The following is a 72089-nucleotide window of genomic DNA, read 5'->3' on the forward strand; positions in this document are numbered from 1 at the left end:
ACTTTTTTGTACTCAGATATGAAGTATAGTAAACTTGTTGAGCTTGCGAGACTAATATGAATGGTTCATATGTTCTAAACCTTGATTTATAATTCACCGCCACAATGCCTGAGGCTTTGTCGACTCTTTTTGCTGTGGGATCAAACCAATGACACTTGAATAAAGTTACCCTATTATTTATTCCTAAGTAAGTCAACTCCATTATTTCTTCTATAACATCGTACTAGTCATGTTCATTTTCACCGTAGCTGCTACCCTTGATGCACATGCCACTATTCATCGTTGACTTGTTTACACCGTAGTCTTTTGTATGAAATCAATAATCATTTATGATGTTATTGTTTTTTGTAGGCATCGTACGTGATGAAACGTCCAATTATGATAATTACTCACAAAACCCTTCCTGTATAGGTGATGTCTAACGCCATAAGGTTCTACAAATCGATTGTTCTTACACATCGTGCAAAGGCACCTAATCCTACCTGTGGGATCCACTGTACTGACACTAGCCGTTGCAAATTCAATAAAACTGTCAACACCATCCATATATTCAAGCGATACCTCATTATCAACTATCCTACGGTACATCCACTCACGGTTTGTAGTCATTTTATCGTATGATGTTACATATATTATTCTAACCAGCTAAAAGAGAATCATCAGAATGCTATGATAAAGAAAATATCAAATTTATCATGCATTCGTGGTAGATGTAATGATTTGATATATCACACACACACACACACACACACACACACACATATATATATATATACAATTTCATACAATCACAAGAACTATTATGTATGCATTAATAGCTTAATATTTTCATGTGCAAAACCATTCATTTGAAACATGTTTGAAGCATTGATAACTAATCATTCATTTTCAAGTGCAAACTCATTTATAACACGATACATTCATTTGATGCATATTTTCATGCTACAATTTCATATGAAAGTCATAATCAAATTGAAAGTAACTTCATGCAAGCATGGATACAATCACATCAAACATTGGCTTCAACTTTTTGAATATTTTTTGAGTCTTCTTCAGCAAAATCTCAAAAAATTGAAGAAATCAAATAAATTCTCAAAAAGTGTAAAAGAAATTAAAAAATTAAATAAAAATATACTAATTTAATTTTACATGCAAAAAAAATATAAAATCTATTTTCAATCCCACTAATCGTATCTAAGAAGTATCATACATCAAATATGTGAAAAGTATCAACTAAATCATCAAACACCAAATATATATGTAACAACTAACAAGTATCAACTATCAACTAAACCAACAAACATCATATATCTATGTATCAACTAAACCAACAAACATGTAAGAAGTATCAACTAAACCATCAAAGATCAAATACGTAAGAAGCATTAACTAAACCATCAAAGATCAAATACGTAAGAAACAAAGAGATAGATGCACCAGTCTGGTCGCAGATCACCACTTGTTGCTCACGAGAACTCCTTCACGCCAGCAAATAGAAAGGAGAGAAGGTCGGTAGGGCAACTGGGTAAGTGCCTAAGTGGGTAGGTTTTATTAAAGCAAAATGAGTAATACTCGATTTTGGCATTTTGCTTGAAAGAATCGTTGAAATCCAAAAAAAAAAACTTGAAAAGTGATCCAAAAAAATAGTGATATATAGCGAGATTTAGAAAATCTCGCAAGATTTAGTAACAAATAAAAATCTCGCGAGATTTTCTAAATATCGTGAGATTTAGCCGTTTTAAACTTTAAAAGTTTTATCACTCATGCTTTCGTGCATGATTACACAATTATTATTTCACACTAGCATTCAATATGGTCATGTCAAACACATTAATTTATGCAACATTCATTCACACAAATGTATGCTCAAACATGTACCTACAACAAACACACTCCATATTCCACTATCAAAAATCATAATGAACATGATCTTCGAAATACGACAAGAAAATTACTTCTATTCTCATACATTCAAATCATATTCAGCATGATCTCTGAATCGCAATCACAATCACAATAGTCCTAGATATCCACAACTAAGTGGTGTGTGTGAGTAGAAAAGTGTGGCATACAATAAAAATAAATTTATTGGGTGATGCATTTGCACCACGTACTTATCATAGACATTTACCCTATTTGCATTTTGCACATTGACTTATAGTTGTTTTGGTACTTAAAGTAAGTATCACATTTTCAGTATATCTTGCACTCAAATCAGTTAAACATATAGGAAACCATAGCACCTCAAGATATCTACAACTACGTGAGGTGTGCGCGCATAACTTGTATTTGCAATTCAGTAAAGTATTTAACACAACAACATCATGCTTACGCAATTAGTGACTAAACATGCTCTATACAAGTTCAGTTAATGAAACATACTTTAATAATGTGAAGCACAACAAATTAAAACCCAAAAGATTGAGGAGTTTTGAAATTTGCAAAGACCGCTCAAGCAACGATGCACCAAACACTTGGTGCGCTTTCGAAAATGCCAAAAGCTCTAAAAATATGAAATCCCCAAAAAATCCAGAAAGAGAGGGTGAACCACCAATAAATATTAACTGATGAGCAAAAAACACTGCATACACCAACTTTTTTATATCACCAAATTTGTTTACTGCAAAACATATATTAAATATTTTAAATAGTACTTTTGATTAAAATATCAAAAATGCGCCTTGGTTAAAATTAAGATTTTTCACTTGGTAAATTTATCTAGTAAATTCCAAAATTCAATGATATCACACTAATATTTTACAAAACTCTTAAAAATATGTTTTTGATAAGAAGTAATATAATTGATTGTTAAATATCTGAAATAGTTTTAAAAATACCAATTTTACCCTTGTTAGCCAGAAATGAGTAATTGGGCATTTAAACATCAATAAATGAGACTTAAATGATAGAAACACATTTTTAACTCAAAAATAAAGATGAATTATTTATTTTTTAATAAAATTCAAACTTTATAGGTTTTATATTCTACCCCCTTTAAAAGAAATTTTGTCCTCAAAATTTATATAATCATTCAAACAGGTGAGAGTATTCATCAAGTCATTGATCCTTCACATGCAAACCATCTGGCGAAGAAAAGATCACATAGTAAATATGAGTTTTTGGTATATTTTTAGGTTCACATAAACAACATTTCAAATATCACATATCATATAGGTTTTTCATACTTAATATCGACCTATTTAATATATGTGCATCAACAAGATTTACAAACGGACATCATAACTCCGAAGGTTGTCTTACTCACATTTCATGGTCACTGTTACATAGCTGCTCTGATATCATTTGTAACATCCTCCAAATTTTAACCCTAATTATTGTTTAAATATCAAAATTTCGAGACCAATTTTTTTTTATAAGTATAAATAAATCAGATCTTATAATGCAAAAACAATTTTAAAAAATGGTTAAGACTTTGGGCAGGGTTACACTAAAGATAACAACCAAATCAAAATGTACGGGATATACATATTACAAACCACGTACAAAATAAGAATGAAATGTGAAGAGTTATAATTTTATTTCAAATCTGAGTATAAAAATAATAGTTTAGTCTCTACATAATCAAATACTTAAAACGAAAAGATCATGTCTACCAAGATTGCAAGGTAAGAGTGGACTAGCTAAAGTCTAGTAAAGCAACCCAAACTCAAAATTAAAGAAAACGTATCAAATATTTAAAGGTAAAGACAAGATATATTATTCATCAATCGTCAAGTGAGAGACAACGAAACAATGTCCTATGAGTCATTTATTTCAAGCATTCGAACATTAAGCAATTAAAAGCATTTCATCAACTCACATAATAAAGCGAAATCTATATGCATTCAACTCATACAATTTATCATATAAATATATATATATATATATATATATATATATATATATATATATATATATATATATATATATATATATATATATGCATCTAAGACATTTAGATCTGCATCATTTTCATATGCACTCATAATTCTTATAAACACTAAGTCAAATCACATTTGACCATTCCAGCATGAAACAAACACACATACCTTCTAAGTAATTTTCTTAGATATTCATAATACACATAAATCATGATACATAGGTATGATATATTCACTCACACAATCATAATAAAATCATTTGCAATGAAACTATGTAGAGATTATATATCATTCACCTAATAAGTTAAAACTAGTCATTTGTAGGTGTGATGTGTCATTCACTTATACGCTAACATAAACATCATAATCATAATTTCATATCAATATCTAAAATCAATAAGGATCTGATTCTCACATCTAAGTTCAATATATAATCATGTTACAACAGAAAAGACAAATCTATATATTCATAATTGGCTATCTCAATTAACTCAGAAAATCATCACAATTCATCATAACATTTCATTTAATCATATAAATATTCATAAGATTCACGCTGGATCGCCTGGTCTAGAAAATGTATAACCTCACAAGGAGTTACCGTCATAGAGGGATGATTGACCTGGTCTTGGACAATGCACTTCCTCACAGAAATACACCGTCTTCACGGGCTACCCGCTCTTAGACAATGCACTTCCTCATAGAGACTTACCACTTTAGCTGAATTACCTAATCTAGCCATGCACACTGTCATAGAGAATCCTTTTGAAATAGTTCCTCAACGGGTACCATATCCAATGAAAACAATTATGATATATGCATCAATATAATTGACCACTCTTAAAGTCAATAGCCACCAACACGGGCACAAGCATGTATACAATCAATATGCATCACATCATACATCACTTCAAATGACACTTAAATCATAAAATCACACATTAACCAATAAGGTTCCATGAACCATAGTTCACTATTGAACTTAAACATTTATCGCATGCATTCGTAATTTCATATCACGTGACATTTAAATCATATCATAAAGAAGCATTTTATCCTATGCAAATCATCGCCACAAGGAACATTGCATTTCGTAAATTAAACCTCGAAGCATGTGTAAACAAAATATGAGTTCTATGCATGCATATTTCATAATATGAAGCAACTAAACTTTAACATGCGTAACTCCTATGCAGTTTGAGTTATGCACACAGGATTCAACTCATATATGCATTGTTTCATCACGTGAATCAATATGCAAAGCAAACATTTCATGTATAATGTGTCTCACACATAATATACATATATTAATAGCATTCACACAAATCATGGTTCGTTCATAAGAGCATGCGACATATTAGTCTATGCATAACGATATTTGCATAATTCTATCATGAACATGATTTTATCGCTCATGCTTTCGTGCATGATTACACAATTATTATTTCATACTAGCATTCAATATAGTCATGTCAAACATATTAATTTATGCAATATTCATTCACACAAATGTATGCTCAAACATGTACCTACAATAAATACATTTCATATTTTGCTTTCTAAAATTATGACGAACACGATCTTCGAATTACGATAAGAAAATTACTTATATTCTCATACATTCAAATCATGCTCAGCATGATCTTCAAACTACAATCACAACAGTCCTAGATATCCACAACTAAGTGGTGCGTGAGCCAAAAAGTGTGGCATACAATAAAAATAAATTTATTGGGTGATGCATTTGCACCACGTACTTATCATGGGCATTAACCTTATTTGCATTTTGCATTGCATTGCATTCAATGCACATTGACTTATAGTTGTTTTGATACTTAAAGTAAGTATAACATTTTCAGTATATCCTGCACTCAAATCAGTTAAACATATAGGCAACCATAGCACTCCAAGATATCCACAACTACATGCGGTGTGCATGCATAACTTGTATTTACAATTCAGTGAAGTATTTAACACAACAACATCATGCTTACACAATTAATGCCTAAATATACTCTCTACAAGTTCAGTTAATGAAACATACTTTAATAATGGGAAGGACAACAAATTAAAATCCAAAAGACCGAGGAGTTTTGAAATCCGTAAAGACCGCTCAAGCAACGATGCACCAAACACTTGGTGCACTTTCAAAAATGCCAAAAGCTCTACAAATATGAAATCACCAAAAATCCAGAAAGATAAGGTGGACCACCAATAAATATTAACTGCTGAGCAAAAAATATTACATACACTAACATTTTTATATCACCAAATTTGTTTACTGCAAAACATAGATTAAATATTTTAAATAATACTTTTGATTAAAATATCAAAAATGCTCATTGGTTAAAAATTAAGATTTTTCACTTGTTAAATTCATCTAGTAAATTTCAAAATTCAATGATATCACACCAATATTTTACAAAACTCTTAAAACATGTTTTTGATAAGAAGTAATATAATTGATCGTTAAATATCTGAAATAGTTTTAAAAATACCAATTTTACCCTTGTTAGCAAGAAATGAGTAATTGGGCATTGAAACACCAAGAAATGAGATTTAAATGATAGAAACACATTTTTAACTAAAAAATAAAGATGAATTATTTATTTATTAATAATATCCAAAATTTACAGGTTTTACATTCTAACCCCCTTAAAAGAAATTTCATCCTCAAAATTTATATAATAATTCAAATAGGTGAGAGTATTCATCAAATCATTGACCCTTTATACCCAAACCATCTTAAAAAAAAGATCACACAATAAATATGAGTTCTAGGTTCACATCAACAACATTTCAAATATCACATATCATACAAGTTTTTCATATTTAATATCAACACATTTCATTTATATGCATCAACAAGATTTACAAACAGACATCATACCTATGAGTGTTGTCTTACTCACATCTCGTGGTCATTGTTACCTGGCTGCTCTAATACCATTTGTAACACCGCCAAAATATTAACCTTAAGTATTGTTCAAATATTAAGATTTTGAGACCAAATTTTTTTTTATAAGTATAAGTAAATCAAATATTATAATGCAGAAACAATTTTAAAAAATGGTTAAAACTTTGGGCAAGGTTACACTAAAGATAACAATCAAATCAAAATATACAAGATATATACATTTCAAACCATGTATAATATAAGAATGAAATATGAAGAGTTTTAATTTCATTTTAAATCAGAGTATAAAAATAATAGTTTAGTTTCTACATGATCAAGTACTTAAAACAAAAAGATCATGTTTATCAAGATCGCAAGGTAAGAGTGGACCCTCGAGGATGCAGCTTGGTCAATCCTTCACTCTAATTACTCATCATGCTTTACCTGCACTACCTATCCCTCATAAAACGAGATCAAACTCGCTAAAGTCTAATAAAGCAACCCAAACTCAAACTTAAAGAAAATATATTAAACATTTAAAGGTAAAAATATGATATATTATTCATCAATCGTGAAGTGAAAAAGAATTCTTGGATCCCTTCATTTCACAGATACAGAACCATGTATTAACTACCACTGATTTTGGTAACCTCCCACTACAGCGTCCCACTACAGGCTTCTCTTAGAAGTCTATAAATATCTATGGTAGTGGGATGAGTGTCACACAACAATACAACATATGATATTGTTTTTCACTCTTTGAAGTACAAGGGTCCTGCCCTCCTCTCAACTTCAAGGTCTGGGCTCATCGAGGGCATCGATAGGCTGAGGATAACGCCGAACACCCACATCAATGATTCATTTGCTCACTTTCATCCATGGCGGCTACCGATATGTGTTTTTGGTTTTTACATTCCGGTTTACGCCAACATAATAGTGATAGTAGTTGTTGTATTTACAATATATGTGAGTAGTTGACTGATGCCCTTTTTTCTTTCCTTCCTTTGCTTAGAAATTATTGTCACTAATGTACTAGTTTACTTTCTCAACTGCATTCTCATGTGACGTAAGATTGCATTAGTAGTTACTTATCACCAAAACCTTTTGGCTTGTGCTTATGCATGCAGATCTATGAGGCATGACATGCAATATGAGTTGTGAAACTAGTTTAATTTACTTCAGCAGAGCACTAGGTGATTGAACAACTCATGATACTTCATTTTTATATTTTCAAGTTTATAAATCTCAGATCAAGGGCAGTCTAGACATGTCAAATGGCATTTGTGGCAACCACCCACTACATGTTTTCATGTACATAAATGAACTTATATGTACACATGCTTTCAAATGGATATTCGTCATGATGGATTCTGATGAAAAATATATTATGGCTATAGTGCTTTCTTTATTTGTGTGTAAGAAGAAGACACAAGCATGGAGTCATGGGGCAACAAATGTTCCATCTGCCATTGTTTTCAAACCATACCTTGTTCACATGCCTGACTGTTGTTTGTTTAAAAGATAGTTTGCATCTAAATTTTAGTCTAATTTGATAACATAACCATTATATAAGATATCCCATTATGCACATGTTAGTGCCGAGAATGTTGGGTTTCTTTCATCAAAAGGAAAATGGTTCATTTGCCAAGAACTATCCTATGTTGTTACTCCAGTCTTTACCGTCTTTATTATTGCCATTTGAACATGCCTTGATGTGCCTGGCCATTTCTAGTTGTCCCTCTTAAACATGTATATTTTGGCTCTAAAAGAAGTTGACACTTTTGATATATATATATATATTTCATCAAAAGGAAAATGGTTCATTTTCCAAGAAGTATCCTATGTTATTATTTCACTCTCTATAATCTATACTGTTGCGCAGTTTCTAGCTATCCCTCTTAAACATGTATAGAAAGTATTTTGGCTCAAAAGGAAGCTGACACTTTTGATATATATAGTTGCTACCCACACCCTTCCCTACCAATGAGAGCCAATGCACATGCAATGAACAACGTGTATGTCTCAAAGTCATGAAAATGACTTTTAGCAATGGCTAGCGCCCACCACTAATTGTTGTTTTTGTGCATGCGTGGGGTGCATCCTCACCATTCATCATCAGCGATGGGGAGTTGCCTACCGTTGACAGCTATTGGAATATATATAGAGAGAGTCACTGGAATATGAGAACTAATGCGTGAACTGTGATTTTTAATAAGCTCCCCAATATCGCCTATGTACGTAACCATTACCCCATTGTTCTGAGAACTACAGTAATGACCTTGAGACTATGTATGAAACCTGATTGCATTCAAATTACAAGTTTGATAGGACTGTGATTCACGCTCAGGTCCTCTTATGACACTTCATAATTCTAGAGAAGCATCCTCGTGAGCCTGGTCATGTCGTATTGTAGCTTCCTAAATATTATTGCATAAGCCAAGGATTATCTGCTTGTGTGTTCTTAGATATAGGCATAGCCATCAGAAAACATCACAACCTTTAGCCAATCAAAAAATTGTTTCTTATGCTTACTCGGAAATATACATGGTGCATGTGGTTGCTACGGTGTTGCACTGCTTTTGTCTAAGTGCAAGCAATGACGTATCTTTCTAAGTCTTAAATTTTATCATGCATTTTCATTATCCTTTGTTTTTCCTTGACATCAAACAATGTATAAAAGATATTGTCACATATGTTCTTATCAACATGTATCACATCTAAGTTGTGTCTTAGCTTCAATGATGACTAATATGACACTCAAAAATTTTTTGTCTAATTTTGATACCATTGGTTGTCATCATATTTTTTTTCTTTTCCCACCAACCCATACTTTATTGAAATCAAGAGTAACGTTACTTAATTGTACCTCCAGTTTAGCTTCAGATAATTCATTTGGTGGTCCTTTAAGCTCAACATTACCATGAAACTCCTTTTGACGACACCATGGGTGATCATATAATAAAAATTGATGGTGTGTCATGTAACGCATCCTCTTTTTTAACTTCAAGCTATCTGACCATGTATCAATGTTGTAAATTAAACACACAAGCTTTTCCTTCATAGACAACCATGATAAGTTGGTATATAATGAAAAATCATTAATAGTCCATATTATCACAACTTGAATTTAAAATATCTTTTTAGTTCATGCGTCGTACGTGCTAATGCTTTTGTTCCATAACTCATGCAAATCTTTGATTAACGATTACAAATAACATACATGTCATTTCCAAGTGCATTTGGTCTAGGGATGGGTAGGAAAAGAGGTATGAAATGGTCTTTCATATACATCCATGGAGGCAGATTATACGACAATAATATAAGAATCCATATGCTGTTTGATTGACTCATATTTTCTAATGGATTAAAACCATCATTGGCCAAGCCAAGATGAACATTGTGCGGTTTCACCGTAAATGATATATGTTCTTTGTTGAACTCCCTCCACCCTACAGAATCTGATGAATGAATTAGTATATTCTCATTGCTTGCACGTCAGGTCTTGTGCCACCATATATTTGATGTTGTTTTTGTTGTCATGAACAAGCATTGCAACCTCAGCTTTACGAGAAAATATTGTAACACCTTTAGAAGAACTTTTCTTTATTTGCCTTTGTGTGGTTTTCATCTTGAAGCATTGCACTTTGAGCACATTTTATTTTTCTCATACTCTTTCCAAAAAAGCACACACACATTTATCTTCACGCAATTAAAGCTAGTGTGATTCACAGATTTATTCTCCTCGTAGTAAGAGTTTAATAATCTTTTTCACTGGGGCAATGTCTCCTTCAACAAATCAATCAACATGTTGAAAGATCAGTTACTCCAATTGTTTATTATTTTCATACGTAACAACTTGAGAATAAAATCTAGTTTTGTTAACTTTGTACAACCTGTATATAAATTGCTCCGGGTGTCACCCATTAAGTCTTAAAGGAGCCTATATTCGCCATCATCATTTGGAGTTGGATCCAATGTTGTCCCCACAATAACGTCGACCAATTTTTCTTTGACTCGATCATGAACCTCTATTGTATCCTCGCTCTCATCATGATATACATGTACTGCATCTACGTGGGTTTGAGCCATACTCATACGGGACAATATATATTCTGGACTGAAACTACGTCCAATCAAGTATTGTTTGATCAGTTGTACAACTTTAAATTTTTTATTATTGCAGTCCCAACATGGGCATCACATCCTACTAGCGGAATGAATATGGGCATGTGACGCTTCAAGGAATCGATAAATTCTAGATGTATAAGGTCCAAAACTTCTATCATGAATGTGTATCTATGATTGATCTGTATTCATAAATGGAGACCCCACTATATTTAACAAGATAATCTTTGATCAATAGGATATATATATATATATATACTGAAAAACCTAAAACCATCTCATGTAAATACAAAAAAACTAAAACCCTAATTAAACACTCATGTTATTTGCAAGAATCCAAATCAATACCCAAAATCCTAAAAGAAATCATGCATTTATGCTAATTAAAAATCACTTAATATTCTAATAAAAATCAAACATGAACTATAACGTATACATGCAAATATGGAAATAAACTCAAATTTAACTTCTACAATGACACATGAATTGCAACAAATCAAATATAGTAAAGAAGAAACATTCATAATGGTAGATAAAACAACTATAATGCTACAAGAAGTAATCACTCACATACAACTAGGGGTGGCTCAAGAGAAGCTGAGACCCTAGGAGAAACCTCCAAATGAGGCCCTAATTTTTTTTCATTGTACATAAAAATTATATTACTTATTAAAGACATTGCACCCTTTTTTTCTTAAATTCTTAATATCCTCCACATTTACTATTTGGGTTCATATACATATATATAGAGAGAGTAATGCGTAGGTACATCACCACTTCCAAACATGACCAAAATAAACTTGCGTTGAGCATCCATCATGCACGCGATGGATGCTCAATGACACTGTTTCCTCAAAAAGACTTTTAGCGGCGACAAAAGTCACCACTAAAGGTCTCAACGGGGACCTTTAGTGACAACAAAAGATGTCGCTAAAGGTGTTATTTGATGCAAACTTGAACTAAACGTCCATCACACGCATAATGGACGATGAGCATGAGTTTGTTCTGGTCATGTTTGAAAGTGATCATGAACCTACACATTTTCGTGTATGTATGTATATATATATATATATATTACTCATGATGCAAGATAACTCTCTCTACCATTCACAGATTAATGAGAATGCCACAACAATCAATCAAATATACATTAATGGTCATCCATCAGTTCATTCACCAAGATGCTTAACCATATTAAACCTCCAAGGACTTGAACGTTAACTAAGATAGCCATTGGTCCTTGTAATTCACATAATTTTTTTCCTCCAAAATCAAAAGACATCATTTAAAGGTTCAATGTGTGTCTTTTGCGTTGTCGAAAATAAGCAAATAGTGAGCTAAAATACTACAAGAAAAACGTTAATTAGCGACAAAAATTTGTGATGGAAATAATCCATCATAAATTTGCGACGGATTAGCTAGAGAAAACTACACATCCCTAAAATCAGAATTAGTTGCGGAATTAGCGATGGAAAAATTCTGTCACAAAATCCATCACTAATTAACGACGGATTAGCGACGACAAAATTCTATCTCAAAATCCACTGCTAATTAGCAACAAATTAGCAACATAAATATTCTGTCTCAGACTCCGTTACAACTTCGTGACGAATGAGCGACAGAATTTTTCTGTCGCTAATTTGCGGCGGCGTTTGAGATGAAATGTTTCTCTCGCTAATTTTCAATGTTATACGGCTCATCTAGGGCACAAAATTCTCCCTCACTCTGATTACCCTTCTCCTCCCTCTTCCCTCACTCCTCCTCTGTCGTCAACTTGCACTGTCGCTGGAGACCTAGCGAGGCCACCGTCCTCCTCGGGTACGCCGGGGATCAGCCACCATCTCCCCTCTGCTCTCCTTTCCCTTCTCTTCCCTTCTTTTTCCCCCTTCCTTTCTTTCTCCTGCGTTTCCCCTTTCATCCGAACGCCGACCATCATCGATGCCCCTCCGACGAAGATGTCAATTCTTTTCTTCTTCTATCACGGCACCCGGCGGCGGCCTAACCGACTACGCATGGCCATCACACTTGGGATTCACACCCAACTACAAGTTACAAGGTTCACAAAATAGTAGCTAGTGCGATTATCACCCAACTTCTCCAAATACGTCGCACGAGCTGGTCTCCATGCCCAGCTACACCAAACAACACACGACTAGCTGGTTTTCATGCCTAGCTGCTCCAACACGGTGCAATGGAGGGCACTTCTACTCACCCAGCTCCAAGATGTTGGCTGTGGGGCATCCTAAACATTCTCTATTCTTGGACGTGTTCAAGTGGTGCTCCCATACCAGAAATCACGATTTGCCATAAGGGCCACAAATTCATAAGTTCCTGATTTTTTGTTGTTTTCTTTTTCAAGCCTCAAGCTTTTTTCAAACTTCCAATTTTTGCAAAAAAAAATTCAGAGGTAGACAAAACTGTCTTCACGTTTTTTCTTGAGCTTTTGTATGGGAGATGAGACACAACGTTCTCATTGGTCACAACGGAGGCCAAACAGAGGCGAGGCAGGGTGGGACCCGTTTCCCCCGATCCACTGCCATCCCTACTTGTTTTGCTAGAACCCCCTTTGCGTGTCCTCGTGAAATTGTCCACAAGTTTGACTCAAGTTCTTGCTGATTGAGTTTAGGTGAAATTGATCTAGAGTCTAGACTGACTTGGCCCATCTCTTTAAATACCACCGAGTTTGAAATTAATAATACAAGCACATTATAGAAATGCTTGAATTATATTTGTGCATTGTAGATGCGTACCTGAGCATATGCGCGATGCTTAATGCTAAGCATCACATGCGACTAAAAAGGCCAAGCAAAAAGAACACAATAAGAAAATGAAAAATGCAAATGCAAAAGAATGCAAATCGGGTAAATACCCGTGTGAGTAAGTGATGCAAGCATATTATATGTTATTTACTTTCTTGGATACAACACTTTCCTACTCACACACTCACTTAGTTGTGGATATCTAGGACTATTTTGTTAGAGTTTGGAGATCATGCTGAGCATTATTTGAATGTATGATAATAGAAGTGCTCTTAAATAATTGTATACTTGATTAGTTTAAATGTGTATTGTGTGAATTTTTAACTAATTATTCTATAGATGATGTTTCGTCGGATGCTAGGTCTTCTCAGTCTGACACACGGTGACTCATTAAAATAGTGTATATCGATAGTGGACCGTAAGTATTTCATTGTCACTTATCCAATACTTATCTTATAAATAGTGTATATCAATAGTCGATTGTTAATGTGTACCAATTCATATGCAGCACACGGTTCGAGCCACAAGAAGTGATTCAAAAAATTAGGAAATCACTAGTTCAGCATCTTTCAAGATCGGGCGCTCAATGAAAAGAGTACCTGAAGCAGGTGTTGGACAAATTATGGTCCTCATTCATGGTATATAATCATTTATCATAGCTAATGTGTTTCATATTTAATTTTTTGTTATAGTCACGTGTACTAACTTTCTAAAATTATTTATAGACTTCGAATCGCTTCGCGACTGCAAAGGAAGAGCAAAACGCGAGGCTAGTGTGACAAAAAGTGGCTGCCAGTCGATTTATCGACATGCTTCACAATATGAAGACTGCAATAATAAAAGCAGCTGGTGGGATAGATGATCCACTGCAGTGGAAGGGCTATGACCCTTCTACAATCAAGTCAGATTATTGGGATGCAATGTATGATAAGTGGGCGAGCCATGAATTTTAAAATCGCTTAGCAAAGGCTGCACAAAACTGAGCAAAGATGCCCAATGTTCATCTACACACAGGTGGTTCTAGGACTTTTGGGAGCCACCAGAAGAAAATGGTAACTCATTAATATATATATATATATATATATATATATATATATATATATATATATATATATATATATATATTGTCAAATTTATAAGTATTTCTGCATAATTTTAATTGATTTTTTTAACATTTAACCTTGCAAGAAGCCGAAAAAGGAGGCATTGTGCCTTACAAGGACGTGTTTATTGAAACACATAAACGTAAGAGCACAGAAGAGTTCGTATTAGAGAAGGCGAGAGCGACAACGATATGCATTTATTGTATTAATAAATATTATAATATATAAGTTACCATGAATTATATTATCATAAACATTGTAATTCTTAATTCTTAATTTATATTATAATCATTACTTTGTAAGAGCCATACGAGCAACAAATGGTAGAACGATATGCTGATGACTCTACTCAGCATCCGCCTTTTGATCCTACAATATGAGTGACTGCAACCGGTGAACCCAAAAAAGGTCGTGTGTTCGGGTTTGGGAGTAATATTAACACCACACCAGTCGTTGCCTCCTGCAACCAAGGCTCTTAGAGTTCTCCCACCAGCATCAACTTCCATCGTCCGATTGACCCTGGTATTTCTTGGGATGGTGTCCGCCAGCTTCTTTAAGACACAATGCGTGACTTTTTACATGAAGTCATTCCCAACCTTGTCCATAATGAGTTATGCAACTTTTTTTGGAACAGGAGAACTTTGTCTGCATTCAACATGAGCTCTGGTGCCCGTCAGGTATAAAGTTTCATGTCATTTATTTTATGTTGTTAGATTTCAAGCTAGTATATGCATGATTGAATCACTATGATTTTTTTTGACACCTTTAGAACACATATATGCATGATTGAATCACTATAAAAATTTTATGACACCCTTAGAACACATATTAACATGATTTCATCACTATATTTTTTTTTTGACAACCATAGAACACATATAAGCATGATTTCATCACTATAAAAATTTTTGACTGCCTTATAACACATATATGCATGATTGAATCACTATGAAAGTTTTTTGACAACCTTAGAACACATATATGCATGATTTCATCACTATGAAATTTTTTTACTGTCTTATAACACATATATTCATGATTAAATCACTATGAAAGTTTTTTGACTACCTTAGAACTCATATAAGCATGATTTCATCACTATAAATTTTTTTTGACACCTTTAGAACACATATATGCTTGATTGAATCACTATACAATTTTTATGACAACCTTAGAATACATATATGCATGATTGAATCACTATGGATTTTATTTGACAACCTCAGAACACATATATGCATGATTGAATCACTATGAATTTTTTTTGACAACCTTAGAACACTTATATGCATGATTGAATCACTATAATTTTTTTTGACACCTTTTGAACACATATATGCATTATTGAATCACTATAAAATTGTTATGACACCCTTAGAACACATATATGCATGATTAAATCACTATGATTTTTTTTGACAACCTTGGAACACATATATGCATGATTGAATCACTATGTAATTTTTTTGACAACCTTACAACACATATATGCATAATCGAATCACTATGAACTTTACTTTTATTGACAACCTTAGAACACATATATGCATAATCGAATCACTATGAACTTTACTTTTATTGACAACCTTAGAACACATATATGCATGATTGAATCACTATGAAATTTATTTGACAACCTTAAAAAACATATATGCATGCTTGAATCACTATGACATTTTTTTGACAACCTTAGAACACATATCTGCATGATTGAATCACTATGAATTTTTTTGTTAGCCTTAGAACAAATATATAAATGATTGAATCAGTATGAATTTTTTTTGACAGCCTTAGAACACATATATGCATGATTGAATCACTATAACTTTTTTTGACAACCTTAGAACACATATATGCATGATTGAATCACTATGAATTTTTTTTACAGCCTTATAACACATATATGCATGATTGAATCACTATGAAGGTTTTTTGACACCCTCTGAATTCTGTTAATGGCCTTCACTTTATTGCTAGTCTATGTGTCATTCAGTCATGTTACTTTGATTGCCTTAGATTAGGTGCATTGCATATAATTTATTTCATTATATTTTGTTTATCAATACTAACATTTCGGTTCTCTTGTAGGATGCTAGAGATTATCAACGTAGAGGAGCTGATGGAGGCATGGATGAAGGTGCAGATCGATACAATGAAGAGGATGATGCTCTGAATCTTGGAGAGGATTAGATTCATGTGTTGAATTTGTTTCACGTACTTGTTGTTTCAAACGAAACTTTTTGTATATGTTCAGTTGTAACTAATTAGAACTTGGCAAGGATTATACTGAGTTGTTAAATTTGTTTCACTTATAACTTGTGTTAAATTTATTTCACCTACTTTGTATATATATTTTTTATGTGTACTTTGTTTTTTATACACAGGTTATATAAATTATATAACAAGAATTTTTTCTCGATATTTATATTTTAAACAAATTTTTTTTTTAAAAAAATTGGTGACAAATTAGCGACAAATATTATCCGTCGCTAATATCCATCGCCAATTTAGCGACGGGTTAGGGACAAATATTTATCTGTCTCAAAAACTGAATCAGTCGATGTTTTGCGAAGGAATGTAATCCACCGCTAATCCGTCGCTAAATTGGCAACAGATATTAGAGACGATACGTATTTGTCGTTAAATTTTAGTGACGGATTAGCGATGAATATGTATCTGCCGCAAAACCAAATTAGTCCTTATTTAGTGATGGATCATGACATTCGTTAATCCATCACGAATTTGTGATGGAAGTAGCGACATGTCAGTTCTGTTGCTAATTAGCGACTAGGAAATTGTGACGAACGCTATCCATCGCTAAGCTGTCGCCAATTCGTCTCTAAACATTTCAACGACAGAATTACGATAGATTAGCGTCAGATAGCATCTGTCGCTAATCCGCATAATTCTTGTAGTGAAAGTTAACTTTTGTAACGCTGCAAAATTTCTTCAAATTTTTAGTCAATTTTTTTTTAACACATAGCAAAAATATTTGCCCTACCGAGCTTCTCTCCTTTCCATTTGCTGACGTGAAGGAGTTCTGACGAGCAACGAGTGGCGATCAGTGATCGGATCGATGCGTCTCTCTCTCTCTCTCTTCCCTTCTCCTCCTCATTTCTCTCTCTCTCTCTCTTCCCAGACTGACTCAGTCATTAAATTTGGCTATTGGTAACTCACCAACAGCGAGTCAATTAGTCAGTGAAGGAGCTTTTACAAAGAGAGGGGTTTCGGCCACCGACATCAATGATTTCGGGGTTTCAGCAACGCATTTAGCAATTTTTTTGGTAATTAGAGCATGAATAATATAATTTGTGTTTGATATTTGTATGTTCTGTTTGATGTTCGATGTGTGACTCATTTGATGTTTGTATGTTCTATTGTCGTAGGATCATTTGATATTTGTTTGCTTGAATAATCAGACTTAAGATGATTAAAAAGAAAAGCTAAAAAAAACTAGAGTAGATGTGTATGTTTTGCTTCCCATGTTCTATTTGTATAATCAGGCTTACGATTAAGATGTGTATGTTTTGGTGTCTGACTGTGAAAATGCATGTATAATCATGAAGGACAATGATGTGTACGCACGAAATGCTTTTATTTTTGTCTTTGATATTTGATTATTGATACTTAACGTTTGATAATTTAGTTGATGCTTCTTAAGTATTTGATCTTTGATGGTTTAGTTGATACTTGTTAATTGTTACAAATATATTTGGTGTTTGATGGTTTAGTTGATACCTTTCACATATCTGATGTTTGACATTTCTTAGATATCGTCAGTGGGATTGGAAATAGATTATATATTTTTTATGTAAAATTAAATTAATTTATTTTTATTTGATTTTTATATTTTTTAGATTTTTTGAGAATTTATTTGATTTTTTAAATTTTTGCTGAGATTTTGCCAAAAAAACTCAAAAAATATTTGAAAAGTTGAAAATCTCCCGAGACATTCACTGACGAGAAATTGCCGTTTTAAACTTTTGTCAGGATAAGCATTTGAGCAGACAAGCTTTAAATGGTCCTTATGGAAGTATGTCATTTGTTCACCAAAGACTTTGTGTCTCGCTCGTACTTATGACTTAGGAAGAGCAGTAGTTTCTGACAGTTACGCAGACGTGAGTCATATAACAAGACCACAAATCTGAATGGTGTTGCCTGTCCTGTTGTAAAAGGCATCGGCGATTGCATTGATCCTGTGGTTGTTAAGGCATGACATACTTCTTGCAACTGTGCTCGGAAAATTTTGGTAGCCAAATTCTTCGTACCATACTTTGTCAGTTTCTAAGCTTACAGCAGCAATGAAAGCATCATCAATGTGAATGAATTTCAATTAAGAAATTAATGATGAATTAGCGGTAAAATAACTGGCGAAAAATGAATAAGATGGGTCCTAACCTTTGAGTAGGCCCCACAGTCTGAGTGAAACAGAATTGTTTTTATGCCACAAAGATTCAACTCTTACAGATGCCAAAGTTGGCAGTCAAAACAAAGTAGTGAGAAACAAAGTGTGGCAGTATTCAATTAGACACTCATGACCAACTTATACATTGGGTTCAACTACAAAATTTTCAATGTTTGGTGTGTGTAACAACATGCAACATGATTGCAAAATGGGATATTTTGTGGTTTAGTTTTATGTGATTGCCCTGTCCACAGCAGCAATGGCCAATCAAGAACACTGCCAAGGCTTGAAGAACAACATATAATAACGTATTAACACCGACCCCTCGAGGGAAATGCATAAAGAAACCAAGAGTTACCTTTGTATTCAGTTTCTTTTCTTTTTCTTTTTCATAAAATATGCGCCGCGGGCTGTGCTCCTGATTCTATTAATTAATAAAGAATTAAACATTACAAGTGATCATTCAGAAGCCAGAAACGAATCTGGTGGCTTATCTTTCCAATACAAAATATCAAAGTTACTAAGCAATAAGGACATAGCCCATTACCACTGAGGTGGTATCCCATGTGGTAAGCGGGGTCCTGTGTCAAGCTGAAAACTCAGGATCGAATCCCTCTGCCACATGGGCCGGCTGTTGTTCTGGTATGGGTCCGCCTAACCCCAGCTTGCCTTTCAAAAAGAAAAGAAATAGCCCATTTCCATAGTTAACTCTTAAATAAGATAATTTTAACATTTTTCTTCTAATCACTGAATGTCACTAGGGCTGAGTCTGCTGACAATAGGTTAATGGGCCGGGTATCTGGCCCATCAGGGTATACCCAAACCCACCCAAATGGATAGTTTCAAGATTTGGGTTTGGGTTTTTGTGGGTCAAGAAAACGAAATTTTAAAGTCGGATCCATATAATTTGAGGGGCTCACATTCAGTAAAAATGCATATAAAATAATAAGGTCAAATGTGAGTCATGTTGGATATCCCACAAAAATCATAATGCAAACTTGTCCTGCATGTTGCTGGGTTGGGTTAGGGTTGACCCAAATAATATTCTAGTCAGCATTGTTTATGCCCATATCCAGGTATTCGGGATTGAGTTTGGTATGGAAATGAGAAAATATCCCCTTCCCCTTGAAAGAAGGAGTGCCATCTATGGGGTAATGATAGAAACAGCAAAACTCTGGGATCTTATGCAAAATTTCATTGCTTTATGTGAATGCATGTGAAAATTTATCAAGGCATGTAAAATTTCATTAGGACACGTCTCACCTGCTCGTACAAAGGGGGATTTCAGAGGACTGGTGCCCTTCGTGGAAAGTTGCTTCCCCAGGCATAGTGTGTGCCCAAGGGGGGTGGTTGGCATAGTGAGGTGGGGCCTTGGCTGCTAGACGGTTAGTGAAGGTTTCATATCATGCAGGTTCCTTGTAGTCTCACACCTCTCACACAAAGCTTGAGGTTAGGCAGGGATCTATGCATGTTCTTATCTTTCTAACTTCTTATAATTCTTTGTTTGTGCCAAACTGCTCTTGACTTGCCATGCACTAGACTTACTAGAGCACCAAGTTTTTTTTGGTTATTGCTTATGGATTCAAAGAAATTAGTAATGATGACATGGATTGCTTCTAGAACTGGAAGACATGCAAACACACACACGCAAGAGCATAGGACGAGAGTATCTTCTCTCATTGGAGGATTTTTTTCCAATAATTTCTCTGTATGGCCCAAATCCCTTGATTAGATGGGCAAAGAAGAAATAATTAACTCTGAAAATAATAACTTTTCAAATCAATGTTTGCTGCTCCCTTTTCCGTTAGATCACGATTAGGACCATCTAAAAATCAAAGTTTTAGGTGTTTTATACTTTAACTAAACCATCAAATGTGTTTATCATTGTTTACTCATAGAAAAGATGTTTTTGTGATGTGTGTATATATTTTAGAGAGAAAAAAAAATCAATGGTTGATATTGTTATAAAATTCGATGATATAATTTTCACATTTTTACATCAAATCAAGTGAAAAAAAAAGCTTATTTCTTAATGATAAACACATCCAACAGTTCAGATTCAACATCAAACAATTAAAACTATGACTTTTTGTTGTAACATATATCTAAAATATATTGCCTACTACCTAATAAGCTTCTACGAGTTGAGCTGAGCTGAGCCCAGTACCTATTGTTCATATTCAGGTTGCCGAGCTTATTTTACAATTTTGAACCAAGTATTTACTAGCCGAACATAGGCTGAAACATGAGCGCGCGGCTGGTCTTGTTTTCCAGTCCTAATCATAACGCGAAAGAAAGAACGTATAGAAAAGAGATTTAGGGTTTTGTGTCGGCGAATACCCTGCAAAAACAGCATAGACAGGGAGCGTACCTGAATTCGCCATAGTTCGTGTAGGAAGTTTCGGCGTTCTTCTCAGCCGATCGACGCCCACAATGAGCCCAGGCCTTAAGTCGACGGTGAGCAGGACCCTTTCCGCAGCGTCCGAATGCGGAACAATATTTTGGCAGGAAAATGCTACGAACACTCATCATCTTCGTGGCTCCTAACCCCTTATTTGTAATGGGAGATTAGGCAGTTACGTGAATGTGGTCTCTCCACATTCACGTAACTCCCACCCACTATCTCCATTACTTGGCCACTTTTGTGACCCACTAGTAGGTGTCAAATCGGGTCAGACTGTGGGTTGGACCCGTAACCCAAAATGTCCAACATTTTGAAGTAAAACTGACCTCCATAAACAATTGCTTGACTAGAAAATACTTTATTTGCTTATTTTAAATCTCGTTATGAGATAAATTTATAAACTCTAATGGACCTTAATGAACCCGGAGTCTCATCGACCCTATTCAAACTAATAAAGCTAAACCAAATAATCAAAATCCAATTACATTAATTCCAACATACCCATTACATTATGTGCCTTATTCCATATATGGCCCACAATAACAAACCCAACTAACTAGATTCGACGAGGACTCCAACTACAGGTGTCAATGGGTCAGATTAGACCCGGACACGACCCGTACCAAACCCTACAAGGTCAGGGTTTGGTGATAAATAAGAATGTCCGATTAGAATTCGGGTCGGACCAAAAAGGTCCAATTAATATATGGAGCCAGGTAAGGTTTGTGAAATTTCATACCAAACCCAGGTTTGACCCGAGTTTTGACTAAGATCCACAAATTTTCAATGTAAAAATTAAGGTTAAAAATATTATTTTACCGGGTATATATGATAGGGGTGTCAACGGGCTTGGTGTACCCAGACTCGACCCAGACCAAACCCTATAGGGTCCGGGTATGGTGACAAATAAGAAAAGCAGATTAAGACTCGGGTTCGGACCAGAAGGTCCGATTAATGCATGGACCCAGGTATAGTTTGTGAAATTTTATACCAGACCCGGATCCGACCTGAGTTCCGATTAAGACTGCAATTTTTCAGTATAAAAAATATTATTTTATCGGGTACGGTCCAGGTATAGTTCATGTAGTTCTTATCGGGTCTGGGTATGGTTTCTCTTATAATAGCCCCGGGTCTGAACCCGATACCATACCCGAAAATCAGGTCCAAGTCTGGTTCCACCTGGGTCCGTACCAAACCCAACCCATTGACACTCCTAACGTTTGGTCCAAGTCTGGTTCATGTAATCCTTATAGGATCCAGGTATGATTCCTCTTACAATGGATCTGATGGCGACAAGGATTCTACGTGATCTACACTAGACAATGGGTGTGTTATGATGGTCTAAGTAGGTGGTCTGACCAATGAATTGCGGCCATTTTTGGTGGCACCAAATGCTCACTAGGAGCTAACCTCACTGGGATATTCCAACCAACTAATGTGTCGTGAGTCTCGTGACCCTTACCGTCCAAATGTTAATTGAAAGCTACAAGACAATATTAGGGCATGTTTGGAATCTGGTAGCTGGGATGGGCGTTTATGCATTTGGTATTCCCGAGGTAAAATTAATCTTGGTCACAAACTTACCTTGGTGGTTCTGTTTGGCATCCGCTAGTTGGGATGGTCGGTTATGCATTTGCGATGGGAAGTGAGATCCATTCTTCTTTGTATTTACACTAAAGAATGGAATTGGCAGCTGCCACTTCTTAGAATGCATAAACGCACACTATTGCATCCCGACTACCAGATTCCAAACAGGGCCTTATGTGATGAGGGAAGTGTTCCCATTAATAAGATGTCAAAAGAGATTGCTAAGGAGAGGTTAATTTGGCAAGTGATGTTAGCACATTTATCACATAAAGAAACAAGAGGGTAGGTCACCTAAGAATGTAACATATGGAGGGTTACATGGCTGCTCTTGACCCACATACCCTCACGCAAAACATGATACTAACATATATATGTCTTGACCCAGTCCACATGTGGGTCCTTCACCTAACCGGCCCCACACTTGTTCTATCGAATGTGTTGACCCAGTACACATATGGGTCCTTCACCTGACATGCCCCACACTTGTTCTATATCGAATGTCTTGACCCAGTACACATGTGGGTCCTTCACCTGACCGGACCCACACTTGTTCTATCGATTGAATATATATATATAAGCTGTGAGAAAAAAATACTTAAAACTAAGATGTTTTTAATGAGCCTAACAAGACCTAACGAAAAAAAGGGGCCTAAAAAGCACATTACTCTACACACATAGCATTTGCTACCCTCGGGGTAAAGAACCCCCTAGTTGGAACTCATAGGTAAAATATTTGCTAGTTGAAACTTTTTATTATTCTATTATAAAAATTTATATTGCTCCTTTTATATTTTTGTTTTATATTTTATTTTTTTTATACAAATTTTCCACCCCCCTCCCCTCCTCCCCCCCCCCCCCCCCCCCCCCCCTTTAAGCAAAATCCTGGATCCGCCACTGGCCATAGGAAAATATTATTCACTATTTCATCTCAAAAGATAGGCAAAAAACTTCATACAAATAACTCAAACTTTAAAAAAATTATAAGAAATTTTTTTCTCTCGTTTGGAAGAATTGAAACGACTGCACTTTTCTCTTTCCTACTCGCATTTTTTCTTATCATTTTCCCACTTCCAAACGTGGTCTAGATCTGATTAGGTGATACCTAACTAAGTCAAATTCAGTAAAGCCTACAGGGCTACAACCAAACCGAACAATTAAATGCGTCCGAGGACCTTTTGGGTTTTCCCTTTTGCATGAAACAGGAATTTGGTGTGGGCCAATGCCAAAATACTCTCCTGAAAGCCATATTAGGTTTTCCCACAGAAAAGAACAAGAGACAAATAAATAAAAAAAAACTTCAAAACACGTCACCTCTCACCACAGGCATGCCACCTACACATGATGTAGAGAATGCCTATAAATACAAAGCAAGATTCACACCAAACCAAGCCCTCACACCAAGGGGATTTGTAGTATAGAGACCTTAGAGAGTGCTTCTTTGCACTACTCTTACCCTAACAAACAGTAGGAGTTTTTTAGGTTCATAACTTTTGAGAGTTGCAGCAATGGCCATTGCACATCCCTTGTCCTTAATTTTTGGCCTCCTAGGTAGAATAATGATGCTCTCATCTACCTTTTCCATTTTTGTTTATTTTTTCCCCTTTTCTGATACATCTCTCTGTGTTTAAAACCCCATGTTGCATCTTATTAATGTGTTTTTCTTTTTTATTCTCAATTGTTACAAACCAGGAAATATAATATCATTCATGGTGTATCTTGCTCCAGCGTAAGCTACCATTCTGATTTTTTTCTTCTTTTTTTAATGATTTTTTGGTGGGGAGGTTTGAGTTGAATGAGGGTGACTAGAAATGCTGTGAATTTTGCATGCAGGCCAACGTTTTACAAGATCTTCAAGAAGAAATCCACTTCAGGGTTTCAAGAAGTCCCTTATGTGGTGGCTCTCTTTAGTGCCATGTTGTGGATTTACTATGCCATTCTCAAGGCCAATGCATTTCTTCTCATCACAATCAACACGGTGGGATGCGTCATCGAGTCCATATACATCATCATGTTCATCTACTATGCACCAAAGAAAGCTAAGGTACTTAACATCATCATCATCATGAGAACATAAACATCATAGCACCACCGGGGGGTTCGCCCCCGCGGCCAGCAGGGTATGAATGAGGGTGTTTCCGCAGCTTTATCGTGGATGGCGCACGTAAGGCAGGGTGGTCGTATCCTCAACTGGGGTTTTACCGTGCAGGGGTACAGGTCCATTAGGTGACCGGTCGGCTTCCTCGTCATAAAAAAAAAAAAATAAACACTTTCATACCCTGCAGGGGTTTTACCGTGCAGGGGTTTCAACTGCCTTTTTTTTTTTATGACGCGCAGAGAACCAGGTCACTTAATGGGCCCGCCCCCTGCCAGGTAGTAAACCCTGAATGGGGTCACCGATACCGAAGCCTTTTACAGAATCCACCAGTTAAAATCACCCTCACACCCAATGAGAGTTGAACCTGGGATGAAAGGGGTCAGCACCTTCTCTGCTAAAGATATCATCAACACTTTCTGCAACACTGCACCAAATTACCCAACGCAAGAGAGAGAGAGAGAGAGAGTAGAGGTGAAGCCAGTGAGGTTATGTGAGTACTTTTCAGGTGAAGGCAGTGAGGTTGCTGCTGTTGCTGAACGTGGGGGTCTTCTGCGCCATTCTCCTTCCTACCATCTTCTTGTCCAGAGGTGCGGATCGTTTAAAGATCTTGGGATGGATTTGCTCAGCCTTCGCTGTCAGCGTCTCCGCAGCTCCTTTGTTCATCATGGTATTCTTTTCTGTTCATACATACATAGAAAGCGACCCTTTTCATTTTTGGCTTTCTTATGGTAAAAAACTTTATATATACATATACTATTTTGTCCGTATGCGAGAAAGCTACTTATCTTTGGGCCGACAATATAGTATCTTGCAGTGTATTTTTGGTGCGTGTACGTTAATATATATATACATAGGAACACGTGTAATGTTCTGTTCACACTTTAAGTGTACTGCTGCACCTGATCTCCCTCCATCATTGCTTGGGCTGACAAATGTATCTTAAAATGAACGGTTATCAGGTGCAGCAGCGCACTAAGATGTATCTTTTTTTGGCTTTGGTGCATGTGATTTCCTGCAATATCCTTTTAACTCATGAAGGAATACCTATTATTTTTTAATCTTGCAGAGGCAGGTGATACGCACTAAGAGCGTGGAGTTTATGCCTTTTTACTTGTCCTTATTCCTCACCACAAGTGCTGTCATGTGGTTCTTTTATGGCTTGCTTATCAGTGATCTCTTTGTTGCGGTAATTCCCTAAAACTACTATTTTTTCCCCTTCTTTTTCTCAAGGACATAAAAAGTTATGAAATCCACGGGTTATAAAAACCACCTTAGGTTTCTCATCTTCTCGAGAGTACACCCAGCATCGACCTTGTGTCTTGAGATGAACACCCATGGGTTTCAAACCAGTGACATCTCTAAAGAATTTGCTCTTGATGCAATTTTCAGAAGAAAAAAAAAACATGTTTATTGACTTGGGTCGGACTAATTTTTTGTTGGTAAAATTGAAAAATGGTCGATTTGATTGGGGGAAACCCATCTCGCGATTTGCTCATCGATTTGACCAAATTGGTCCATGCCCACTTCTCTTGAATCTTCACTTAAGCCAAGTTGAGTTGGCAAGGACATGGAGCCTTGAGTCAAAATTTGGGTCTACTCAAGGCTCTTATTCCACATCTTGGCCTAAATAGAGCAACCAAATTCACTTGTACGAATCCTCGGACCAGTTATATCTGACCAAACCTAAATCTACTTAATCACATTTCAAATCGGTTAAGATTCAGATTTAGTATATGATTTTACTACTGATTCCGAATCCAAATCTTACGGATATCCGAATCTGATTATGTCAAAAAGTATACCCAATTTAGCTATATTGTAATACAGGCCCAGGCTCGATACTGCCCTTTTCCATCTGAAACCAATTACGCTGGATCCCATTAGGTCAAATTCAGTAAAGCCTACATCTGAACCAAATCAGACCCGTTTGCATTATATATATATATATAAACAAAATACTCATGTAATATATGGTGATATTTTCTTATAAAATGATAATATCATGATACTTTAGGTGTTCTAAATTACCACTAAAACATCACATATAATTTCAAAATATGGCCGATATTTGTCACACTGCTACCTCATATGCATCAAGACATCTCTTTTGATACCAATCATTTTTTTTCCTTTTGTGTACAATCAGATTCCAAATGTGCTGGGTTTCACCCTTTCAATCGCCCAGATCATCTTATATGCAATCTACAAGAACAAGAAAGTAGAAGCCATCGCTACAACAGACTCGAAGCTGCCTGAACAAGTTGTAAACATTGTGAAACTAAGTACCATTAATGCTGGAGGCTCAGAGGTTCATCCTGTTCATACTAAAGTGACAGAGGCTCATGATGTTGAGGTTGAAATTGTGACTACCCATAAAAAAGAGGTTGCTCTTGATGTTGAGGCTGGAACTGTGCATACCCATAGAGGAGATGACTTGGTTTAATTTCAGATATGGAGTGTTTTTTATAGGCTTGTGATGTTTGGGTATGTATGCACGTGTAAGTGCTGTTGGTTTGGCTCCTCTATTTTTTCTTGTCATTTTGTTGGCTGGCATCTCTTGGTGATTCAACAATCGGAAAGGACCTCTCTCTCTCTCTCTCTCTCTCTCTCTCTCTCTCTCTCTCTCTGTAATAATGGTACCAGGCTCATACTGATATGAAACTATATCAAGTATTGCGAGGTTCAGATCATCAAACTGTATCAGCCTGTATTGTACAATATAGTGATGCGTTCTACTGTGTTGTAACCATTTTACTACTGTTTTTTATATGATCGACAAAATTCAGGAGATTTTAATGTTTTTTCTTCTTCTTTTTAATTTAATGTAGCCCTTAATATTAAATATTTTGTTTTCATATTTTTTTCTGATATTTTGTATATTCCTTTGATTTTTTTTGCAATTCTTAAAATGGAGCTTGTATCTTACGATAGGTTACACTATGGTACCATACGGTATGTTACACCCACATCGCTAGCCCTTTCTATACTGGTTCCGATATGTTTTTTACAAGGAGAACATGCATGAAATTGATTCTTGATCTCCCATCTTGTTGAATTTGTGGTGAAGGCCTTTTTTACTACTGTTAGTATTAACTTGAAGCCCTAATTTACTGTACGACTATGAAAGGATCATCTGCGTTAATAGTTAACAGGTTTGATAAAAGAAGGATTGCTGCGAGAACTAATTTTTGATTGGACATTTTCAATTGACCATTGGGTTGCTCCTGGTCGTCATAACTAGGGGCATTAATTGATAAAGGAGGTTGGTGCAGTTTTGCATTTCATAAGTTCGTGAATATGCGTCAAATACAGAGCTTTGCAAAGTGAGAACCATTGTCCAAACCTGTGATGAATGATTTTCAAGTTTTACATACCTATTAATTTTTTTATATTCTTCTTTCAGCAAGCAATCTGCTTTTTTAGCTCTCAGTTGAAGGCAAATACTTCAATCATAGCTTGCAAGCATTTGACAATTATGGCATTTTGTAAAACTGTAAATTTTGGATATTATTAACAAATAAATAATTCATCTTTATCTTCGAGTTAAAAATGTGTTTCTATCATTTAAATCTGATTTATTGGTGTTTAAATGTTTGATTACTCATTTTTGGCTAACAAGGGTAAAATTAATATTTTTAAAACTATTTTAGATATTTAACAATCAATTATATTACTTCTAATCAAGAACATATTTTTAAGTGTTTTATAAAATAGATATTTAACAATCAATTATATTACTTCTGATCAAAAATATGTTTTTAAGAGTTTTATAAAATATTTGTGTGATATAATTAAATTTTAGAATTTACTAGATGAATTTAGCAAGTTAAAAATCTTAATTTTTAACCAAGGTGCATTTTGATCATTTTAATCAAAAGTACTATTTAAAATATTTAATCTATGTTTTGAAGTAACCAAATTCGGTAAGATGAAGTTGTTGGTATATGCAGTATTTTCTGCTCAGCAGTTAATATTTATAGGTAGTTCACCCTATCTTTCTTGATTATTTGGAAATTTTATAATTTTAGAGTTTTTAGCATTTTCGACTGCGCACCAAGTGTTTGGTGCATCGTTGCTTGAGCAGTTTTTGCGGATTTCAAAACCCCTCAGTCTTTTGGGTTTCGATTTGTTGTTCTTCACATTATTAAAGTAAGTTTTATTAACTAAACTTGTACAGATTATGCTTAGGCACTAATTGTGTAAGCATAATATTGTTGTGCTAAATACTTTACTGAATTGCAAATACAAGTTATGCACACACACCGCACGTAGTTGTGGATACCTAAGGGTGCTATGGTTGCCTATATGTTTAACTAATTTAAGTGTAGGATATACTAAAAATGTTATACTTACTTTAAGTATCAAAACAATTATAAGCTAATATGCATTGAAAGCAATGCAATGCGAAATGCAAATCGGGTAAATGTCTATGGTAAGTACGTTGAGCAAATGCATTACCCAATAAATTTATTTTTATTGTATATAATATTTTCTTGCTCGCACACACCACTTAGTTGTGGATAACTAGGTCTGTTGAGATTGTAGTTTGGAGATCATGTTAAGCATGAATTGAATACATGTGAATAGAAGTGATTTTCTTGTCATAGTTTGGAGATCATGTTCGTCATGATTTTAGATAACAGAATATGGAGTGTGTTTGTTGTAAGTATATGTTTGAGCATGCATTTATGTATATGAATATTACATAAATTGATGTATTTGACACGACCATATTAAATGCTAGTGTGAAATAATAATTGTGTAATCATGCATGAAAGGATGAACGATAGAATTATGTTCATGATAGGATTATGCAAATACTATTATGCATGAACTGATACATTCCGTGCATGCTCTCATAAATGAACTATAATTTTTGTGAATGTTATTAATATATATATATATATATATATATATATATATATTATGTGTGAGACACATTATGCATGAAATGTTTGCTTTGCATATTGATTCATGTGGTGAAACAGTGCATATATGACTTGAATCCTATATGTATAACTCGAACTACGTAGGAGTTATGTATGTTGAAGTTTAGTTGCTTCATATTATGAAATATGTATGTTCACGTATGCATGCATAGAACTCATGTTTTGTATATGCACGCTTCGAGATTCAATTTACAAAATACAATGTTTCTTGTGGCAATGATATAATGCGTAAGATAATATGCTTTTATATGATGATATGATTTAAATGTCAGGTGATATGAAATTATGAATGCATGTGATAAATGTTTAAGTTCAATAGTGAACTATGGTTTATGAAACCTTATTGGTTAAATGTGTGATTTTATGATTTAAGTGTCATATAAAGTGATGTATGATCTGATGCATAATGATTGTATACATGCTTATGTCTGTGTTGGTGGCTATCGACCCTGAGAGTGGTCAATCATATTGATGCATGTATCACAATAGTTTTCATTGGATATAGTACCCGCTGAATAACTATTCTCAAAGAATTCTCTGTAAGAGTGTGCATGACCAGATCAGGTAATCCAACTAGAGCGGTAAGTCTTTTTGAGAAAGTGTATTGACCAAGAGTGGGTAGCTCGCAAAGACGGTATATTCTTTTGAGTAAATGCTTTGTCCAAGACCCGACAGACCATCAGTCTAGGGTGGTAACTCCTTGTGAGGTTGTACATATTTCAAACAAGGTGATCTGGCGTTGATCTTGTAAATATTTATATGATTAAATGAAATGTTATAATGAATTGTGATGATCTTCTAAGTTGATTGTGATAGCTAGTTATGAATCTATATATTTGGCTTTTTTGTTGTAGCATGATTATATACTGAACTCACATGTGATAATGAGATCCGTATTGATTTTATATTTTGATATAAAGTTATGATTGTGACGCTTATGTTAGCATATAGGTGAATGGCACATCATGCCTATAAATGACTAGTTTTGACTTATGAAGTGAATGATACATCACGCCTACATAGTTTCACTGCAAATGCTTGCATTATGATTATCTGAGTGAATATATCATACCTATGTATCATGATTGATGTGTATCATGAATATCTAACTAAATTACTTAAAAGGTATATGCATGTGGTTTACGCTGGAATGGTCAAATGTGTTTTGACTTATTGTTTATAAGAATTATGAATGCATATAAAAATGATGCAATGGTCTGAATGCCTTATATATATATATATATATATATATATATATATATATATATATATATATATATATATATATATATATATATATATATATATATATATATATATATATATATATATATATATATATATATATATATATATATATATATATTGTGTGTGTGTGATGACTTGTATGACTTCAATACATATAGATTATGCCTTATCATGTGAGTTAATGTTGAATATAATATTAAGTGATGGAATGTTTTTAAATGCTTTATGTTCAAATGCTTGAAATGAATGACTCATAAGACATTTCGTTTAACAAGTCTTTGGACTCTTTCGAGATGTGTCCTAACCTTTGATACCAAAGCAAATAGGATTGGTCTTCCTTTAGGCCATGTTTATTGTCAATCATTATGTTCTCAATAGAGTGAGATTCTTGAATTTGAAATTTGGTTTTCAAATAAAACAAACCATCACACACATATGCAGAACCTATAAAAATAATTTTTTTAACAATAATAAGCTTTGAGTTTTCAAATTTAGCAAGTTTTGAAATCGAAATAAGGTTCCGACTATAGGATAGAACATAAAATATATCAACTAAATTCAAAATGAATCCTGACTCCAATACAACTCTGCAGGTCCCAACGTTCTTGACATGAAAACACATCTTATTTATTGAGAACATGCTTCTTTCATGCTTTGTTGGTTCCCTTTTGTTCAGAAATGCCTACAAAGTGTTGATAATTGCAAAGAGTTCATAATATGTATTGTGGCACTAGAATCAATCCACCAATTATGCAATAAAACATGAATTAAATGGACTCATTACCTTTATTCTCGAGTCATTTCTTATGCTTTAGGCAGTCTACCTTTTTATGTCTTTTCTTTTTGCCTGGAATTTGGCTTTTGCTTGAGAGTTAAAATTCTCTCTAGAGGTTTTCTTCTTGAAAAAACTTGTTTTTGCCCTTGACCTATGTTTTGACTGATCAAAGGCCATATGTACACTCGACACCCTCTTACCCTTCAGTCTTTTTTCATCTTCAACACACTTAGTCAAGAGGTCATTAAAAGTCTACTCATCGTTATGTGTATTGTAGGAGATCTTTAAGGGTCTATATTTAATAGGCAACGAGATCAAAATCGGATAGACCAGAAAGAAGTTTGAAATGTCAAACTTCATATCACTCGGTTGAGATGCAATATTTCTTATAACCAAGATGTATTGTCGAATGCGACTATCACCCGAATATTTCATAGACACTAACTTGGACATCAATATTCTGGCTATAACCTTATTAGAATTGATGAACTAAGCCTCAATGGATCTTAGGGATTTATTCACTGTCATGCACTGATGGATGGTGCTTCGAATGTTCTTTTCCACTCAAGATTGCAAAAACAATAAGCTAAGTTTATTCGAGCGCTCCCACTTCTCAATGATAGCCTTTTGCTCAGCTGTAATATGCTCGGTAATAGCATGAGGTTCATCAATTCTAATAGCTAAATCTAGGTCCATGTAATCCCGAGTAATAATAATATTATTTTTTTTAATCCGACAAATTTGATTCGTCCAAGATGAAAATGTTACTAGAACTGTCAATGATCAAAGAACCTAGCACTGCAAGAAACTTAAGGAAAAGAACTTATAATTGCTCAAACGTGACTCATGTTGAAAAGGTAAAAATTGATACTCTTTATTATTCATCTTTTCTGAGATAAACATAATTGGGTCATTATCATTCCACTTTGGTGAAAACGATAATACTCATTGTTGCTTCATCTTCTCAATTAACAATGAATTGAATTCAATTGGTGAAACTAGTAAATCATGTACATAGAGGCAATTCAACATTGTACCTTTGGGTACAAACATACTTCATGGACTGGTATACATATCTACTATTACAACCTGCGTGAATTTAGAACACAATGACCTACCTTTGAGTAGAATCATTATTTCATAAAGTCACACAGAATCATAATACTAAATCTTAACACGGTCCAAAGAATCCTCAATTAACCCAACCCAGATCACTTTGGTGATTACATGAGTCAGTTAATCGAAATCTTTTACCATGAACATATTTGTATTATGGAGCATTTTCAAGCACACATGATAATGCATGTATATTCATGACAAAATATGTATTATATCATCAAAAACTACACATTCATGCTTCAATGTATATGCATAAATAATTTTTGATGAAAACGCATCACATATGTCATGAATTTAGTCATAATTTATTCGTAAATATCATACATAACTTAAATAACATAAAATGAATGTATAAAGCATGCAAAAGACATGCTTCCATGATAATAAACACCTATAAAGAATAAAAAAATAACAAAATATGCTCTTATGCGTAAAACCCAGGATCCTCATACTGCTCTAGACCTGATTCATAAAAGACCCAGATCGAATCCGGTCCTCGACTCAATCCAGATCTAGACCTTATCTATAATGGATTCAGGTTAGATCTGGATCTTAGGTCCAGTTCAGATCTGGTCAGACCCAAACCTAGAACCCCAAATGGGTCAAGGTACAGTCTGATTCTCGGGATCAGGTCCATACCCAATCCTTAATGGATCTGGGTCCACCTCGAGAGGGGCAGAGACCCGATCCATCCGAAATAGAGAATCTGGGTTTGGATCGGGTCTCCCCGAACTTAGATCCAATATTCGATCCACACGGACTGGGATCAGATCGGGCCACTCGACGCCTTTGGTTTTACTCAAAAATTGAATACATGTTTGGTTTCTCAAACCACATCGACCCCCACTTCAGGCGGCCACCAACAACGGCGATTCTACTGACAAAGGCCACCCCACGGTGACAGTCTCTCGCCAGTGTATCCACCTTATCAATGTCGACGAAGGTAAGGAGAAGTTTTTTTTTTCAGAGGGTTTACACCCTCTTCTCATTTATCAGATAGACTTCCGAGAGTGACTCTGGTTGCCACCAGCTATGGCTGGCATCCAGTAGCTTAGCACCACCGACGGCTACGGTGGTGGTGGAAAAAAACATGGGTAGGGATCAACCTCCCCCATCATGTACCTTCATGCCGGCAGCGTTCATCACTAGCGGCCAGCCTCTTTCGCAAATTGGCAGAGAACCCATATCTGGCAACCGTCACCATCCTCCGCGGGGAAAACAATAGCTAATGCTCTCGACCTGTAGGCGGTGGTTCACCGGTCAATGCCCCCCCGTCATCGTCCAACTTCCCAATGTTAAAAGAGAGTTCGACAAGGGAGAACACTGGCAAAAGTTTTAGTGAGCACTACATGGATGCCTGCCCACCCACACCACAAACTTGTGTAGCGGATGCGCCGAGTGGGCCCATAACCCTATGTTGGCGTAAATTGAAACGTAAAAACTAAAACCACATACTGGTAGCTGTCATGGACGAAAGTGAGCGAAGGTAGCATTGACACGAGCGTTTGACATTCCCTTTAGCCTATCGATGCCCTCGATGAGCCCAGATCTTGAAGTCGAGTGGAGAGCAGGACCCTTGAACCCCAGAAAGTGAAAAATAATATTACATGTATTGTTGTTGTGTAGCACTCATCACACAACCATTGGTCTTTATAAACTTATGAGAGAAACCTATAGTGGGAGGTTACCACCTTCATATGTAGAAACCAATTACAAGAGTAAAACCAACCAGATAACAGTACCATGGCAATGCAACATAATGATGAAGAAAGGAATAATGCCAGGAACAATTCAGTGAAAAGAGTAAGATATGCCATAATTGTCAAATGCTTGCAAGCTATGATTGAAGTGTTTGCCTCGAACTGAGAGCTAAAAAAGTAGTTTGTTGAAAGATGAATTTAAAAAAATATATGTATGAAAAACTTGAAAATCATTCATCAACCGGTCTTAGAACATTGGAACCAGTTTGAAACATGTACAAAAGCCTATAAACCCTTAAAACAAAATGAGAAAATTCATGTTCCGTTATAGATTTATGAAAACAGGGTCTCTACATTCAGGAACCGATAAAAACATTGATAGGAACTGGTTAAAAAGGGCTCTTAACAGGTTTGGGAATTCTCTGTATCGATCACAAAACTTATTCAGTCTTTAAAGGTCTAAATAATACATGAACTTTATTTCAGACCTAATCTGATTCAATCCCGGATCCAAATCCAGTTCCAATGGATCTAGACTCGTTTATTACCAGGTCTCGGGTTGGATCCCACTATCCATATCCAATCCAAACAGGATCTGTGTTAGATCAAGATCTATAACATGATCAAGATCCGGACCTGATCCATAAAGAATCAGGATTGGATCCCGGTACTCGACCTAATCCAGATCTAGACCATATCCATAAAGCATTCAGGTCGGATATGGATCCTAGGTCTTGTCTGAATCAAGTCAGACACGGACCTGGAACTCCAAATGGGCCTAGGTCCCATCTAGTCCCTGAGATCGGGTCCAGACCCGATCCACCTGATCCTAAACGGATTTGGGTACTGATCGGGTTTGCCTCAGAACAGGCGGAGACCCGCTACACCCAGAATAGAGAATCTAGGTCCAGATCGAGCCCCCCTAGACTCAGATCCAATACCTGATCCACATGGACCAGGTTCAGATCAGGCCACCAGCCAGGTCGGGTTCCACTGTATATTGCTACAGTGGAACCCAACAACATTTGGTTTTAAACTGAACACCTACGGTTTTACTCAAATCATGTTGCCCTCCTATTTCAGTGGCCACTGGCACCGTCGATTTCGTCGATGAATGCCACCCCCACGACGATGGACTCTCACCGGCATATCCACCCCACCGGCGCCGGCGAAGGTGAGGAGAAGTTTTTTTTTGTGTTTGTCCTAGGTTTACACCCTCCCACTGCCGTTGGCAGCCGCCTATGGCGAGCGACCCCAATTGCCACTGGCAAGGCCAACCTTCGAGGGCCTACCACAGCTGGTGGCTGCGACGATGGGAAAAAACTTGGGTAGGGATCGCCCTCCCCCTTCTTGTACCTTCATGCCGACAGTGGCCATCACCGATGGTCGGCATCTTTTGCGAACAGCTATGGCCAGCCTTCAATGGTTGACCGCCATCGTAACTAACCATTCGCCGATGACAGCAACCAGTAGAATTTCTGGCTTCGCTGACTATGGCTATTCACAGCCACAATAGCCAGCCTCCACCGTCGGTTGTCCACAGGTTGCCATCGACGACAACCGACTGCCATCCAGCAGAGCCTGATCTAGCCTTCAAGCATCTATGGCGACCCATCTAAGGGAGCAGAGGGCTCCATATTGGGGAGTTCTGAAAATTTGGTAGAGAACCCATATCTAGCAACCGGCGGTGCCCACCGCCATTCTTCACGAGAAAAATAATAGTTATTGTTGTCGATTTGTAGGCAGTGATTCATCGGTCAACTCCTTCTCTGTTGCCGTCCAACTTTCCAATGTTAAAAGAGAGTCTGACGAGAGAGAACGTCGATAAAAGTTTCGATGAGCATCGCATGGATGTTGGTGCATCCACACCATAAACATACATGCGCAAAGTGGTCTCATAACCCAATGTTGGCATAAACCGAAATGTAAAAACTAAAACCACATGCCGGCATCCGCCATAGACGAAATTGAGCGAAGAGAATGTTGACACGGGTGTTTAGTATCCTCCTCGGCCTATCGATGCCCTCAATGAAACCAGACCTTGAAGTCGAGAGGAGAGCATGACCCTTGAACACTAGAGAGTGAAAAACAATACTGCATGTAGTGTTGTTGTGTAGCACTCATCACACTAATTGCAGTGGTCTTTATAGACTTCTGAGAGAAGCCTGTAGTATGAGGTTACCACAATCAGTGGTTATCCTTCATGAGCAATTGCAATAACTACCCTATAAACAATATCATATGTAGTGTTGCGTAGCACTCATCACCTTGAGTTCATTACAAGTTTATTAATGAATTCTTCCTCTGAAGATGCTGAAATTGAACAATAAAAGGTTTATGATGGCCTTCATTGTATCATTGTAAAATGAATTTGTGGGTTTAGACACCTCTGTAATATGTTGCATAAATGTACCATTTTCAAGCCTGATAATCATTCTTAGACCTTATATATGTCTATGATACACGTGGAATGCACAAATGTTTTATAAATCTAGAAAAAAGTCTTCATCATAGTTTCCTATGAGTTACATATCATTTGTTTGGTGTTTGTTGAGTTTGGATATGATTTTCCCGTTCTTTTCTTTTCTTTTCTTTTATTTTGTGTTGAGTCTCACATCTCCTTTGAAATTTGCTAAAAGAGTTGTAATGGGGTAGACATCTCAAGAACGAAGGGTTCACCTACGAGGTGGTATGAATATTCTGAAATTATAGAACAAAATTTCACTCTAGTAGTTTTTTTGACTTAACCATTGGTGCCTTTATATGGATTGGAAGGTCACATAATGTAACCTTTTCTATGCTTTGATTCTTGGATTGTGAATTTGGGTTCTTCCATTTTTGTTGTTTGGTTGGTTTATAAAGGTGTTCACTAGATGAATATTTGTTTTTTGAGCTTCTTAGTCTTAAAAAGAGAAAATGGCATTCCTACACATTTGATGTTTGATGCATGAAGGTTGTTATTTGATGTTTGATCAGTTATGATTTGACTCCATTAGCGTATCATTTTAGTTTTACCACCCAAAAAAAAAACTATAATGGTAAAAAGGTTGCAACAAGAACTATGGTAACTAACCTAACTCCAGAGTACGTGTGTTTCTACCTCCCTTGCTGCCTCTTCAAGGAAGAACCATAACCATAATCAGGAACACCACTCTCATAGCCAGAATCATAGTCCTCCCATTCATTATAGAGTAAATATCTACTTTTCGAAGCTTTGTTTCTTCTTCCACTACCCGCCTGAAGACTAAATGTTGTTGATGACAATCTTGTGTTGCTATAAACCAATTTGAAAATCATATTCATGGCAAAAACCAAATTAATATTCATATTCGGGTCAAAAATCCATATTCGAGGAAAATCCAATTAGAGATCCATATTCGGGGCAAAAATCCAATTTGAGATTCATATTTGGGGCAAAAATCTAATTTGACATTCATATTTGGGCCAAAAATCCAATTCAAAATCCATATTCAGGACAACAATTTGAGATCTTTATTTGGAGCAAAAATTCATATTCGAGGCAAAAATCTCATTCGAGGTCTATATTTGATGCAAAAATCCAATTCCAAATCTATATTCATGGCAAAAAAACATGATTTTAGATACAATGTCTTAATTAGATCCATATCCGGGCAAAAAACCATAATAAACTTGTTCAAATATGTAAAATAGTACGATCCAAAATAAAGTAATCTGACCCATTATCCATGACTGTCCAAGTTATCTGCACATCATCCTCAAACAGCAGACATTTCCAACATAGCATTTGAGTATGTTCCATGTACCAATGTTATGTTTCGTTCTTTTTGTTCATTTCGTTCAACCTTGGACAAGCGATAGGACATACCCTGACGGAACGATTTTGAGAAATTCAGAACATGGGCCAAACAACCACCCTCGTACCTAGAAACCAATTATAGAGTAAAACCAACAGGATAGCTGAATTATGGCAATGTAACATAATGATAAAGAAAGGAATAATGCCAAGAACAATTCAGTGAAAAGAGTAAGATATGCCATAACTGCCAAATGCTTTTGCTGAAAGAAGAATATAAAAAATTTAATAGGTATAGAAAACTTGAAAATCATTCGTCACAGGTTTATACAATGGTTATCACTCTGCAAAGCTCTATACCTGATGCATAGTTAGAAACTTACGAAATGCAAAACTGCACCAACCTCCTGGTCCAATTAATGCTCTTAGTTATGACGACCAGGAGCAACCCAATGGTCAGTTGAAAATGTCTAATAAAAAATTAGTTATTGCAGCGATCCTTCTTTTATCAAACCTGTTAACTATTAACGCAGATGATCCTTTCATAGTCGTACCATAAATTAGGGCTTCAAGTTAGTACTAACAGTAGTAAAAAAGGCCTTCACCATAAATTCAACAGGAAGGGAGATCAAGAATAAATTTGTATAAAGCATATCGGAACCAGTATAGAAAGGACTAGACATATGGGTGTAACATACACTATGGTACCATAGTGTATCCTATCGTAAGATACAAGCTCCATTTTAAGAATTACAAAAAAAATCAAAGGAATACACAATATATCAGAAAAAAAACTAGGAAAAATATTCACTATTAAGGGCAGTACTTAAACATATTTTAGTGTATCCACCTGATTCGGACCATGGGCCAAAACTGGGCCAGACCAGCCATCATTTCAGAGAGAGAGAGAGAGAGAGAGAGGTCCTTTCCGATTGTTGAATCACCAAGAGAGGCCAGCCAACAAAATGACCAGAAAAAACAGAGCCAAGCCAACAGCACTTGCACATGCATACATACCCAAACATCACAAGCTTATCAAAAACACTCCATATCTGAAATTAAACCAAGTCATCTCCGCTATGGGTAGGCACAGTTCCAGCCTCAACATCATGATCAACCTCTTCTCTATGGGTAGTCACAATTTCAACATCAACATCATGAGTCTCTGTCACTTTAGTATCAACAGGATGAACCTCTGAGCCTCCAGCATTAATGGTACTTGGTTTCACAATGTTTACAACTTGTTCAGGCAGCTTCTGGTCTGTTGTAGTGATGGCTTCTACCTTCTTCTTCTTGTAGATTGCATACAAGATGATCTGGGCGATCGAAAGGGTGAAACCCAGCACATTTGGAATCTGATTATACACAGAAGGAAAGAAAATGATTTGTCAAAAGTGAAGTGGACATGGACCAATTTGGTCAAATCGATCAGCAAATCGCGAGATGGGTTGCCCCAATCAAATCGACCATTTTTCAATTTTACCAACAAAAATTAGTCCAACCCAAGTCAAGAAACATGCTTTTTTCTGAAAATTGCATCAAGAGCAAATTCTTTAGAATCATAATAACCAAGTTGAAAGGATGTCACAGATTTGAAACCCGGCCAGGGGTGTTCATCTCATGACACAAGGTCGAAGCTGGGTGTACTTGCTCGAAGATGAGAGACCTAAGGTGATTTTTATACCAATGAGCTTGCGAGTGAGTGAGGTGATTTTTTCTCATTATCCAAAAAAACAAAAATAATTTCTGAAGGCCGAAAAGACATCCCTGGGATTTCATAACTTTTTATGTCCTTTAGCAAAAGAAGGGGAAAAAATAGTAGTTTTAGGGAATTACCGCAACAAAGAGATCACTGATAAGCAAGCCATAAAAGAACCACATGACAGCACTTATGGTGAGGAATAAGGACAAGTAAAAAGGCATGAACTCCACGCTCTTAGTGCGTATCACCTGCCTCTGCAAGATAAAAAAAAAACAAAAAGGCATTTGCTTCATGAGTAAAAAGGATATTGCAGGAAACCACGCCCAACAAAAGCACAAAAAAGATTAGAGAAAATTTATGTTGCACCTGAAAACCTTTCATTTTTAGGATACATTTGTCAGCTGTTGGGCCCATCCAATGATGGAAGGAGATCAGGTGCAGCAGTACACCAGGAGTGTGCACTTAACATTGCACCTGTTCCTATATATATATATAAAAACTTGCAGGCACCAAAAATACATGCAAGATATTATTTTGTCGGTTTGTAGGAAATTTCGATAAAGACGAGCCTAATATAAGTACGAGGTCTTTTAAGGAGCCTAACAAACGCGTAGACTACTACAAGCAAAATAAGCAATAAAAGACTTCAGTAACTATTAAGCCTTCGACGCAAGGATTCATGGGAGATGGCTCCTCCACATTCTCTAAGAGAGTTTCGTGAATCATCAGAGAGTGGGGCATACTTACTCACTACTCATAGAAGAAGATCCAAGATGATGAAAAGATGGTGTTGCGTGAGGTAGTTTACCCCCAAAAGTAACAATACGTATCTTACCACATTGTATGATACAGCACAATAGAGACAACCTTGCTTTAATATTTATGAAGATTATGAGCCATTAATTTTAAAGCAAAAAAAATATGTTTATGCATCAAAATTGGATTATTCAAGAGCAGGTTTTTATAAAACCAAGCATGAAGATCACATCTGTTCGATTCAAGACAAAAAAACAAAATATCCATGAAAATCATAGTTCACACATTAGTTCTCATATTCTAGTGACTCTCTCTCTCTCTCTCTCTCTCTCTCTCTATATATATATATATATATATATATATATATATATATATATATATAGAGAGAGAGAGAGAGAGAGAGAGAGAAAGAGAGAGAGAGAGTAGCTACCAATGGCAGCTAACTCCCCCATGGCTGATGATGAATGGTGAGGATGCCCCTGCGCATAAATAAAAAATAATAATTAGCGGTGGGTGCTAGCCATTGCTAAAAGTCGTTTTCACAACTTTGACGTGCATGTCGTTCATTGCATGTGTTGGGTCACATTGGCAGGGAGGGGTGTGGGCTGCAACTATATATATATATATATATATATATATATATATATATATATATAAAGTGGCAGCTTTCTTTAGAACCAAAATACTATATATGCATGTTTAAAAAGGACAGCTACAAACTGTGCAACATTAAAAACTGCATAGACTGAAATAACAACATAAGATACTTCTTGGCAAATGAACCCTCTTCCTTTTGATGAAAGATATATATATATATATATAAAATGCCAGCTTCCTTTAGAGGCAAAATACTATCTAACAGCTAGAAACGGCCAGACAGAGCAAGGCATGTTAAAATGACAACAATAAAGACTCTAGAGATTGGAGTTGTTGAAGATTTTGTTGCATACGATGACTATCTCAATAATCAGAAACAAAGGAGAAGAAGAGAAGATATGTGGTTCGGTCATGGTAGACCTACATCTACGGAAAGACAACAGTGTTATTTTTCTCATACTCAATGAAGGTACATCAACCAAAATATATAAAGGAGGGTCTTTCCACATTTGATGGACCCTCTTGACATATCGAATATTAACAGAAAAACATAAAGTATACCAATAACCAAAAATATCTCCAGCACCAAATCTGAAGGAGATAAACCAGCACACCAAAAGGTATCATGCCAAATCTATTATATCTATTAATACTCCCCCTCAAGCTGGTGAACAAATATCAATTTGTCCCAGCTTGCGAATAAGACGATGATGATTGTCAGAGCTTAAAGATTTTGTAAACACGTCTGCGAGTTGTTCTTTGCTCTTGACATGTGGAGTTTGGATTTCTCCTGCACTGATTTTTTCACGAACAAAGTGACAGTCAAGTTCAATGTGCTTTGTTCTTTCATGAAAAACCGGATTAGCTCCTATGTAAATAGCCGCCTGATTATCGCAGTAGAGCTTCATAGGGGTTTTGATGTGAATACTCATGTCTTTTAATAAGGCCTTAACCCATACCAATTCATAGGTACCGTGAGCCATAGCCATGTATTCTACTTTTGTGCTTGATCTAGCAACCATGTTTTGTTTCTTGCTTCTCCATGTGACCAAATTTCCTCCTACAAATATGCAAAAACCTGTTATAGACCTTCTATCATCGACATTTCCAGCCCAATTAGCATCAGTAAACCCATCAACTTCAAGATTGTCATTTCTCTTCATAAGAATGCCACATCCTGGGGATCCTTTAATGTAGCGAAGAATTTTGTATGCAGCTTTCAAATGTGGTTCTCGAGGTTGATGCATGAGCTGACTTAACACACTTACAGCATAGGAAATATCAGGCCACGTAACAGTCAAGTATATTAGCCGCCCTATCAATCGTTGGAAGGCATTTATATCGGTGAGAACTTGACCATCTTCTTTGTTTAGCTAATGATTGGCTTCAAGGGGAGTGTTGACAGGCTTTGATTTGAGTAAGCATGTTTCTTTCAACATATCAAGAGCATATTTACGCTGGCAAATAAACAATCCTTTCTCAGAATGAGCAACTTCAAGACCGAGAAAATACCTTAACTTTCCCAAGTCTTTGATTTCAAACTTTTTTCGCAAGATACGTTTGATGTGTGCTATATTTTATTCATCATTTCCTGTAATGATGATGTCATCAACATACACAAGGAAGATCATGGTTCCTGACTTTTGAACTTGGGAAAACATAGTGTTATCTACTTTACTTTGCTCGAAATTTTGTTCTAAGAGAGCTTCTCTTAATTTTGTTAAATATGCTCGTGATCTATTGAAAAAAACAGGCTTACTCGGATAAAAGCCTGTCAACACTCCCCTTGAAGCCAATCATCGGCTAAACAAAGAAGATGGTCAAGTTCTCACTGATATAAATGCCTTCCAACGATTGATAGGGCAGCTAATATACTTGACTGTTATGCAGCTTGATATTTCCTACATTAACGGATATAACAGATATGGCATGATACCTTTTGGTGTGCTGGTTTATCTCCTCCAGATTTGGTGCTGGAGATATTTTTGGTTATTGGTATACTTTATGTTTTTCTGTTAATATCTGATATGTCAAGAGGGTCCATCAAATGTGGAAAGACCCTCCTTTATATATTTTGGTTGATGTACCTCCATTGAGTATGAGAAAAATAGCATTGTTGTCTTCTCGTGCATATAGGTCTACCATGACTGAAGCACGTATCTTCTCTTCTTCTCCTTTGTTTCTGATTATTGAGATAGTCATCGTATGCAACAAAATCTTCAACATGGTATCAGCGCGCTCTTGAGAGCAATCGATCTGCGAAAGAGAGATTCGTCTTCTTCAAGATGAGTAGCAGCAGTAATCTGCAGTTGATTGACGGCTCCTCTTCGAACATCGAGTTATCATCTGCAAGATGGATTGTTCATGATCAAAATCCCACTTTGAAGATCACATCTGTTCCTCTAAATGGATCAAACTATCTTGGGTGGTCGAAGGCTGCAAGCCTGTTTCTCAGTGGAAAAGAGAAACTCTGGTATGTGAATGGTAAAATCTCTAAACCCGATCTTAATGATTCTAGCTATGTCGAGTGGGAATCCTCAAATCATCTCGTCATGTCTTGGCTTCTTAACTCGATTGAGACAACTATTGCGGAAGGAGTGTTATTCCTTGAAACATCTCAAGAAATGTGGGATAGTCTCAAGGAAGTGTATGGGGAGCAAAATCACCTGGCTCGGATTTATCAAATCCAACAAGATATTGCTCACCTTCAACAAAGCGATAAGTCGTATCATATGTATCTTGGCCAATTTCGCGGGTTGTGGGATGAGATGTCTTAATATCGACCAATATCGATCAATCCTGAAGTGATTAAGAGAAGGTTAGCAGAAGATAAAATATTTAACATACTTGCGGGTCTTCGAGAGGTATTTGACACTATTAGAAGTCAGATTTTGATGTCACAAACCCTTCCTTCATTCAACTCTGTTTGTCAAGTTATTCAAAGAGAGGAAACTAGGTGACAAGTAATGGGTAAATCTTCTAAAGCAAAAGAACTGGATCAGGTGTATGAAACTGTGGCATGCAAGGCTGAAAACAAACGTGATTTCAACATCAGTGATAAACCAGCACACCAAAAGGTATCATGCCATATCTGTTATATCCGTTAATAGGAGTGACAACATAGGATAGTTCTTGGCAAATGAACCATTTTCTTTTGATGAAAGAAACTCATCATTCTTGGCACTAACATGTGCATAATGGGATATGTTATATAATGGTTACATTAGCAATTAGACTGAAATTTAGATGCCAACTATCTTTTAAACAAATAGCAGTTAGACATGTGAACAAGCTATAGTTTGAAAACAATGGCAGATGAAACATTTGTTGCCCATGGCTCTGTGCTTCTGTCTTCTTCTTACATACAAATAAAGAAAGCATAAAAGAAAACATTGTTTAAGTGATTTCATTTGCATTGTTATTGTTTGAATTTTGTTGAATGTAATGTTTGAATTGTTATTGTTTGAGTGATTTTATTTGCATTGTTATTGTTTAAATTTTGTTGAATGTAATTTTTAAATTGTTATTGTTTGAATTTTGTTGAATATAATATTTAAATTGTTATTGTTTGAATGATTATATTTGTATTGTTATTGTTTCATATTCAAATTCTATAAAAAAAATTAACTAATATAAAAAATTATTTTTGCAGGTTTAAGACCAATAACGACGACATTCTTGTGTTGTCATTATAGGTCTTAAACTCGTCATAGCCTATAATGGCAACTATGAGGTCCCTTTTAGGAGCTATCACGATGACATTTTTGTGTTGCCGTTATAGGTCTTAAACCCATCAAACCCTATAACGGTGACTATGAGATCATTATTATAGCATATAACAGTGACTTCATGCTTGTCGTTATAGGCTATAACAAAATTTAATTCTCGCTCTTATCTTTTATTATGAGGACTATGAAGTTGTCGTTAAAAACTAGTCACCATTATAGGGTCATCGCCATTATAGGCTAAGTTACCATTATTGAGATGTATCCTTTAACGTCGGCATATAATTATCGATGTTATTATTCAACAGAGACCAAAACTAGACGGCCACTTTTTGTCAACGTCAAAGGTCTATAACAACAAAGAGAGCAGTAGTGGTACTTTTGTCGTCGCTATTGACCTAAGCAAGTTACAATTCTTATTAGTTAATAATATGAAATTAAAACATCATGTTTGGGATCTCCAGATCCATTGTGTCTCTCTTCAAGAGCTTGAGTGAGGAGAGTCCCAATGTCTTTTCCCAAAGTTTCTATAATAACTTGGTGGGATGTTGTTTGGCCTTCATTCATGAGAACTTTCCACCAACATCATTCTCTTCTAATTGATTCTTTGTTGTGTACAATCAACCCAAGACTAAGATACATGCTCTTGTAGTCACAAGTCAGGTTTGGTTCTGACCCAGGTGGAACTAGACTTGGATCCGATTTTTTAGTATGGTATCGAGTCCGAACCCAGGTCTAATCGGGTTCACTATAAGAAAACCCATACCCAAATCTGATAAGAACTACGTGAACCAGTAAAATTTCACAAACTATACCCGGGTTCATGTATTAATCGGACCTTCGGGTCCAAACTCGAGTCTTCTTATTTATCACCATACTCGGATCCTATAGGGTTTGGTTCGAGTTGAGTCCGGATAAACCCAACCTGTTGACACCCCTAATAACCAACACGTTCGAGCTCTACCCACACTCACCCAGCAAAAACTGTTTAATCTTTTTTTAATTTTGTTTTTATTTGAAGAGAATAATAAGGGCCCGAGTTGGGTCAGGATTCAAGCCCGAGGCTGATTCGATAAGTTGTCGGGTCTAGCCCGCCCGAGTTTATTAGGGCGGGTTCTTCAAACTTGGGCCCAATCTCGACCCGGTTTAGGCTGGGTATCCGAAGCCCATGTTAAATGGCATGATTTACCTGTATTTTTTTTCCTTATTTTATGTTTCAAACTGTGCATATTATTTGAATTAAACTGTCCTGAGAATATTAGGACTTTGTTAACAGGACCGATGCTGTTGATGGGGTAGGAAAACAAGTCTTTCATGACCCAAAAGAGTTTGGCGTAGTGGGATGGGGCCTAATCTGCTTGGCAGGCGGTCTAGGTTCAAATCCCATGAGTGTCATCTCCTGCGCAAGCCCTGGGGCAAGGGGTAAGCCCATGGAGTTTCAGTACAAGAAAATACGTTGTTAGCGACGGACGTTAGCGACAGAATCTTTTCGTCGCTAGTTAGCAATGAATTACCGAGCGACAAACATTCGTTGCTATAATTAATGAAGTTTACGAAAATAGCGACGCAATATAGTCCATCGCTACTTAGCGACGGATTTTGCGACGTAATGGTTTGTCGTTACGGTCGCACCATTTGCCGACGACGTTGGCGACTGAATCTAGTTCGTCGCTACTTAGCGACGGGCGTGGCGATGGAATATAGTTCATCGCTTGTTCCTTAAATTTGATTTACGTTGGCGTAGCGACGGAATTCATCCATCGCTAAGTCGTCGCTAATTTTCGAATAACCCTAATCCTAGACAGCTTTTCCTTTTCTTCTTTCGCTGCTCCCGTCGTTCGTCGTTCGTCAGTCCCACTCCCGCCGTTCGCCGGTCCCACCGTTCGTCGGTCCCACCGTTCGCCGGTCCCACCGTTCGCCAGTCCCACCGTCCGCCGTTGCCAACCCCCGGAGACAGGTAAAGGAAGGTACCCCCCCACCCCCACGTTTTCAGGCAAGGGGGCAACCCCCTGCCAGAAAACGCAGTGGGTTAACCCCCTGCTGTTTCGGCAGGGGGTTTAACCCCTGCCTTTCTGGCAGAGGGTTAACTCCTTGCCGGAACAGGCAAGGGTTAACCCCCTGTCGGGGTCGACCCCGGCAGGGGATCGACCCCGCTGCCTTTCCGGCATGGGTTTAACCCCCTGCCGAAACAGGCAGGGGGTCGACCCTCTGCTTGATCAGGCAAGGGGGCGACCCCCTGCTGTTCTGGCAGGGGGTCGACTCACTCGCGGAAAGGTTGGGGGTCGACCCCCTGCTCGAACAGGGGGTCAGTTAACCCCCTATGTTCCGTAAGGGGGTCGACCCCCTACCGAAACAGCAGGGGAGTCGACCCCTTGCCGGAACAGCCTCTTTTTTTTTCGTGGTGACTTCATTTTAAAACTGTGTTTTTTTGTGCAGATTTTTCAACGGAACCAGCTCATGCTCAGCCACTTGTGGTAAGTAATTGACAAAAACAATGCAAATTGGGTAAATACCCGTGGTAAGTAAGTGATGCAAGCGTATCACATGTTATTTAATTTATTAGATATAGCACTTTATTGTTCACACACTCACTTAGTTGTTGATATTTAGGGTTGCTTTGTTGGAGTTCGAAGATCATGCTGAGCATGATTTTAATGTATGAATATTGAAGTGTTCTTATTTTTGGAGTACGGAGTCCATGCTAAGCATGGTAGTAGTTAGTGAGATATTGAAGTGTGTTTGCTGCAGGTACATGTTTGCCATTTGTTTGATATGAATGATTACGATGTATTGCAATGTTTGATGTAATTGTATCCATGCTTACATGTAGTTACTTTCAATTTGATTATGACTTTCATGTGAAATTGTATAATGAATGCATGTTTCAAATGATTGTATCGTGTCATTAATAGTTTGCACATGAAAATATTAAGTTATCAATGCATGCATCAAAATTCTTGTTATTGCATAACATCATATATTGCATGATAAATTTGATATTTTCTTCATCGTAGCATTCTGATTGTTCTCTTTTAATTTGTTAGGCTATTATTCGTAACATCATAAGAAAATGACTGCAAACCATGAATGGATGTACCGTAGGATAGTAGACAATGAGTTATCGCATGAATATATGGATGGTGTTGACAGTTTTATAGAATTTGCAACGACAAGTGTCAGTACAATGGATCTCATAGGTCAGATTAGGTGTCCCTGCAAGATTTGTAAGAATAATCGATTTGTAGAACCTCATAGCGTTAGACATCACCTATACAGGAAGGGTTTTGTGAGTGATTATCAGAACTGGATGTTTCATGGAGAAGAATTTAGAAACGATTTTGATGCATGGGTGAATGTGGTGCACGATAATCCATATACGGATTTGATATTTGATGTTGCAGGAACAGAATTGGGTTCTGTTATGAGTTCTAGTGATGTAAGAACTGCCGTAGATGAAGAATCACCAAACGATGCAGCTAGTAGATTTTATGATTTACTTAGAGATGCTGATGAGCCACTTTGGAACGGGTGCGAGAGTCACACTATCTTGTCTGCAGTTCTTCAAGTAATGAATTTGAAGTCTGAGTATAATTTGAGTCAATCATGTTTTGACCGTTTGTGCATAATTGTGAAGAGTATGTTGCCCAAAGATGAGAAATTGCCACAAAATTTCTATCGTGCGAAAGTTATGGTCAACGCTCTAAGTATGGGTTACAAAAAGATTGATGTGTGTCCAAATCACTGCATGTTTTATTTCAAGAAGTAGGAAAACAACATATCATGCCCGTCATGTGGGCATCCTCGGTTCAAGCCAAAGACAAGAGGCAATGGTAGCACGAGATCAAATGAAGTTTCATACAAGTCGCTCTGCTACTTTCCTATCACTCCTAGATTGCAGCGATTGTATATGTCTTCAAGGACAGCTAAACACATGAGATGGCATGCAAATAAAGTTTGACACGATGAAAACAAGATCACGCATCCTGTTGACGCTGAAGCTTGGAAGCATTTTGATCGTACTCATCAGAACTTCGCAATGGAAGTGCAAAATGTTAGACTCGGTCTATGTACAGATGGATTTAATCCATTTGGGGGTAGATCAACTCCATACTCATGCTGGCTAGTATTTGTAACTCCATATAACCTTCCACCAAGCTTGTGTATGAAATGTCCAAATCTTTTCTTGTCTCTGTTGATCTCTGGTCCGACCTCACCTGGCCAAAATCTTGATGTATATTTAAGGTCATTGATTGATGAACTAAAAGTATTGTGGGATGACGGTGTTACCACGTATGATGCCCACCAAAAACAAAATTTCAACATGAAGGTCGTTGTTCTATAGACAATCAGTGACTTCCCTGCATATGGTATGCTATCTGGTTGGAGCACACATGGGAGGTTGGCATGTTCATACTGCATGGAGGATTCCAAAGCTTTTAGATTGAGGCATGGAAGGAAGCCTTGCTAGTTTGAGTGTCATCATCGATTTCTACCCAGCGACCATCCGTTCCGACGACAAAAGAATGTGTTTAAAGCAGGCGCAACTGAAACGGAAGGTCCATCCTCAAGATTGTCTGGCATAGAGATTCTAAGAAGATTGCGATACTTTCTAGATGTATTAACAGATGCTCGCAGTCCTACACCCTTTCGTGGATTTGGGAAGGATCACAATTGGACGAAGAAATCTATTTTTTGGGAACTACCATATTGGCTGACTCTATTGATACGACATAATTTAGATGTGATGCATGTGGAGAAAAATATGTTTGATAATGTGTTCAATACAGTAATGAATGTTAAAGGAAAAATGAAGGATAATCTGAAGGCCCGTATGGATTTAAAATTAATATGTAAAAGACCAAAATTGGAACTCAAAGAGTATAATGGCAAAGTACTGAAAGCAAAGGCAAAGTACGTGCTCGGACCTGATCAAATAAAACATGTATGTCAATGGTTGAGACAATTGAGATTTCCAGATGGATATGTCTCTAACATTGCTCGGGCTATGAAGATTGACGATGGACAGTTATATGGGTTGAAGAGCCACGATTGTCATATCTTTATGCAACGATTGATACCCCTAGCATTCCATGATATGTTAGACAAACCTATATGGGGGGTACTGTCTGAGTTGAGCGGATTTTTCATAACATTGTGCGCATCGGAGGTCATAGTATCAGATGTAAAGAATCTCGAGGACTCTGTCATCACCACTGTTTGTCTTCTAGAAAAGATATTTCCGCCAGCATTTTTCGATGTTATGGAACATTTGATCATAAATCTGCCATATGAACTAAGGGTTTGTGGCCCTGTGCAATATCGATGGATGTACCCATTTAAAATGTATATGTTTTTTTATATTTGTCTCTTTAATGACAGATATTTAAAATTTAAAATGTATATTTTTGCCAGATGCATGTAGAAGGCTCTATTTGTGAGGCGTACACTTTAGAAGAGATTTTAAATTTCTCATCTATGTACTTCGAACCTCATATTCCAACACGTTACACATGCCCGCCCCGTAACGATGATGGAGAACAAGTAACTGTAGCTGACAAGCTGTCGATATTTCAACCAATTGGGCATGCATTTGGTAGTTGCCGATCAAGGCTATTGACAGATCGAGAGCAAGATGCAACACACATCTATATTCTTTTTAATTGCTCAGCGATCGACCCATACATCAAGTAAGTATATGTAGACGCAACACAATTATAAATCCTTTTATGTTTTATATGTGGATACATGGCTCGGTAATATAAGTATTTGTGGTTTGCAGACGATTTGATCTGGAGTTGCAAAGATAAGTTTCACATCTCACTGATACAGAAGTACAAAAAGAACGTGAAACTAAGTTTGTGGAGTGGTTGAAACAGTTGGTAAAGAAGCTAACATAAATTTTGTACTTATAAACAACACTAAGTTACTTAATTGATCGTGATCGCAATCATTGTTTATGTCTGTGCGTAGGTTTGCCATGGTGATGTTAAAGATCAAGAAATATGTGATTTAGAAAATGGTTCGACCAAAGTTGTGCAATGCTACAAGGGGTACATCGTAAATGGTTATCGATTTCATACAAAAGATTACGGTATAAACAAATCAACGATGAATAGTGGCGTGTGTGTCAAGGGTAGCAGCTACGGTGAAAATGAACATGATTACTACGGTGTTATAGAGGAAATAATGGAGTTGACTTACTTAGGCATAAATAACAGGGTAACTTTATTCAAGTGTCATTGGTTTGATCCAACTGCAACAAGACTCGATAAAGCTTCAGGCATTGTGGAGGTGAATCATAAATCCAGGTTTGGAACATATGAATCATTCATATTAGCCTCGCAAGCTCAACAAGTTTATTATACTTCATATCCGAGTACAAAAAAGTCAGATAGAAATGAATGGTGGGTAGTTTGCAAGGTGAAGTCCAAACTATACCCTGAGTATGATCAGTTACAGGAAGATGAGTTAGCTGAAGATAGTGATTACTATCAATCAGATGATGTCTATAACTTCGCTTATGGTCACGATGTTGCGCATGATATGCATGTCATATCTCCATTGGCCGATGAAACATTCATAGAGAAATGTGATCCAAATGATGTACCAAGTGGATGGGCAAACAATGAAGAAGAAGAAGAAGAAAGTCAATCAAGTAACGAGGAAAAATTCTCAAGCTAGTGAGGAAAATCTTGTAATACAAACCTCTATTTAAATGCATTGTAGTACCTGATATGAATGATTTGAATGTATTATAATACTTGATGTGAATTATTTGAATGTATTGCAATACTTGATGCGAATGATTTGAATTATTGTAATACTTGATGTGAATGGCTTGAATGTATTGTAATACTTGATGTGAATGACTTGAATGTATTGTATGACATATGTTATTTGTTAGAATATGATTCGTGGATGTTACAGTGGTCGCTCATCCAGTAGTAGCCAGGCCCAGCCTTCATCTTCACGGGCTCCTGTGATAGGTATATCATTTAACTAATTGAATGCTTGATTAGTTCAAATGCGTATTCTGAGAAAGTCTAACGTATTTTTTTACAGATGATGTTTCGCCTGTACACGACCCACCTACACCAGTTGATCAAACAAGTCATGAGCCAACACAGGAAGCAGGGTCTTCTCAGTCTGCCACAAGAAGACTCATTCGAATAGTGTATATCGATAATCGATCGTAAGTATTTCGTTTTCAATTATTGCATATCTTATAAATATTTTATATTGATATTTATTGTGTACCAATTCATGTGCAGCATGAGGTTTGAGCCACAAGAAGTAGTACGGGAGATTAGGAATTCACTTCTTCAATATCTACCAGGACCGGTGGCTCAATGAAAAGAGTACCCAAAGGAGGTGTTAGACAGATTGTGGTCCTCATTCATGGTATACAGTTGTTTATCATAGTTAATGTGTTTTATATTTAATTTATTTAAGTAATGTCTACTAACTTTCTGAAAATATTTATAGGCTTCGAATCGCTTCGCAATTACGGTGGAAGAAAATGATGCAAGGAAGGTGTGGTAGAAGGTGGCTGCCAATCGATTTGCAGACGTGTTGCACACTATGAAGACTGCAGCAAAAAAAGCATCTGGCATAATAGATGATCCACTACAGTGGAAGGGTCATGGCCCTATTACTATCAGGAGAGATTATTGGGATGAAATGTGCGATAAGTGGGCGGGAGATGCATTTCAAAATCGCTCTGCGAAGGCTGCACAAAATCAAACAAAAATGCCCAAAGCCCATCTACACACAGGTGGATCTAAGACATTTGGAAGCCACTTGAAGAAAATGGTAACTCATCAATATATCATATTAATTTTATAAGTATTGTTGCAAACTTGTGAACTAAATCTTTTATCCTTTAACTTCGTAGGAAGCAGAAAAAGGAGGCACTGTAACATATAAGGATGTGTTTGTTGAAACACATAAACGGAAGACCACGAGAGTCTTCGTATCAGAGAAGGCGAGAACGACAACAGTATGTATTTATTCTATTAATAATCATTGCAATATGCAAGTTATCATAATGTTATCATTAATTATTAATGCATACTTTAAACATTATTTTGTATGAGGCATATGAGCAACAGATGGTAGAGCGATATGGCAATGACGCTACTCAGCATCCATTATTTGATCCTGCAGCATGGGTGACTGCAGCAGGTGAACCCAAAAATGGTCGCGTGTTCGGGTTTGGGAGTAATCTGAACACTTCACCAGTTATTGCTTCTTCCAGTTACGGCTCACCGACTTTTTCCGTCGACATAAGCTCCAAGCAGCAGCATATTCTTTCCGGTGATGATGTACGCCAGATCATTAAGGACATAATGAATGACTACTTCCATGACACTGTCGCCCCCTTTCTCCGAGATGAGATCAACAATCTTGTGCTGAACAGGAGATCTTCGATTGTAGGTCCCTCTCAGGTATAATCACATATTCAGTTTTTTGTCTGTCTGCCTTAGAACACATATGAGCATAATCGAATCACATATATAATTTTTTGTCTGCCTTAGAGCACATATGAGCATGATAGAATCACATATAGAGTTTTTTGCCTGCCTTAGAGCACATATGAGCATGCTATAATCACATATAAAGTTTTTTGCTTGCCTTAGAGCACATATGAGCATGATAGAATCACATATAAAGTTTTTTTTACTACCTTAGAGCACATATGAGCATGATAGAATCACATATAGAGTTTTTTGCCTGCCTTAGAGCACATATGAGCAAGCTATAATCACATATAAAGTTTTTTGCCTGCATTAGAGCACATATGAGCATGATAGAATCATATATAAAGTTTTTTTGACTGCCTTAGAATACATATGAGCATGTTATAATCACATATTCAGTTTTTTGACTGCCTGAGAACACATATGAGCATGTTATAATCACATTTTCAGTTTTTTGACTGCCTGAGAACACATATGAGCATGCCAAAATCACATATAGAATTTTTTTACTGCCTTAGAACATATATCATTCATGATATATTCACATATAAAGTTTTTTGCTTTGCCTGCCTTAGAGCACATATGAGCATGATAGAATCACATATAGAGTTTTTTTGTCTGCCTTAGAACACATGTGAGCATGCTATAATCACATATTCAATTTTTTGACTGCCTTAGCACACATATGAGCATGATCAAATCACATATATAGTTTTTGCCTGCCTTAGAGCACATATGATCATGATAGAATCACATATAAAGCTTTTTTATTGTCTTAGAACACATATGAGCACATGATAGAATCACATATAGTGTGTAATTTATTTCATTATATTTTGTTTATCAATACTGATTGTTCTTTTCTTGTGTAGGCTGCTAGCGATAATCAGCGTAGCGGAGCTGAAGGGACAGATAAAGGCAATGAAGAAGAAGACGCACAAAATCTTGGCGATGATTAGAGAACTGTGTTGAAGTTCTATTTTTTTTTTGTTTCTTAAATGTAATTATTGATTTGTAGTTAATTGAACTTGTTAATTTTAAGGTGAAACGATTAATTGTTGTAGATTCCTTTTATATGGAATTTTTTGTGTGGTTTGTTTTTTATTTACAGGAAATATAAATTGTACATGAAATATAAATTGTACTGTTCTTTGTATTTAATTTTCAAATAATTTTTTTAAATTTTTTTTTCGTGTTTGCGACGGATTAGTGACGGAACCATCTGTCGCTATGCATATAAATCTAGCGACGGCTTAGCGGTGGACGTAAATCTGTCACCAAGCCATGGTCGCTGTTTAGTACCGGCGGATTGGCGACGGAATATATCGCTCATTATTCCGTCGCAATTAGCGACGGACCTGGCGACGAATTTATTTCGTCGCCAGTTAGCGTCGAAAAATTTGCGACGTAAGCATACCGTCGCCTAGTCGTCGTTAATCCGTCGCTAAGCCTGTTAGCGACGGAATGTGGTCGTCGCTAATCCACGGCTTTGTTGTGGTGTTTTACTTTGTCGGGACAACGCCGGCAAGTACAACAGGCAGTAGGTTTCTGATTCTGTGGGTGGTTTCTCCATGTAAATATCAAAAAAAAAATCATCAGTGGTCATGCCAAAGATCCCTAGTAGTTTATATTACTTGTGTGGCAGGCCAATTAAAACAAAAGGTTTAATCATTTCATGTTGTTTTTCTTAAAATAGTCAGCTATTTATCTAATATGGTCGATGAAAATTAAGAAAGTTAGTACCAATTAAAAAAAATCAACTAATTCTTTAAGAAGATTGTGACAAGTTTACTAGAAATAAGATGTTTTTTGGAAGAATATTGGATATTTTGCAGCTCGTAAGTCAATATCATTCATAGATTAGTAGCGAAAATATAATTAATACAAAAATAGTCTATATAGTTTATTTGTGAAAAAAAATTGCAACAGAAGCATTTTTTATCACAAAAATTCAGGTCAATCTTTAATTTATATTTTGAATGCATGAGCTAGACACAGACGCATATGGAAAATGATAAGGTCATATATATCTGCTACAACCACGCAAATGCACGCGTGCACACAACACACATTGTGCATATTCTAATTTCACAATCTAAAGCAATTTCATAGTTTAATTAATAAGTTTAACTTGAAAATGGAAATGTATATATATGATTAATAACAAATTAAAAAAAAAAAACAACTAAAACAAAAAGGACTAAGATCGTAAAAGAAAAACAAATGAAGGTCAAGACATGGTGTTAACCTTGTTCAACACAGGTTTGACTGTCTATGGAGCACATGCTTCTTTTGGTCTTGTCTCGTCTCAAGATAGTAGTTGCATGCTAGGGGTGGCAATCGTGTGGGGTTGGCCGGTCGACCCGACGGGTTGGCGGGTCAGCATACCTCAACCCGAACCCGACCTATTTATTAAACGGGTCGGCTATGGCAAACACGAACCCAGCCCGTTTAATAAACGGGTAACCCGACACGACCCGCCAACCCATTTAATAAATGGGTTGGGTCGGGTAAACGGGTTCTCAGGTTCGCGGGTCAAGTTGGTGGGTCAGGTTAGCGGGTCGGCGGGTCGGGTTGGCGGGTTGGCGGGTTGACCCACCCGCCTAACCCGTTTATTAAATGGGTCAGCCGGGTTGGCGGGTTGGCATACCCCTAACACGAACCCAACCCGTTTAATAAACGGTTTAGGCGGGTCGACCCGTTTATTAAACGGGTTGGTTTTTTCCAAACCCGAACCCGCCTAAGAGGCGGGTTGGCGGGTCGGGTTGGCGGGTCGTGTCAGGTTTTGCCACCCCTATTGCATGCTAAGGGAAGTGTCAGCACGACAGAGATATCAATAATAATGTTTAGGGATGGCAATGGACCGGGGCAGGGGCGGGGGGAAATGTCTCCACTCATGCCCTGCCTCAAAATCCTGCCCTCCATCCCTGCACGGGTCTTGATTTTAACCTCCATCCCCGGTTCAAATGGGGCAAGGTGGGGCGGGGCCCCGTTTTTCCTCGATCCACTACCATCCCTAAAGAAGGATCGGGGACAAGGTGGAGTGGAGCAAGGCGGGGATTGGAGATGGGGACAGGGCGAAGCTGGAAAAAGTGTAAGTCCATCCCCTCCTCCATCCCTGCACGGATTTTGATTTTAACCACCATCCCCATTTCATGTCCTCCATCCCCGGTCCAAACAGGGTGATGTGGGGGCGGGGGGCCATTTTCTCCTGGTCCACTGTCATCCCTAATAATATTAGCATAAGCAATAATGGCCATGAATTTGGGAAACCTATGTCGTGTTAGAGGAATGATTTACGCATTTTAATTGCAATCATGATCTTATTCTTGTGCATGTCACTGAATAACAAGTTATGTTGGACGCGGACACTGGTCTTGGTGACAGACACGGCCGGTCTTAAAAAACTAGATACTTGAACACGATAATATAGAGAGAGAGTAATGCTAGGGTGCTATGGGAGTACCTACTTCCACATACTAGAAATCATGGTTGTAGATTGTATTTTCTCAACCAAACCTGATGGATGAAATCAGCATAGTTTATTTGATACAAATCATGCTTTGGATCATGTTTTTTTGAACATATAAGTTATGAAATTTTGATACATTATGAGCTTTTAGTTTTTAATGTATGCTATAATCACATGATCCAAAATTTCTTTTTCTACCAAATAATGCTTATAAATCATATCTATGGGTCTGGTCAACAAAAAAAAAAGTTCAAGAAATTTGAAAAACTAAATTTTGTATTAAGTAGGAGTAGGTACTCAGGGAGCACCCTATCATTACCAACATATAAGATAAAAGGAGAGATTTAAAGAATTATGCCAACAAAATCATAAAATATAAAATGAGTATTTCTATTTCATTTGTAATTTAGGTTTATAAATAGGTAAGATTGTAAGTACAAAAAATCAAGTATCTTCCACACCCTAGAATAGTATCATTTATGCAAGGAACTGGACACTTCTGTCATTTGTGCAAGAAACTGGACACTTGTATGGACACTCCTTGAAGACAGTGTGTCCAAACATAATTTAAGGTGTTGGACACCCGACATGCGTGTCCAAATTTTTTGACACTTTTAATTTTAAAAACAGTGGAGAAAAATGATCTCATAAACCAATGGACTTTGTATTAATTTAATGACAGGATTAGAAAATTTATCAATGAAGAAAAACCAATAAACATTTTTATGTGCAAATTAGTAATTGTTGTTTTGTGCATGTGAAAGTAGAAAAGAGTTGGTGAAAGATAGGAAGTCAGAGTCCTTGTATCTACATGTTAGATCTGAGGTTCAGAGGATCATTTCTTATCTAAAACAGAAAAAGGGAGCAAGATTAGAGGTGTCAAAGGGTCAATTTGTTTCGGACCCAAGTGAAACCGGGCCCAAACCTCATTTGAGATTATGGTATCAGGTTCGGACCCAAGTCTAATAGGGCCCACCATAAGAGAAACCATATCCGGATCCTATAAGGATTACATAAACCAGGCCCAGACCATACTTGATAAAATAATAGTTTTTATCATTTATACATTGAAAATTTGCAGATCTTAATAGAAACTTGGGTCAGGCCTGAAACTTGGGTCGGGCCTGGGCCTGGTATGAAATTTCACAAATATCTGACTCTATATATTAATCGGACCCTTCGGGTCTAACCCAAATTCTAATCGGGTCTTCTTATTTATCACCAAATCCTGACCCTGTAGGGTTTGGTACGGGTCAGTTTCGGGTCAAACCCGACCCATTGACACCCAAAATCCTCACATAAATTGCCGTCTAAGCTACCGATATTTCAAGTTTGATCCCATTCATAGTGTATATGATCTGGGTTGTTTACATTGTGGTCCATTTGTTCATTTCTGTAGCAAAGATCAGATTAAATTTATTAATATGACAAAATAAATACTCATGTTCTGTGTACGTTGATGTGTGCTCACATGACACTTTTCTCTTTCTTTTGTTAAACTCGATCCATATGTAATGTGAATCCAAAATATAGGGGTGGGCATACGGCCCGGCCGGTTTACTAACCGGATGGGTTTTGGCCCGGTTCTTAACGGGCCCGTGTTTGAAGAGAAGCCCATGGCCTGACCCATTGGCTCAATGGCAAATGTGAAGCGAGTTTGGTCCGGCTTGACCCTGCCCAAACCATTAAATTCTCTTTATTTTCATGATACGACACGAAAACCTAATTCTTAATTAATACAATTAATTAGGTAAATACTAATAATTAATCAATAGAAAGTTTCTGTCACGGGCTTACTTTTTTCAATAAGCCAGTGCGGTGCGACGGTTCTTCCTTACAGCTGCAAGCCTTTCTATCGTTCTGTCATGGGCATAGAATGCTTCGCAAACCAGCGATGCGCCAAGCTGCTCAAGCTTATCAGCCTAACGGTCAAAGGCTGGGTACCAATACCTTTCCATGTACTGAATCATTTTCATTGGCCCTACGCACCACCCCGTGCGCAGCTGCCTAGCAGAAGTTGATCAAGCGCATTTTCAAATGCGTATTCTATATAGTCCATACCGCTCAGTGCATAGTCGTCTCATACCAACTATCACTTTCAAAAGAGACACTAACTTTGCCTTACCCTTGCGTGTCATGGAGGGTATTGCGACTTTATGCGCACGACACATCAAAACTTCGCCACCGAAGGAACAAGACCTTGCGGTCCTTAGTTCGAAGACCAGTTGATTATTGAACACCATAGCGAAGAGCACCACCCAGACTCATTCGTCGGCGCCTAGGCATTCACTCGCCTAACTCTAAGTCATCCTACTCGGTTGGAAGAATTAGCCCTAACCCACACGCACCCCTATGCGTCCAACCGTTATGCGTGGGACATCTCTTGCATGTCGAGAGGTCTTTAATCAAATCTCCAAAGGCAACATCTTTTAATCCACTGGCACTGCTTAACCAAACAACACTCTACGTCTGTGTCACTATACAATGATGCACTAACGATGATACTGATGCCTATCGCATATCGTGCTACCATCGCACGTCACTGATCAAACGAATGCATGCCGCGCATTCTTTCAATCGATGCATTTTCTACTCAGTAGAGCACTGCACTGCATATACCGTATACCGAAAAATCAGCTCGAGACAATTTTCGTACAACTAATTAAGTAAACAATAATAATTAGTAAAGTTATTATGTAATAGCTAATTTTTAAAAATTCTATATTATTAAAAGACTAATAAATAACTCAGGCCCATTGAGCCAGTTAGTAGCGCATTGGCTGAGTTTGGTCCTGGCACCTAATAGGCCCTAGCCTAAAATCATGGCCCAAACCTGGTCCTTGAGTGGCAGGGTCGAAATTGAGCCACCCGGCTGCCTAAAAGGATGGAGACTGGATATGTCACTAAAAATTCGTCTATTTTTTTGGAAACTGCCAAACAAGGGCTTACATTTATTATTGACTTTTAATGCATATTAAATTATAAGTCAAATTACAATGATAACCTTCATCGTTAAATCATGTTAACTTTTTTTTTAATGAAGATGAATGAGTATCTTTCAAATTTCAAAGGACAATACAGGAAACCAAAAAAAATCACGTTTTCCAACATGAAAAATGTTTGACTGTTTTTAAGAAAAGTATAATCCATATTCGAAATTTCAGAAAAATTTTGGCCATTTTTAAAATTACGGTCAAAAGGATGGATCCTAAATGGAATTTTCTCCCTATTCTTTGTCGTACGTAATAACCTTTGCCTTGAACCGGGTGTCAACGGGTCGGTTTTGGTTACGGACCCTGGTGGAACCGAACCTAGACCTGATTTGAGATGCTGATACAGGCTCAGTCCAATCAGACCCATCACAAGAGAAACCATATTCAGATCCTATATATATTACATGAACCAAACCCAGACCATACCCGGTAAAATATTTTGTATCCTTTTTCATATTAAAAAATTATGAATCTTAGACAGAACTCAGGTCGGGCCTGGGTTCAATATGAAATTTCACAAACCATACTTGGCTCCAATATACATTAATCAAAACTTTGGGATTCAGACTCGGATTTTAATTGGACCTTATTTATCACCAAACCTTGACTTACCAGTCTGTTCTTGACACCCTTAATTAGTAAATGAGTTCCTCTTGTATCATTTCCTCTTTGATATTATCTCTCGATTGTAAGAACTGCAGTTTTGTCATTTGGATACAAGATACTCGGCCAAAGTTTTTAAAAATCTCAAAAGTCTATATAAATCATGTGGCTTTATGGATACTTTTAATAGATTCAGTATTGAGTTTTACATCCGAGTCCAAATCCTAAGAATGTGATCTGGTTGGAACTGACCCGGTTCTAACCCATTCACTGGCCAGATCCTCACTCAAAGATGATGTTCTAACTCACCTGCCCAATCTTCTCAAGCTTCTTGTGGACGTCCATCACTCTGGCCACCCCTTCATTCTCTTTCATTGTGTCATAGGTGTCAGCGGGCTTGTTTTGCCCGGACCTGACCCGAATCAACCCCTATAGGGTCCGGATATGGTAAAAAATAAGAAGACCTGGGTTCAGACTCGAAGGTCCGATTAATAAATGGACCCAGGTATAGTTTGTAAAATTTTGTACCAGACCCGAACCCGACCTGAGTTTCCATTAAGACCCACAAATTTTCAAAGTAAAAATGATAAAAAAATAGGTTTTACCAGGTAGGATCTGAGCTTGGTTCATGTAATTTTTATCAGGTCCAAGTATGATTTTTCTTATAGTGGACCCAATTAGACTCGAGTTCAGACTGAATACCATACCCAAAAATCTGGTTTCACCTGGGTCCGAACCGAACCAAACCCTACCCGTTGACACCCCCTAGTTATAAGTAGGAGTGGCAATCGGGTCGGGTTGGCGGGTCGGGTTGGCGTGTCAGCATACCTCAACCCGAACCCGACCCGTTTATTAAATGGGTCGGTTGTGGCAAACACGAACCCGACCCGTTTAATAAACGGGTAACCCGACACGACCCGCCAACCCATTTAATAAATGGGTTGGGTCGGGTAAACAGGTTTTCAGGTTCGCGGGTCAGGTTGGCGGGTCGGGTTGACGGGTTGACGGATCGGGTTGGCAGGTAGGCAGGTTGGCGGGTCGGGTTGACGGGTTGGCGGGTCGGGTTGACGGGTCGGGCAGCCGGGTTGACCCACCTGCCTAACCCGTTTATTAAACGGGTCAGCCGGGTTGGCGGGTTGGCATACCCCCAACCCGAACCCGACCTGTTTAATAAACGGGTTACGCGGGTCAACCCGTTTATTAAACGGGTTGGCTTAAGCCCAACCCGAACCCGCCTAAGAGGCGGGTTGGCGGGTCGTGTCAGAAATTGCCACCCCTAGTTATAAGGCATGGATGTGGCGATCGAGAAGCAAGGAAGAATGTGCACTGCAAGGATTAAAGTATTGCTTTCATGTTGAAACAGTCCCTAATTTCATGTAGGGACTAAATTTTTTGCCTTAATCATGAAAAGGGTCTCATTTTTTTTAATTTATTGATATGGGCCTCAGTCTTAGTTTTTTCCTTCAAAACTGCTAATTAAATACTTATTGTTAGTATATTTAGGTAATGATAAAATGTCAATTAGACATGAAATTTACTTGAGGTCCTTATTTGGCAGCATTTAGAAAACTTCGGCCATTATGAAAGAGCTTTAGAAAGATGAGGCCTTTTTTAAATTGGGAGCAAAAGCCTGACCTTAAATGGAATTTTCCCTTAACAATTAGAATAAAAGAAAGTACAGAGAGTAAATATGTGATTTTCTCACCAATGAGCTTGCAAGTAAGCTAGTTTTCCTCCTCTATCCAAAAAAAAAGAAAAAAAAAGTGTCTCCCTCTCTAGTAAGCATGGGGATGTAAACGGTTCTCATTCGGATTGGATGTGACCAATACCAGATTCGAGTAATCGGATGTTGGCTAAATGGATTTGAATTCAAATTCGGAATCGGATGGTGAAAATCCCGTCTCATATCGAGTTTTATACATGTAATCGGATTCAGATATCCATCAAATGAAGATATTTGCTGAAATCGGTAGCAGAGAAGCAAAACCATATCCTCATTTGATTATAATCGAAAAAAAATGGCTTAACAAATCCTACTAAATGGAGTTGGATTCGGTTGGTACTGGGTAAAATCCGATCCATTGGCATCCCTAGCTAACCAAGTACCTGTCCAAGCAATTTATTGAAACATGGTGTCTATCTTATAATTTTGAAAAAGTCAGGTAGTGAAACATAATTTTATTATACTTCAAGCACTCATAGGTATGTTGCCTTTTTCTTTTCATTAGTTTATATCACTTCCTACTTGTTTGCATTCACTTCCTAAAGCTTCACCCATTATGCCATTTTTTAAAACACTCGCTTCTCAATTGAAGGCTTCACACATCTTTTCTCGCACCCACTAAACACTCACTTCTCACCTGAAAACCTTCATAGGAACCCATTTTTTAACTCTTGTAAATATGCATATGTTCATCTAGGAGGGGTATTTTTATAATGAAGATGTGGGCGTACATCAAAGGAATTGGGTAGGGACCGTCCAGTCGTGCGCATAAGTGCTACCTCGGTTACTGTTTCCTAATGGGAAGCTCTCCACAGTGTGCATTTTTTATGATGCGAGAGTTCAATCATGAATCCACACCAACACCACCTGGGCATTGCCGTCCGATAAAAAAATCACCTTCAAATCTTTGGCTTCTCACACACACACTGCTTCACGTCAACTTAAAATAGACCATCGATATGATGAACCATGGTAAACGCTTACAGGTTGAGGAAATTACCCACATATGCAGGGCAACTCTCTCTCTCTCTCTCTCTCTCTCTATATATCTATCTATATATATATATATATATATATATATATATATATATATATATATATATATATATATATAGGTTGATTTACCATTAAACAAGTTATATTAATGTTTGGTGTCTTCAATTGATTTAAAAGATTAAAACCAATGTTGTCAGTATCGGTCAACATCTCTCTCTCTACAGTATCGGTTATAAGCGGTTGGCGGCAAACCAATCTGTTTCTTTGCAGGTTAGATTCACTGAAATAGAGATTTCGAATCCTATTAGCGAACTATCGGGATGGAAGGCACCAGGCCTTGATGGTTTTCACATCGACTTCTTTAAAGCATTTTGGTCAACTGTAAAAACTGACCTGCTCCACTTGTTCGATGAATTATATTGTAATGCGAGGCTGCCTAAACCATATCATGTGTCAGTCATCTCTTTGATTCCTAAGAGGTAAGGTGCATCAGACATATCCAACTTCAGGTCGATTTCGGTGATGGGTGCTCTGTATCGCATTATATCTAAGGTATTGGCTAATCGGTTGTGCGCTGTCATTGATCAACTTGTGTATCCGAACCAGGGTGTTTTTATTCCAGGTCGAAGTTTGCAAGGATCTTTTATTTGTGCAACTGAACTTCTTCACTCTTTACAGTCGACTAGATCACCGCACTTCATGCTAAAATTGGATTTTCACAAGGCTTATAACAGTCTGGCATGGGATTTTTTGATTGAATATCTAACAAATATAGGGTTTGGCAGCCGGTTTATAGCATGGGTTAAGGAGTTGGTCACAAAATCCGTATCATCAATTTGCATCAATGGAATGAGAGGGGAAGAATTCAAGTTGGCTAGAGGTGTACGACAGGGTTGTCCTCTAGTACCTATCTTTTTTAATATCGCGGTAGATGGTTTACCTATTCTCATGAAAAGGGCAGAAGAAACAGGCTTCTTGGAATCCTTGGGCATTCCTGGTTTTATTGGTCACACAATTCAATATGCAGACGATACTTTAATATTTGGACATACGAATGTTAATCAAATGTCTAGGTTGTGCTTCATTATTAAAGTCTTCGATGCAATTTCAGGCCTTCGCCTGAACAAGAGTAAGTGCGCTCTGGTCTTACTCAATGCTGACCCTCTTCTCCAATCGGCTGCTGCAAGGATCTTCAACTGCCCAATATCCGACCTTCCCTTCAATTTCTTGGGTCTATCGTTGCACTCTCTGCAGTCAGCGAGAACTTCTACTTGGATTTCTATCATAGAGCGGGTGTAAGGAAGATTGCAGGCTTGGAAGGCTCAATATTTATCTTTTGCGGGACGAGTGACGCTCATTCGCCATGTTTTGCCCGATTACCAGAGTTTCGAATGAGCATGTCTATTATACTGACGACAGTAGAGCAGACGATCAACCATTTGCTTTCGCACTTCCTTTGGTCTGGGAATATGTCGCACAAAAAGTACTCGTTTGTTTCTTGACACCTGATCGTGCTCCCGAGGCAGCGAGGCGGCTTGGAGATTCCAACTCTGAGAAAGAGGAGCATCGTTTTAGTCTTGAAGTGGGCTTGGGAAGCTTTCACATCTCAATCTTCTTGGGCTACGTTTGTTAGGCAAAAATATGGTAGTCTACATGAATCCCTTCTTTCCACGCCCAGTTCAGTGTGTCATTCGTCCCTCTGGCTGGAGTGGCGGAAGACACTTCGATCCTTCAGTGGCAGAGATCTTAGGCTTGTCCATAGCCTGTCGTGGCTTCACTGGGCCATGACGAGCGGAGATAGGTTCTCCATTAAGCAAGTTTATCATTCCTTGTTGCCATCCGGGATGGATTGGTTTCCCAGTGATTGTATGTGGGGTAAGGGGCCAGCTCCAAGGGCAAAAGCTTTGGCGTGACTTGTGGCTCTGGATCATGTTTAAACCCAAATTAATGTCAGGAAACGGGGGATTCAATTTTCAAGCATGTGCGTTCTTTGCGAGAAGGCTGTAGAGGACACGACTCGCCTATTTTGGCTCTGCCTGATCGTTCTAGACTTATTTTTTTAAACTTGGGGTGCGCCACCTGTTCAAACTCGTCCTTGCTCCGTTATTCGGGACCTCTTGCTTGGTCCCAGGATTGTACGACACAAAAAAAAATGAAGATTATTGTGGCGGGTTTGGTTGCTTTCAGCATGGTGGGTCATATGGACTGAAAGAAACGACATCTTCTTCAGGGGCATCAAATTCGATTTCGGAAGGCTTCGTCAATGGGTCATGTCTGATGTGTATCTGGCTCTTAAATTACATAGTAAGGGGGAGGGGTTGATTGGCTTGTACTCTGAACTATGCACAATCACCGTCTAGATTGTGGTTGTTTTGCTCTTAAGTTTCTCTTTTGCCTCTCCCATCCAATATTCTGTTGGATGTATTTTGGTAATGTTGAATGGTGAATGTTCTCTCTCTCTCTCTATATATATATATATATATATATATATATATATATATATATAGGTTGATTTACCACTAATTAAACAAGTTATATTAATGTGTTTTTAATTGATTTAAAAGATTAAAACCTATATATAGATATAGATATAGATATGGATATATGGGTTGATTTACCACTAAACAAGTTATATTAATGTTTGGTGTCTTTAATTGATTTAAAAGATTAAAACCAATGTTGTCAGTATAGGCCAAAATCTCTCTCTCTCTCTCTCTCTCTCTCTCTCTCTCTATATATATATATATATATATATATATATATATATATATATATATATATATATATATATATATATATATATATATATATATAGGTTGATTTACCATTAAACAAGTTATATTAATGTTCGGTGTCTTTAATTGATTTAAAAGATTAAAACCAATGTTGTCAGTATCGACCAATATGTATCGTATCAGCAGAGATGGATACGATACTAACCTGAATCAGCTATTTTTTAATAAATGTAAAAAAAAACTTAAAATTAATTTTTAATATTATTTTAATGGTTTTAACACGTGCCACGTTCTGATGGGCACAAGATATTTTTAGTCATTTTTTAGCCGATTAGAATGACTCACTTGAGAATCAGTGTCAGCCAATGCACCTGAATCGTTGGCCAAGAGATTAAGGGCTTGTACCGATACTGGCATCATTGATTAAAAACACTTAGAGATAATAACATTTTAAAATATATAATTTCCTTTTTAGGTTATAAAAGTTATTCTCAATTGTTAAATTCAAATTTATAAAGCAAAACTTTTTACTTTTTGAAAAATGTGTTTAATTTTTTATTTTACTATAACCAATAGACTCAATTTATGCCAAAACTCGTGACTTGGCCGGGTCATGTTAACTTTATATTTTATATAAAACATGTAAACATATGTATATATTATTTATATTTTATAGTATGTTACCAATATACTATATATAATAGGCATTATATGATATTTTTTATAATGTATAATTTTATTAATATATATAACATTATTTTTATATAGAATATACATAATATTTATATTATATTTCATATAATATATGTAATTATATACAAAATATAATATATTCTTATTCATTTCTGGGTCATTCACTAGGTTAATTGACCCAGTAAATGACCGAGTCATTGGGTTGACTCGGCAAGGTTTTAAACCATGAGGTCAATAATTTAGTTGCAATGTCGCAAGTGAATAATTTATTTTGTTGAAAAAATTAATCTTTTACAAAATTTAGCTGCAATGCGAGTAATTGGTTTTTAGACTTCTAGAATATTCATAAACATGAGAACTCTCTAATCTGATATATGCTTTCCCCTTTTGTCAAAACGAACCAAGTGCTTTCACAATGCATACAATAAAATATTAAAGACTAAATTGTTGTTTCAGCTGTCTACCATAGTGACAAATATCGTGACATTTATGAAAATATCGTGATAATGTCGCGAGAAATTACCTGAAAGTTTAAAACATCAATATCTTGCGAGATTTTAAAAATATCGTGAGATTTATGTAAAAAACATAAATATTGTGATCTAAACACGAAATTTATGTTTTAAACGGCTATTTATCGTGAAAAAATCGTGTATTTTGATTTTTAAAACTTTTTATTAATATTTTCTTATAAAAAATATTTTTTATATTTTTAATTTATTTTTTTATTGCCTAGATTTTGCTCGAAAAATGCGAGATTTATGAAAAATTTTGAAATTCTCTCAAAGTTTTTCAAAAAAGAGATTTTGTCATTTTTAACGTTTGTCACTATGCCATCTACAATTTAAACTATAAAAGTAGGAACATAAACGGGTTTGATTCAGTTCAGCTAAGTATTGCCATCTCTAGAATCCAGCCTAACTGAATATACCCTCACAAGATTCAGATTCAGATTTGGAGTAAGATGGCAAAAGGGCTGCCGAAACCACAACCCAATTTGCTAATCGGATGTATTGTCTAAGTAATCAAATCGGATTATCCATCTATGGAAATCTGCATACTGAATCTGAATCTGAATCTGAATCTGAATCAGATTATTAATTGGATTCTATTTGCTTTATAAACTCTGGCTAATCATATTCAGATTCAGTAGGCTGTTCGATCCAAATCATAATATAAGCATTGCTACTTGCAACACAAGGATTTTAAAAATCATCTCCTCCCATTTCCATTTTGAACCCTTATCCAATATCCTTTCACTTATTAAAAAATGGTAATCCTAAGACCATGTTGGTCATGAATATTTAATTATGCCCTCTACCGCTATTTGAGCTCTGTACCAATAAAAAAAACCAAGCACGTTCTCCACACCTTAATGGGAAGCAGATCAGGTCATGCTGAACATGAGCTTTTTTTTGCTCATGCCAACATCGTGGCCGTCCGTTTTGCATTTTGAAAAGTTGAAAAAGTCAACAGAACAGTTATATGCTACGTGGCATTCATCCAAAATGCAATCAGACGGCCACGATCGATGTTTGCATGAGCAAAAAAAAGCTCATGTTCAGCATGACCTGATCTGCTTCCCTAATTTGCAGACAACATGCACCAACAAAAAAACCAAGAAAAAAAAAAACTGAAAGGGCACTCTGGTTAATTCAAGTGCGTGTTGATGCAAAGGGATCACATGTTGCAAATAAAAGCCCCCCACTTTCCTTCACACACACACACTCTTCACTTGGCCTTTCTGCTACTCACTTTGCAACACAACCCCCATTTCTCCTTCAATGGAAGACCGTGGCTTCTTCACATTCTTTCACAAAACCAACCACCCCTCTTCCTCAAACGAGAACACCATGCATAACCCTCCCATGGAATCTTCTAGAATGTTCTCCTGCCTTTACTGCTCTAGAAAGTTCTGCACCTCCCAAGCGCTGGGTGGGCACCAGAACGCCCACAAGAAGGAAAGGGCTGCAGCAAGGAGGAGCATCACCTCCCCACCACCACCAGCACCTCAATCCCCACATACACACCACATTCCCCACCTCACACTGAACCAGCAATACTGGAGCCAGGCAGAGCAACAAGGAGCACAGGAAAGCAACCCTTCTTCCTCAAGTGACTATGTAAACCTTGACCTCTCTTTGCATCTATAGTGCTACCACCACCTTACTTTTTTTTCCCCTTTTTTCCTGCTTTTTCTTGTTGTATTTTGACCTTGTTAGGTTAGTTAGCTTCTTGAGTAGATGGAGTCATCTTTGGCGTTCGAACCCTGGACCTCAACTACTGGTTCACAACTGTGGGTTTTGTTCATTTGGGGAAGGGGAATGACTGGTTGGTCTGAAAATTAAATGGACTAATAATAGAATGCTATTTATGCAAATATCCCTTGTGTACGCTTCTTCATTTCTTTGTCTAATTATGGGGTTGCATTAAAACCTGCTGCTCTTAATTATGATGCTGAGCCTAGAGCTTTATTGTGTTAGCAGCACTACATGTTTAGGTCATGAGCTAATGCTCAAAAATGGTTAATTGGTATCATTTTTGTATATATGGCTGTGTTCTTCCAAATGGTAGCTCTTCCCTTTTTTGTTCAGAATGGAGATGGGGTGCATATCAGCATCACCATGGTTAAAAACCCTTTTGCTGTTTTTTTTTTCAAAAGAAAATAAAAACCCTTTTGTTGTTTTCTGGTTTTACATGAGAAATTTTATGTCCCAGGGTGAGGAAAAATCTGGTTTAATGGTTTTTCAGTGTGAAAAGTGAAGGGGGGAAAACAAAAGAGCAAACTCAGACCATGTTTTCTTCCCTGCAAAGCATCCTGCTAGGAGAGGGGAATTGCAGTGCATGTTTGGTTGCATCTCTGTGTGTGTGTGTGTGCACGCGCCATACATGTTTATAAAAGTGGTGCCTCTTTGTACGAACGGATGAGGCAGAGAAAGTGGCAGCAGGGTGATTATGTTTGTGACTGCATTTGATATTTCTTGCGTGCATGAACGTGCTTTCAAGCGTGTGTATTGTATGTGAGTGTTTTAATAACCAGCAATTAGACAACAACTACTCAAACTATAGGCTTATATATTTCATGGCTTTGGATTCCTATAAATATGTGTGCTACATGAGTGGGTATTTGAAAAACAAGCCATTTTGGTACTCTAGTGCCAACTCACAGTTCGTGCAAAGTTAGCAGCATGACAGTCCTGGCTTTAACTTTTATTTATATCACACGTTCATCCTATCACTATTATTTCAAAAACTACTAACTAGACAACAATGGTTCCAGTAATAGCTCTTTAATTTGGACGACCAAGAAAACCTTATATAGTTAAATAGCATATTGCACGCATGCATGCGCAAAGAAACACACGTGTGTGTGTGTGTGTGTGTGTGTGTGTGAGAGAGAGAGAGAGAGAGAGTAGGGTCCTTAGATATGAGAGAGACCAGGTGGGATACAGTGACAAGAAGTTTCGGGAATACAAGGAAAGAAAAGAATTGGCTAGATTTTTTGAGAGAAAGAATCATTCATCTTTCCATAGTGCAGTGGTGGGGTTTACCAGGATTAGAAGAATCAAATGTATAATGTTTGGTGTGTGTGTGTGTGGGGGAGGGGGGGGACGGTTCCTAAAAGGAGAGCAACATGAGCTTCTTATTGGCTACAGCAAAAGGTCGATATGTCATTCATCAACTGGTTATTCAGGTAAAAGGTGAATCCCCACCCCCGCCCCTGCCTTCAAGTCGATCCCCACAAGACACTTGACAGTTTTGCTGTTTTTTCTTTTCAAAAACTGATGATTTTCTATTTATATTTTGCTCCCTGGTGATTGGTTCTCCACTTATCAATACACAGATACAACTTATCACCATCAACTTCTTTTTATATAGCAGTGATAAAGAAAAATGCAGAAGTCTACCATTGATTTCATTTATATTATTGTCCTTTTTTCATTTTTGGGAAAATTGGTTTCTATTTATGTATCTAACTATTTTATCATTAGTATGCTATACTGTAAGAATAGTCCCTACCATAGTGACAAACTTTTTTATCGGCAATTTCTCGTTTTTTTAAAAACTCGCGAGAAATTGAAGCCCTTTGTTGATAGATGGAAAACCTTTTAGGGTTATCATATTTTAGATACCTGCATTTTTTTAAAGCCCTTTGTTGATAGATAGAAAACCTTTTCTTTTTAAAGAAATAAAAATTAAAGGGATTTTGGTCATTTTGTTTCGCTAAACAAATTGTCAGCTTCTTGATTCTAGGGCAAAACGTTTCTTTGAAACTAAAAAAAAAAAATAAAGGTTAATGTGGTATGTTTGTATAATTACTGGTAGGGGTATGCCTAATCCCAGCTTTCTCTGTCTAAAAAAAAATCTCTAAATAGATAGGTTTTGGCTGTTTTACTCTAAAAATACGTTAACAAAGAATATAGTATTTAGATATAAAAAGTGGTAAATGTTTGCATATATATATATATATATATATATATATATATATATATATATATATATATATATATATATATATATAGAGAGAGAGAGAGAGAGAGAGAGAGAGAGAGAGAGAGAGCTGCGCAATCCTTAGGTGTGCTGCGCAAGGCCACAAAAAAAAACAGAAAAACGTGCAAAAGTGCACATTTTTTTGCTTTTTTATTTTTAAAAGTCAGTCACTAAAGACCCCAGCGAAATTTGAGGCCTTTAGTGATGATATTCTGACCGTCGTTAAAGGTCCCAATTTGACTGCCGCTAAAAGGCAAAAAATGCACAAAACGTGTATTTTTGCATGTTTTTTGCACATTTTT

At 36.9% G+C, this 72089-nt stretch overlaps 1 protein-coding gene across 1 annotated transcript; it reads left to right on the plus strand.

Annotated features, from left to right (window-relative positions):
* Positions 1–24662: 24662 nt before the first annotated feature.
* On the plus strand, positions 24663–27698 carry LOC149851473 (bidirectional sugar transporter SWEET14-like). The gene is made up of 6 exons (XM_090008510.1): positions 24663–24708; positions 24850–24886; positions 24991–25201; positions 25761–25922; positions 26322–26441; positions 27402–27698. Exons 1-6 carry the CDS (start codon positions 24666–24668, stop codon positions 27696–27698), a joined length of 870 nt encoding a protein of 289 aa, XP_089864636.1. The 5' UTR covers positions 24663–24665.
* The last annotated feature ends 44391 nt before the right edge of the window (positions 27699–72089 follow it).

The sequence above is a fragment of the Nuphar pumila genome, chromosome 1, assembly GCF_984573655.1.
Source record: "Nuphar pumila chromosome 1, dmNupPumi1.hap1.1, whole genome shotgun sequence".
In the NCBI taxonomy this organism is placed as follows: Eukaryota; Viridiplantae; Streptophyta; class Magnoliopsida; order Nymphaeales; family Nymphaeaceae; genus Nuphar; species Nuphar pumila.

What these genes read in the sequence shown, in the direction of transcription:
- LOC149851473 (XM_090008510.1), top strand. Translation starts at nt 24,666, where the DNA reads ATGGCCATTGCACATCCCTTGTCCTTAATTTTTGGCCTCCTAG. An exon ending in CTTAATTTTTGGCCTCCTAG is followed by an intron (nt 24,709 to 24,849) that starts GTAGAATAATGA and finishes GTTACAAACCAG; the next exon opens with GAAATATAATATCATTCATG. An exon ending in TCAGTGATCTCTTTGTTGCG is followed by an intron (nt 26,442 to 27,401) that starts GTAATTCCCTAA and finishes GTGTACAATCAG; the next exon opens with ATTCCAAATGTGCTGGGTTT.